The sequence below is a fragment of the Ranitomeya variabilis genome, chromosome 4, assembly GCF_051348905.1.
Source record: "Ranitomeya variabilis isolate aRanVar5 chromosome 4, aRanVar5.hap1, whole genome shotgun sequence".
Classification (NCBI taxonomy): Eukaryota; Metazoa; Chordata; class Amphibia; order Anura; family Dendrobatidae; genus Ranitomeya; species Ranitomeya variabilis.
In genome coordinates this window covers 399275197-399347285 of record NC_135235.1, presented here as the reverse complement: position 1 = coordinate 399347285, position 72089 = coordinate 399275197, and positions in this window count along the sequence as shown.

Below are 72089 nucleotides of genomic sequence, written 5' to 3'. Positions count from 1 at the left end.
GCATTTGCATTGGCACCAGGGGATCCTGCGATGCTCAGTGTGGATGCATTTTTTCTGGCATTGGGATTGCTCTATGAGGAACCTAACCTAGAGATTCAGGCTGAAAAGGCTTTATTAGCCCTCTCTCAGGGGCATGATGAAGCGGAAATATATTGTCAAAAATTTCGGAAATGGTCGGTGCTTACTCAGTGGAATGAGTGCGCCCTGGCAGCAAACTTCAGAAATGGTCTTTCTGAGGCCATTAAGGATATTATGGTGGGGTTCCCTACGCCTACAGGTCTGAATGAGTCTATGGCTATGGCCATTCAGATTGATCGGCGTTTACGGGAGCGCAAACCCGTGCACCAGTTGGCGGTGTCTTCTGAACAGGCACCTGAGACTATGCAATGTGATAGAATTCAGTCCAGAAGTGAACGGCAAAATTATAGGCGGAAAAATGGATTGTGTTTTTATTGTGGTGATTCAGCTCATGTTATATCAGCATGCTCTAAACGCACAAAAAGGGTTGATAAATCTTTTGCCATTGGTACTCTGCAGCCTAAGTTCATTTTGTCTGTGACTCTGATTTTTTCACTGTCTTCCATTTCCGTCGATGCCTATGTGGATTCGGGCGCTGCCCTGAGTCTTATGGATTGGTCATTTGCTAAACGCTGCGGTTTTAGTCTGGAGCCTCTGGAAGTTCCTATTCCTCTGAAGGGAATTGACTCTACACCATTGGCTATGAATAAACCGCAGTATTGGACACAAGTGACCATGCGCATGACTCCCGTTCATCAGGAGGTGATTCGCTTCCTTGTACTGTATAATTTACATGATGTACTAGTGCTTGGTCTACCATGGTTACAAACTCATAATCCTGTCCTGGACTGGAAAACAATGTCTGTGTTAAGCTGGGGATGTCAGGGGGTTCATGATGATGCACCTCCGATTTCAATCGCTTCATCTACTCCTTCTGAGATCCCTGCGTTTTTGTCTGACTATAGGGATGTTTTTGAGGAGCCTAAGCTCAATTCGCTCCCTCCTCATAGAGAGTGTGACTGTGCTATAGAATTGATTCCTGGCAGTAAGTTCCCTAAGGGTCGTTTATTTAACCTGTCACTGCCAGAGCATACTGCTATGCGGAATTATATTAAGGAGTCCTTGGAAAAGGGACATATTCGTCCATCTTCGTCCCCTCTGGGAGCAGGTTTCTTTTTCGTGGCAAAAAAAGATGGTTCCCTGAGGCCTTGTATAGATTATCGCCTTCTGAATAAGATTACAGTCAAATACCAGTATCCATTGCCATTATTAACTGATTTGTTTGCTCGCATTAAGGTGGCTAGGTGGTTCACTAAGATAGATCTTCGCGGTGCGTATAATCTGGTGCGGATAAAACAGGGTGATGAGTGGAAAACCGCATTTAATATGCCTGAGGGCCATTTTGAGTATTTGGTAATGCCTTTTGGACTCTCCAATGCTCCGTCAGTCTTTCAGTCCTTTATGCACAATATTTTCCGTGAATATCTGGATAAGTTTATGATTGTGTATTTGGATGATATTTTGGTGTTTTCTGATGACTGGGAGTCTCATGTTCTACAGGTCAGGAAGGTGTTTCAGGTTCTGCGGGCCAATTCTCTGTTTGTGAAGGGTTCAAAGTGTCTCTTCGGAGTCCAGAAGATTTCTTTTTTGGGGTACATTTTTTCTCCTTCTACTATTGAGATGGATCCCGTCAAGGTTCAGGCTATTTGTGACTGGACACAACCTACATCTGTTAAGAGCCTTCAGAAGTTCTTGGGGTTTGCTAATTTTTATCGTCGGTTCATTGCTAATTTTTCCAGTATTGTCAAACCTTTGACTGATTTGACTAAAAAGGGTGCTGATGTTGCTGATTGGTCTCCTGCGGCCGTGGAGGCCTTTCAGGAACTTAAGCGCCGGTTTTCTTCTGCTCCTGTGTTGTGTCAACCAGATGTTTCACTTCCTTTTCAGGTTGAGGTTGATGCTTCCGAGATTGGAGCGGGGGCGGTTTTGTCACAGAGAAGTTCTAATGGCTCGGTGATGAAGCCATGTGCATTCTTCTCTAGAAAATTCTCGCCCGCCGAGCGCAATTATGATGTGGGTAATCGGGAGCTTTTGGCCATGAAGTGGGCATTTGAGGAGTGGCGTCATTGGCTTGAGGGTGCTAAACATCGTGTGGTGGTCTTGACTGATCACAATAATCTCATTTACCTTGAGTCTGCCAGGCGTTTGAATCCTAGACAGGCTCGTTGGTCGTTGTTTTTTTCTCGTTTCAATTTCGTGGTTTCATACCTGCCAGGTTCAAAGAATGTGAAGGCAGATGCTCTTTCCAGGAGTTTTGTGCCTGACTCTCCTGGAGACTCTGGGCCTACTGGTATCCTTAGGGATGGGGTAATATTGTCCGCCGTATCCCCAGACTTGCGACGTGCATTGCAGGAGTTTCAGGTGGATAAACCGGATCGTTGTCCACCAGAAAGACTGTTTGTTCCAGATGATTGGACCAGTAGAGTCATCTCCGAGGTCCATTCTTCTGTGTTGGCTGGTCATCCTGGAATATTTGGTACTAGAGACTTGGTGGCCAGGTCTTTTTGGTGGCCTTCCTTGTCTAGGGATGTGCGTACCTTTGTGCAGTCTTGTGAAGTGTGTGCTCGAGCTAAGCCTTGCTGTTCTCGGGCTAGTGGGTTGTTGTTATCCGTGCCCATCCCGAAGAGGCCTTGGATGCACATTTCCATGGATTTTATTTCTGATCTTCCGGTTTCACAGAAAATGTCCGTTATCTGGGTTGTGTGTGACCGCTTTTCTAAGATGGTTCATTTGGTGCCCTTGCCTAAGTTGCCCTCCTCCTCTGAGTTGGTCCCTTTATTTTTTCAGAACCTGGTCCGTTTGCATGGGATTCCGGAGAATATCGTTTCTGACAGGGGATCCCAGTTTGTGTCTAGATTTTGGCGGACGTTTTGTGCCAAGATGGACATTGATTTGTCTTTCTCATCTGCATTCCATCCTCAGATGAATGGCCAGACGGAGCGAACTAATCAGACCTTGGAAACTTATTTGAGGTGTTTTGTTTCTGCTGATCAAGATGACTGGGTTGCTTTTTTGCCACTGGCCGAATTTGCTCTTAATAATCGGGCTAGTTCTGCCACGTTGGTCTCTCCTTTTTTTTGTAATTCGGGGTTTCATCCTCGTTTTTCCTCTGGTCAGGTGGAGTCTTCGGATTGTCCTGGAGTGGACGTGGTGGTGGACAGGCTACATCAGATTTGGAATCAGGTGGTGGACAATTTGAAGTTGTCTCAGGAGAAGACTCAGCAGTTTGCTAATCGCCGTCGCCGCGTGGGTCCCCGACTTCTTGTTGGGGATTTGGTGTGGTTGTCTTCTCGTTTTGTCCCTATGAAGGTCTCTTCTCCTAAGTTCAAGCCTCGGTTCATCGGTCCTTATAGGATCTCGGAGATTCTTAACCCTGTATCTTTTCGTTTGGATCTCCCAGCATCGTTTGCTATTCATAATGTGTTCCATCGGTCATTGTTGCGGAGGTATGAGGTGCCCGTTGTTCCTTCGGTTGAGCCTCCTGCTCCGGTGCTGGTGGAGGGAGAATTGGAGTATGTTGTTGAGAAGATCTTGGATTCTCGTGTTTCCAGACGCAAACTCCAGTATTTGGTTAAGTGGAAGGGTTATGGTCAGGAGGATAATTCCTGGGTGGTCGCCTCCAATGTTCATGCGACTGATTTGGTCCGCGCCTTCCATAGAGCTCACCCTGATCGCCCTGGGGGTTCTCGTGAGGGTTCGGTGACCCCTCCTCAAAGGGGGTGTACTGTTGTGGATTCTGTTTGTGGGCTCCCTCTGGTGGTTACTGCTGGTACTGGGTGACTTTGGTGGGTTGCGGCCTTTGGTTTCCACCTGTCCATCAGAGGCTGGGTGTTTCCTATTTTACCTGGCCTTTCTGTCATTCCCTTGCCGGCTATCAATGTATTCAGATGTGCTCTGTTTGGTTCCTGCCTACCTGCTCCCAGATCTTTCAGGATAAGCTAAGTGCTGATTTTCAGTTGTTTGGTTTTTTTGTCCAGCTTGCTTATTATGTCTCTATGCTAGCTGGTAGATCTAGTGGACTGAGGTTCTCCCCATGTGCCATGAGTTGGCACATGGGTTCTTGTAATCTCAGGATGGTTTTTTTGATTAGGGTTTTTTGCTGACCGCTCAGTCCCCTTTTGTATCGTTCTGCTTTCTAGTTTACAGCGGGCCTCAATTTGCTAAAACTATATATATCATCTCTATGTGTGTGCCTTCCTCTCATTTCACCGTCAATACATGTGAGGGGGCAACTATATCTTTTGGGGTTCATTCCTCTGGAGGCAAGTGAGGTCTTTATTTTCTCTGCAGTACTAGTTAGCTCTTAGGCTGGTGCGTGGCGTCTAGAACCAACGTAGGCACGCTCCCTGGCTATCTCTAGTTGCGTTTGTCAGGCGTAGGGCAGCGGTCAGCCCAGGTTCCATCACCCTAGAGCTCGTCCGTTATCTTTTTGTACTTTGCTTGTCCTGTGCTATCCCTAGCCATTGGGGATTCATGACAAACAAGGACCAGTAGAACAACTGAGCTGGCAGCACTGGAATTTTCATTGGGATTTACAAGATAAGTAATCATTTTGAGCATTCCCTTCTCTGTGTCCATTTCTTAAAAATCTTACACAACTTAAATTGTATCTATAATTTCTGCACAGAACATTATTGCTGCAGGCCACTGAACAAAGGCTGATGGTAATACCAGTGTGGCAGCAGTAGAATCACGGGATATTTATAAGATAAGTAATAATTTTTCATTATTCACTAGTCTTTGTACATTTTTATCACAAATCCCGGACAATTACTTAAAAAATATACCTATAACTTATGTACAGAACATTGGTCAGACATATCACATTCAATAACACAATACTATTATAGGAGTAAAAACCATGGTTAACATATCAGCTTTAGATGTTCATGATTAGAACATGTAGACCTACATCGGACTTAAAAGCTTAAAAAAGTTTACTGAATATACCTTTAATATAACATTTCACTACATTTCTTATTTTAATTTCACCCATTACACTGCTTATAAAAAGGCATGTATTAACTTTAGTTCTCAGCTACATTTCCTAAATTGTGAGCAAATAGATTAGGTACACTTAGAAAAAAAATCTAAAAAATAACAGCCTCCTCCATAACCCCTCTAGCTGTCCTTTCCATCACCAAGAGGAATGTGTGTTTTTGCCATCTTAGACAAAAATGGTTAATCCATTTGCTCATAATTTGGGAAAGATCATATTAATGTAAATTTCGCTGAATTGACTCATCCAGCCTTGCACTGAATACTGGTAAGAGTATATATTAAACCTCTTGTTTTTAAAGATGTAGTTAACACTTTTTAAAAACTGAACTTGAAGCAGAGAATTTGTCAAACTCACAAAATATCTAGTATTTACCTGAAAACTCACTGCCGCTAGCATACTGCTGATCTAATATTCCTGCTTATAGTTGGAAACAGTTTTTCAGGACTTTTGAGCTGACCATACACAGGTTACAGCTACCGCCAATCTCTGGCTGCACCGCTGATGATGCTATGGTTACATGACTGCATGGGCCATTGACTATTTATATCTGTCCCGAGGATATTGTTGGGACCTAATATATGCAGGCCACTTTAACAAGGACCAGTAGAACAACTGAGCTGGCAGCACTGGAATTTTCATTGGGATTTACAAGATAAGTAATCACTTTGAGTATTCCCTTCTCTGTGTCCATTTCTTAAAAATCTTAAACAACTTAAAATGTATCTATAAGCAGAGAACATTATTGCTGCAGGCCACAAAACAAAGGCTGATGGTTTTACCGGTGTGGCAGCATTAGAAACATGGGTTATTTATAAGATTAGTGAATAATGAAAAAATTATTACTTGTTTTTGAACATTTTTTAACAAATCCTAGACAATTACTTAAAAAATGTATCTATAACTTATGTACAGAATATTGGTCAGTCATATCACATTCAATAACACAATACTAATATATGAGAAAAAACCATGGTTAACATATCAGCTTTAGCTATTCATGATTAGAACATGTAGACATATATTGGACTTAAAAGCTTAAAAAAGTTTATTAAATATACCTTGAATATTACATTTACTAAGTTTCTTATTTTATTTTCACCCATTACACTGCTTTATAAAAAAGGCATGTATTAACTTTAGTTCTCACCTACATTTCCTAAATTGTGAGCAAATAGATTTAGGTACACTTAGAAAAAAAATCTAAAAAATAACAGCCTCCTCCATAACCCCTCTAGCTGTCCTTTCCATCACCAAGAGAAATGTGTGTTTTTGCCATCTTAGACAAAAATGGTTAATCCATTTGCTCATAATTTGGGAAAGATCATATTAATGTAAATTTCGCTGAATTGACTCATCCAGCCTTGCACTGAATACTGGTAAGAGTATATGTTAAACCTCTTGCTTTTAAAGATGTAGTTAACACTTTTTAAAAACTGAACTTGAAGCAGAGAATTTGTCAAACTCACAAAAAAGCTAGTATTTAACTGAAAACTCACTGCCGCTAGCATACTGCTGATCTAATATTCCTGCTCATAGTTGGAAACAGTTTTGCAGGACTTTTGAGCTGACCATACACAGGTTACAGCTACCGCCAATCTCTGGCTGCACCGCTGATGATACTATCGTTACATGACTGCATTGGCCATTGACAATTTATATCTGTCCCGAGGATATTGTTGGGACCTAACAGAACAACTGAGCTGGCAGCACTGGAATTTTCATTGGGATTTACAAGATAAGTAATCATTTTGAGCATTCCCTTCTCTGTGTCCATTTCTTAAAAATCTTACTCAACTTAAAATGTATCTATAATTTCTGCACAGAACATTATTGCTGCAGGCAACTGAACAAAGGCTGATGGTAATACCGGTGTGGCAGCATTAGAATCACGGGTTATTTATAAGATAAGTAATACTTTTTCATTATTCACTAGTCTTTGTACATTTTTTTCACAAATCCCAGACAATTACTTAAAAAATGTACCTATAACTTATGTACAGAACATTGGTCAGACATATCACATTCAATAACACAATACTATTATAGGAGTAAAAACCATGGTTAACATATCAGCTTTAGATATTCATGATTAGAACATGTAGACCTACATCGGACTTAAAAGCTTAAAAAAGTTTACTGAATATACCTTTAATATTACATTTCACTACATTTCTTATTTTATTTTCACCCATTACACTGCTTATAAAAAGGCATGTATTAACTTTAGTTCTCAGCTACATTTCCTAAATTGTGACCAAATAGATTTAGGTACACTTAGAAAAAAAATCTAAAAAATAACAGCCTCCTCCATAACCCCTCTAGCTGTCCTTTCCATCACCAAGAGAAATGTGTGTTTTTGCCATCTTAGACAAAAATGGTTAATCCATTTGCTCATAATTTGGGAAAGATCATATTAATGTAAATTTCGCTGAATTGACTCATCCAGCCTTGCACTGAATACTGGTAAGAGTATATATTAAACCTCTTGTTTTTAAAGATGTAGTTAACACTTTTTAAAAACTGAACTTGAAGCAGAGAATTTGTCAAACTCACAAAATATCTAGTATTTACCTGAAAACTCACTGCCGCTAGCATACTACTGATCTAATATTCCTGCTTATAGTTGGAAACAGTTTTTCAGGACTTTTGAGCTGACCATACACAGGTTACAGCTACCGCCAATCTCTGGCTGCACCGCTGATGATACTATGGTTACATGACTGCATGGGCCATTGACTATTTATATCTGTCCCGAGGATATTGTTGGGACCTAATATATGCAGGCCACTTTAACAAGGACCAGTAGAACAACTGAGCTGGCAGCACTGGAATTTTCATTGGGATTTACAAGATAAGTAATCATTTTGAGTATTCCCTTCTCTGTGTCCATTTCTTAAAAATCTTAAACAACTTAAAATGTATCTATAAGCAGAGAACATTATTGCTGCAGGCCACAAAACAAAGGCTGATGGTTTTACCGGTGTGGCAGCATTAGAAACATGGGTTATTTATAAGATTAGTGAATAATGAAAAAATTATTACTTGTTTTTGAACATTTTTTAACAAATCCTAGACAATTACTTAAAAAATGTATCTATAACTTATGTACAGAATATTGGTCAGTCATATCACATTCAATAACACAATACTAATATATGAGAAAAAACCATGGTTAACATATCAGCTTTAGCTATTCATGATTAGAACATGTAGACATATATTGGACTTAAAAGCTTAAAAAAGTTTATTAAATATACCTTGAATATTACATTTACTAAGTTTCTTATTTTATTTTCACCCATTACACTGCTTTATAAAAAAGGCATGTATTAACTTTAGTTCTCACCTACATTTCCTAAATTGTGAGCAAATAGATTTAGGTACACTTAGAAAAAAAATCTAAAAAATAACAGCCTCCTCCATAACCCCTCTAGCTGTCCTTTCCATCACCAAGAGAAATGTGTGTTTTTGCCATCTTAGACAAAAATGGTTAATCCATTTGCTCATAATTTGGGAAAGATCATATTAATGTAAATTTCGCTGAATTGACTCATCCAGCCTTGCACTGAATACTGGTAAGAGTATATGTTAAACCTCTTGTTTTTAAAGATGTAGTTAACACTTTTTAAAAACTGAACTTGAAGCAGAGAATTTGTCAAACTCACAAAATAGCTAGTATTTACCTGAAAACTCATTGCCGCTAGCATACTGCTGATCTAATATTCCTGCTCATAGTTGGAAAGTTTTGCAGGACTTTTGAGCTGACCATACACAGGTTACAGCTACCGCCAATCTCTGCCTGCACCGCTGATGATACTACGGTTACATGACTGCATTGGCCATTGACTATTTATATCTGTCCCGAGGATATTGTTGGGACCTAATATCTGCAGGCCACTCTAATAAGGACCAGTAGAACAACTGAGCTGGCAGCACTGGAATTTTCATTGGGATTTACAAGATAAGTAATTACTTTGAGTATTCTCTTCTCTGTGTCCATTTCTTAAAAATCTTAAACAACTTAAAATGTATCTATAAGCACAGAACATTATTGCTGCAGGCCACAAAACAAAGGCTGATGGTATTACCGGTGTGGCAGCATTAGAAACATGGGTTATTTATAAGATTAGTGAATAATGAAAAATTATTACTTGTTTTTGAACATTTTTTAACAAATCCTAGACAATTACTTAAAAAATGTATCTATAACTTATGTACAGAATATTGGTCAGTCATATCACATTCAATAACACAATACTAATATATGAGATAAAACCATGGTTAACATATCAGCTTTAGCTATTCATGATTAGAACATATAGACATATATATTAGACTTAAAAGCTTAAAAAAGTTTATTAAATATACCTTGAATATGACATTTACTACATTTCTTATTTTATTTTCACCCATTACACTGCTTTATAAAAAGGCATGTGTTAACTTTAGTTCTCACCTACATTTCCTAAATTGTGAGCAAATGGATTAGGTACACTTAGAAAAAAAATCTAAAAAATAACAGCCTCCTCCATAACCCCTCTAGCTGTCCTTTCCATCACCAAGAGAAATGTGTGTTTTTGCCATCTTAGACAAAAATGGTTAATCCATTTGCTCATAATTTGGGAAAGATCATATTAAAGTAAATTTCGCTAAATGGACTCCTCCATCCTAGCACTTGATACTGGTAAGAGTATATGTTACACCTCTTGTTTTTAAAGATGTAGTTAACACTTTCTGAAAACTGAACTTGAAGCAGAGAATTTGTTAAACTCACAAAATATCTAGTATTTAACTGAAAACTCCCTGCCGCTAGTATACTGCTGATCTAATATTCCTGCTTATAGTTGGAAACAGTTTTTCAGGACTTTTGAGCTGACCATACACAGGTTACAGCTACCGCCAATCTCTGGCTGCACCGCTGATGATACTATGGTTACATGACTGCATGGGCCATTGACTATTTATATCTGTCCCGAGGATATTGTTGGGACCTAATATCTGCAGGACACTTTAACAAGGACCAGTAGAACAACTGAGCTGGCAGCACTGGAATTTTCATTGGGATTTACAAGATAAGTAATCATTTTGAGCATTCCCTTCTCTGTGTCCATTTCTTAAAAATCTTACACAACTTAAAATGTATCTATAATTTCTGCACAGAACATTATTGCTGCAGGCCACTGAACAAAGGCTGATGGTAATACCGGTGTGGCAGCAGTAGAATCACGGGTTATTTATAAGATAAGTAATAATTTTTCATTATTCACTAGTTTTTGTACATTTTTTTCACAAATCCCGGACAATTACTTTAAAAATGTACCTATACCTTATGTACAGAACATTGGTCAGACATATCACATTCAATAACACAATACTATTATAGGAGTAAAAACCATGGTTAACATATCAGCTTTAGATGTTCATGATTAGAACATGTAGACCTACATCGGACTTAAAAGCTTAAAAAAGTTTACTGAATATACCTTTAATATTACATTTCACTACATTTCTTATTTTATTTTCACCCATTACACTGCTTATAAAAAGGCATGTATTAACTTTAGTTCTCAGCTACATTTCCTAAATTGTGAGCAAATAGATTTAGGTACACTTAGAAAAAAAATCTAAAAAATAACAGCCTCCTCCATAACCCCTCTAGCTGTCCTTTCCATCACCAAGAGAAATGTGTGTTTTTGCCATCTTAGACAAAAATGGTTAATCCATTTGCTCATAATTTGGGAAAGATCATATTAATGTAAATTTCGCTGAATTGACTCATCCAGCCTTGCACTGAATACTGGTAAGAGTATATGTTAAACCTTTTGCTTTTAAAGATGTAGTTAACACTTTTTAAAAACTGAACTTGAAGCAGAGAATTGTCAAACTCACAAAATAGCTAGTATTTACCTGAAAACTCACTGCCGCTAGCATACTGCTGATCTAATATTCCTGCTCATAGTTGGAAAGTTTTGCAGGACTTTTGAGCTGACCATACACAGGTTACAGCTACCGCCAATCTCTGGCTGCACCGCTGATGATACTACGGTTACATGACTGCATTGGCCATTGACTATATCTGTCCCGAGGATATTGTTGGGACCTAATATCTGCAGGCCACTCTAATAAGGACCAGTAGAACAACTGAGCTGGCAGCACTGGAATTTTCATTGGGATTTACAAGATAAGTAATCACTTTGAGTATTCCCTTCTCTGTGTCCATTTCTTAAAAATCTTAAACAACTTAAAATGTATCTATAAGCACAGAACATTATTGCTGCAGGCCACAAAACAAAGGCTGATGGTATTACCGGTGTGGCAGCATTAGAAACATGGGTTATTTATAAGATTAGTGAATAATGAAAAATTATTACTTGTTTTTGAACATTTTTTAACAAATCCTAGACAATTACTTAAAAAATGTATCTATAACTTATGTACAGAATATTGGTCAGTCATATCACATTCAATAACACAATAACAATATATGAGAAAAAACCATGGTTAACATATCAGCTTTAGCTATTCATGATTAGAACATGTAGACATATATATTGGACTTAAAAGCTTAAAAAAGTTTATTATACCTTGAATATGACATTTACTACGTTTCTTATTTTATTTTCACCCATTACACTGCTTTATAAAAAAGGCATGTGTTAACTTTAGTTCTGACCTACATTTCCTAAATTGTGAGCAAATGGATTAGGTGCACTTAGAAAAAAAATCTAAAAAATAACAGCCTCCTCCATAACCCCTCTAGCTGTCCTTTCCATCACCAAGAGAAATGTGTTTTTGCCATCTTAGACAAAATTGGTTAATCCATTTGCTCATAATTTGGGAAAGATCATATTAAAGTAAATTTCGCTAAATGGACTCCTCCATCCTAGCACTTGATACTGGTAAGAGTATATGTTACACCTCTTGTTTTTAAAGATGTAGTTAACACTTTCTGAAAACTGAACTTGAAGCAGAGAATTTGTTAAACTCACAAAATATCTAGTTTTTAACTGAAAACTCCCTGCTGCTAGCATACTGCTGATCTAATATTCCTGCTCATAGTTGGAAACAGTTTTGCAGGACTTTTGAGCTGACCATACACAGATTACAGCTACTGCCAATCTCTGGCTGCACCGCTGATGATACTACGGTTACATGACTGCATTGGCCATTGACAATTTATATCTGTCCCGAGGATATTGTTGGGACCTAACAGAACAACTGAGCTGGCAGCACTGGAATTTTCATTGGGATTTACAAGATAAGTGATCATTTTGAGCATTCCCTTCTCTGTGTCCATTTCTTAAAAATCTTACTCAACTTAAAATGTATCTATAATTTCTGCACAGAACATTATTGCTGCAGGCAACTGAACAAAGGCTGATGGTAATACCGATGTGGCAGCATTAGAATCACGGGTTATTTATAAGATAAGTAATACTTTTTCATTATTCACTAGTCTTTGTACATTTTTTTCACAAATCCCAGACAATTACTTAAAAAATGTACCTATAACTTATGTACAGAACATTGGTCAGACATATCACATTCAATAACACAATACTATTATAGGAGTAAAAACAATGGTTAACATATCAGCTTTAGATATTCATGATTAGAACATGTAGACCTACATCGGACTTAAAAGCTTAAAAAAGTTTACTGAATATACCTTTAATATTACATTTCACTACATTTCTTATTTTATTTTCACCCATTACACTGCTTATAAAAAGGCATGTATTAACTTTAGTTCTCAGCTACATTTCCTAAATTGTGACCAAATAGATTTAGGTACACTTAGAAAAAAAATCTAAAAAATAACAGCCTCCTCCATAACCCCTCTAGCTGTCCTTTCCATCACCAAGAGAAATGTGTGTTTTTGCCATCTTAGACAAAAATGGTTAATCCATTTGCTCATAATTTGGGAAAGATCATATTAATGTAAATTTCGCTGAATTGACTCATCCAGCCTTGCACTGAATACTGGTAAGAGTATATGTTAAACCTCCTGTTTTTAAAGATGTAGTTAACACTTTTTAAAAACTGAACTTGAAGCAGAGAATTTGTCAAACTCACAAAATAGCTAGTATTTACCTGAAAACTCACTGCCGCTAGCATACTGCTGATCTAATATTCCTGCTCATAGTTGGAAAGTTTTGCAGGACTTTTGAGCTGACCATACACAGGTTACAGCTACCGCCAATCTCTGCCTGCACCACTGATGATACTACGGTTACATGACTGCATTGGCCATTGACTATTTATATCTGTCCCGAGGATATTGTTGGGACCTAATATCTGCAGGCCACTCTAATAAGGACCAGTAGAACAACTGAGCTGGCAGCACTGGAATTTTCACTGGGATTTACAAGATAAGTAATCACTTTGAGTATTCCCTTCTCTGTGTCCATTTCTTAAAAATCTTAAACAACTTAAAATGTATCTATAAGCACAGAACATTATTGCTGCAGGCCACAAAACAAAGGCTGATGGTATTACCGGTGTGGCAGCATTAGAAACATGGGTTATTTATAAGATTAGTGAATAATGAAAAATTATTACTTGTTTTTGAACATTTTTTAACAAATCCTAGACAATTACTTAAAAAATGTATCTATAACTTATGTACAGAATATTGGTCAGTCATATCACATTCAATAACACAATACTAATATATGAGAAAAAACCATGGTTAACATATCAGCTTTAGCTATTCATGATTAGAACATGTAGACATATATATTGGACTTAAAAGCTTAAAAAAGTTTATTATACCTTGAATATGACATTTACTACGTTTCTTATTTTATTTTCACCCATTACACTGCTTTATAAAAAAGGCATGTATTAACTTTAGTTCTCACCTACATTTCCTAAATTGTGAGCAAATGGATTAGGTGCACTTAGAAAAAAAATCTAAAAAATAACAGCCTCCTCCATAACCCCTCTAGCTGTCCTTTCCATCACCAAGAGAAATGTGTTTTTGCCATCTTAGACAAAATTGGTTAATCCATTTGCTCATAATTTGGGAAAGATCATATTAAAGTAAATTTCGCTAAATGGACTCCTCCATCCTAGCACTTGATACTGGTAAGAGTATATGTTACACCTCTTGTTTTTAAAGATGTAGTTAACACTTTCTGAAAACTGAACTTGAAGCAGAGAATTTGTTAAACTCACAAAATATCTAGTTTTTAACTGAAAACTCCCTGCCGCTAGCATACTGCTGATCTAATATTCCTGCTCATAGTTGGAAACAGTTTTGCAGGACTTTTGAGCTGACCATACACAGGTTACAGCTACCGCCAATCTCTGGCTGCACCGCTGATGATACTACGGTTACATGACTGCATTGGCCATTGACAATTTATATCTGTCCCGAGGATATTGTTGGGACCTAACAGAACAACTGAGCTGGCAGCACTGGAATTTTCATTGGGATTTACAAGATAAGTAATCATTTTGAGCATTCCCTTCTCTGTGTCCATTTCTTAAAAATCTTACTCAACTTAAAATGTATCTATAATTTCTGCACAGAACATTATTGCTGCAGGCAACTGAACAAAGGCTGATGGTAATACCGGTGTGGCAGCATTAGAATCACGGGTTATTTATAAGATAAGTAATAATTTTTCATTATTCACTAGTCCTTTTACAGTTTTTTTCACAAATCCCGGACAATTACTTAAAAAATGTACCTATAACTTATGTACAGAACATTGGTCAGACATATCACATTCAATAACACAATACTATTATAGGAATAAAAACCATGGTTAACATATCAGCTTTAGATGTTCATGATTAGAATATGTAGACCTACATCGGACTTAAAAGCTTAAAAAAGTTTACTGAATATACCTTTAATATTACATTTCACTACATTTCTTATTTTATTTTCACCCATTACACTGCTTATAAAAAGGCATGTATTAACTTTAGTTCTCAGCTACATTTCCTAAATTGTGAGCAAATAGATTTAGGTACACTTAGAAAAAAAATCTAAAAAATAACAGCCTCCTCCATAACCCCTTTAGCTGTCCTTTCCATCACCAAGAGAAATGTGTGTTTTTGCCATCTTAGACAAAAATGGTTAATCCATTTGCTCATAATTTGGGAAAGATCATATTAATGTAAATTTCGCTGAATTGACTCATCCAGCCTTGCACTGAATACTGGTAAGAGTATATGTTAAACCTCCTGTTTTTAAAGATGTAGTTAACACTTTTTAAAAACTGAACTTGAAGCAGAGAATTTGTCAAACTCACAAAATAGCTAGTATTTACCTGAAAACTCACTGCCGCTAGCATACTGCTGATCTAATATTCCTGCTCATAGTTGGAAAGTTTTGCAGGACTTTTGAGCTGACCATACACAGGTTACAGCTACCGCCAATCTCTGCCTGCACCGCTGATGATACTACGGTTACATGACTGCATTGGCCATTTACTATTTATATCTGTCCCGAGGATATTGTGGGGACCTAATATCTGCAGGCCACTCTAATAAGGACCAGTAGAACAACTGAGCTGGCAGCACTGGAATTTTCACTGGGATTTACAAGATAAGTAATCACTTTGAGTATTCCCTTCTCTGTGTCCATTTCTTAAAAATCTTAAACAACTTAAAATGTATCTATAAGCACAGAACATTATTGCTGCAGGCCACAAAACAAAGGCTGATGGTATTACCGGTGTGGCAGCATTAGAAACATGGGTTATTTATAAGATTAGTGAATAATGAAAAATTATTACTTGTTTTTGAACATTTTTTAACAAATCCTAGACAATTACTTAAAAAATGTATCTATAACTTATGTACAGAATATTGGTCAGTCATATCACATTCAATAACACAATACTAATATATGAGAAAAAAACCATGGTTAACATATCAGCTTTAGCTATTCATGATTAGAACATGTAGACATATATATTGGACTTAAAAGCTTAAAAAAGTTTATTATACCTTGAATATGACATTTACTACGTTTCTTATTTTATTTTCACCCATTACACTGCTTTATAAAAAAGGCATGTATTAACTTTAGTTCTCACCTACATTTCCTAAATTGTGAGCAAATGGATTAGGTGCACTTAGAAAAAAAATCTAAAAAATAACAGCCTCCTCCATAACCCCTCTAGATGTCCTTTCCATCACCAAGAGAAATGTGTTTTTGCTATCTTAGACAAAATTGGTTAATCCATTTGCTCATAATTTGGGAAAGATCATATTAAAGTAAATTTCGCTAAATGGACTCCTCCATCCTAGCACTTGATACTGGTAAGAGTATATGTTACACCTCTTGTTTTTAAAGATGTAGTTAACACTTTCTGAAAACTGAACTTGAAGCAGAGAATTTGTTAAACTCACAAAATATCTAGTTTTTAACTGAAAACTCCCTGCCGCTAGCATACTGCTGATCTAATATTCCTGCTCATAGTTGGAAACAGTTTTGCAGGACTTTTGAGCTGACCATACACAGGTTACAGCTACCGCCAATCTCTGGCTGCACCGCTGATGATACTACGGTTACATGACTGCATTGGCCATTGACAATTTATATCTGTCCCGAGGATATTGTTGGGACCTAACATCTGCAGGCCACTTTAACAAGGACCAGTAGAACAACTGAGCTGGCAGCACTGGAATTTTCATTGGGATTTACAAGATAAGTAATCATTTTGAGAATTCCCTTCTCTGTCCATTTCTTAAAAATCTTACTCAACATAAAATGTATCTATAATTTCTGCACAGAACATTATTGCTGCAAGCAACTGAACAAAGGCTGATGGTAATACCGGTGTGGCAGCATTAGAATCACGGGTTATTTATAAGATAAGTAATAATTTTTCATTATTCACTAGTCTTTGTACATTTTTTTCACAAATCCCAGACAATTACTTAAAAAATGTACCTATAACTTATGTACAGAACATTGGTCAGACATATCACATTCAATAACACAATACTATTATAGGAGTAAAAACCATGGTTAACATATCAGCTTTAGATATTCATGATTAGAACATGTAGACCTACATCGAACTTAAAAGCTTAAAAAAGTTTACTGAATATACCTTTAATATTACATTTCACTACATTTCTTATTTTATTTTCACCCATTACACTGCTTATAAAAAGGCATGTATTAACTTTAGTTCTCAGCTACATTTCCTAAATTGTGACCAAATAGATTTAGGTACACTTAGAAAAAAAATCTAAAAAATAACAGCCTCCTCCATAACCCCTCTAGCTGTCCTTTCCATCACCAAGAGAAATGTGTGTTTTTGCCATCTTAGACAAAAATGGTTAATCCATTTGCTCATAATTTGGGAAAGATCATATTAATGTAAATTTCGCTGAATTGACTCATCCAGCCTTGCACTGAATACTGGTAAGAGTATATGTTAAACCTCTTGTTTTTAAAGATGTAGTTAACACTTTTTAAAAACTGAACTTGAAGCAGAGAATTTGTCAAACTCACAAAATAGCTAGTATTTACCTGAAAACTCACTGCCGCTAGCATACTGCTGATCTAATATTCCTGCTCATAGTTGGGAAGTTTTGCAGGACTTTTGAGCTGACCATACACAGGTTACAGCTACCGCCAATCTCTGCCTGCACCGCTGATGATACTACGGTTACATGACTGCATTGGCCATTGACTATTTATATCTGTCCCGAGGATATTGTTGGGACCTAATATCTGCAGGCCACTTTAACAAGGACCAGTAGAACAACTGAGCTGGCAGCACTGGAATTTTCATTGGGATTTACAAGATAAGTAATCACTTTGAGTATTCCCTTCTCTGTGTCCATTTCTTCAAAATCTTAAACAACTTAAAATGTATCTATAAGCACAGAACATTATTGCTGCAGGCCACAAAACAAAGGCTGATGGTAATACCGGTGTGGCAGCAGTAGAATCACGGGTTATTTATAAGATAAGTAATAATTTTTCATTATTCACTAGTCTTTGTACATTTTTTTCACAAATCCCGGACAATTACTTAACCCCTTCCCGACATCGGACGTACTATACTGTCCGATGTCGGGTCCCCTGCTTTGATGTGCGCTCCGGCGGTGAGCGCAAATCAAAGTCGCGACATGTCAGCTGTTTTTTACAGCTGACATGTGCGCACAATAGCGGCGGGTGAAATCGCGATCACCCGCTGCTATTAACTAGTTAAATGCCGCTGTGAAACGCAGACAGCTGCATTTAACTACCGCATCCGGCCGGGCGGCCGGAAATGAGCGCATCGCCGACCCCCGTCACATGATCGGGGGTCGGCGATGCTTGTATATTGTAGCCATAGAGGTCCTTGAGACCTCTATGGTTACTGATCGCCGGTGGCTGTGAGCGGCGCTCACAGCACACCTGCAATTCTGCTATATAGCAGCGATCTGATGATCGCTGTTATGTAGCAGAGCCGATCGGGCTGTGCCTGCTTCTAGCCTCCCATGGAGGCTATAGAAGTATGGCAAAAGTTAAAAAAAAAAGTAAAAAAAATGTGAAAAAAATAAAAAATATATAAAAGTTTAAATCACCCCCCTTTCGCCCCAATCAAAATAAATCAATAAAAAAATATTAAATCTACACATATTTGGTATCGCTGCATTCAGAATTGCCCGATCTATCAATAAAAAAAAGCATTAACCTGATCGCAAAACGGCGTAACGAGAAAAAAAATCAAAACGCCAGAATTACATTTTTTTTTGGTCGCCGCGACATTGCATTAAAATGCAATAACGGGCGATCAAAAGAACGTATCTGCACCGAAATGCTATTATTAAAAACGCCAGCTCGGCACGCAAAAAATAAGCCCTCACCCGACCCCAGATCACGAAAAATGGAGACGCTACGGGTATCGGAAAATGGCGCAATTTTATTTATTTATTTTTTAGCAAAGTTTGGAATTTTTTTTCACCACTTAGGTGAAAAATAACCTAGACATGTTTGGTGTCTATGAACTTGTACTGACCTGGAGAATCATAATGGCAGGTCAGTTTTATCATTTAGTGAACCTAGCAAAAAAAACAAACAAAAAACAAGTGTGGGATTGCACTTTTTTTGCAATTTCACCGCACTTGGAATTTTTTTCCCGTTTTCTAGTACATGCCATGGTAAAACCAATGGTGTCATTCAAAAGTACAACTCGTCCCGCAAAAAATAAGCCCTCACATGGCCATATTGACGGAAAAATAAAAAAGTTATGGCTCTGGGAAGGAGGGGAGTGAAAAACGAAAACGGAAAAACGAAAAATCCCACGGTCATGAAGGGGTAAAAAATTTACCTATAACTTATGTACAGAACATTGGTCAGACATATCACATTCAGTAACACAATACTATTATAGGAGTAAAAACCATGGTTAACATATCAGCTTTAGATGTTCATGATTAGAACATGTAGACCTACATCGGACTTAAAAGCTTAAAAAAGTTTACTGAATATACCTTTAATATAACAATTCACTACATTTCTTATTTTATTTTCACCCATTACACTGCTTATAAAAAGGCATGTATTAACTTTAGTTCTCAGCTACATTTCCTAAATTGTGAGCAAATAGATTAGGTACACTTAGAAAAAAAATCTAAAAAATAACAGCCTCCTCCATAACCCCTCTAGCTGTCCTTTCCATCACCAAGAGGAATGTGTGTTTTTGCCATCTTAGACAAAAATGGTTAATCCATTTGCTCATAATTTGGGAAAGATCATATTAAAGTAAATTTCGCTAAATGGACTCCTCCATCCTAGCACTTGATACTGGTAAGAGTATATGTTACACCTCTTGTTTTTAAAGATGTAGTTAACACTTTCTGAAAACTGAACTTGAAGCAGAGAATTTGTTAAACTCACAAAATATCTAGTATTTAACTGAAAACTCCCTGCCGCTAGCATACTGCTGATCTAATATTCCTGCTCATAGTTGGAAACAGTTTTGCAGGACTTTTGAGCTGACCATACACAGGTTACAGCTACCGCCAATCTCTGGCTGCACCGCTGATGATACTATGGTTACATGACTGCATTGGCCATTGACAATTTATATCTGTCCCGAGGATATTGTTGGGACCTAACATCTGCAGGCCACTTTAACAAGGACCAGTAGAACAACTGAGCTGGCAGCACTGGAATTTTCATTGGGATTTACAAGATAAGTAATCACTTTGAGTATTCCCTTCTCTGTGTCCATTTCTTAAAAATCTTAAACAACTTAAAATGTATCTATAAGCACAGAACATTATTGCTGCAGGCCACAAAACAAAGGCTGATGGTATTACCGGTGTGGCAGCATTAGAAACATGGGTTATTTATAAGATTAGTGAATAATGAAAAATTATTACTTGTTTTTGAACATTTTTTAACAAATCCTAGACAATTACTTAAAAAATGTATCTATAACTTATGTACAGAATATTGGTCAGTCATATCACATTCAATAACACAATACTAATATATGAGAAAAAACCATGGTTAACATATCAGCTTTAGCTATTCATGATTAGAACATGTAGACATATATATTGGACTTAAAAGCTTAAAAAAGCTTATTAAATATACCTTGAATATGACATTTACTACATTTATTTTATTTTCACCCATTACACTGCTTTATAAAAAAGGCATGTGTTAACTTTAGTTCTCACCTACATTTCCTAAATTGTGAGCAAATGGATTAGGTACACTTAGAAAAAAATCTAAAAAATAACAGCCTCCTCCATAACCCCTCTAGCTGTCCTTTCCATCACCAAGAGAAATGTGTGTTTTTGCCATCTTAGACAAAAAATGGTTAATCCATTTGCTCATAATTTGGGAAAGATCATATTAAAGTAAATTTCGCTAAATGGACTCCTCCATCCTAGCACTTGATACTGGTAAGAGTATATGTTACACCTCTTGTTTTTAAAGATGTAGTTAACACTTTCTGAAAACTGAACTTGAAGCAGAGAATTTGTTAAACTCACAAAATATCTAGTATTTAACTGAAAACTCCCTGCCGCTAGTATACTGCTGATCTAATATTCCTGCTTATAGTTGGAAACAGTTTTTCAGGACTTTTGAGCTGACCATACACAGGTTACAGCTACCGCCAATCTCTGGCTGCACCGCTGATGATACTATGGTTACATGACTGCATGGGCCATTGACTATTTATATCTGTCCCAAGGATATTGTTGGGACCTAATATCTGCAGGCCACTTTAACAAGGACCAGTAGAACAACTGAGCTGGCAGCACTGGAATTTTCATTGGGATTTACAAGATAAGTAATCATTTTGAGAATTCCCTTCTCTGTCCATTTCTTAAAAATCTTACTCAACTTAAAATGTATCTATAATTTCTGCACAGAACATTATTGCTGCAAGCAACTGAACAAAGGCTGATGGTAATACCGGTGTGGCAGCATTAGAATCACGGGTTATTTATAAGATAAGTAATAATTTTTCATTATTCACTAGTCTTTGTACATTTTTTTCACAAATCCCAGACAATTACTTAAAAAATGTACCTATAACTTATGTACAGAACATTGGTCAGACATATCACATTCAATAACACAATACTATTATAGGAGTAAAAACCATGGTTAACATATCAGCTTTAGATATTCATGATTAGAACATGTAGACCTACATCGAACTTAAAAGCTTAAAAAAGTTTACTGAATATACCTTTAATATTACATTTCACTACATTTCTTATTTTATTTTCACCCATTACACTGCTTATAAAAAGGCATGTATTAACTTTAGTTCTCAGCTACATTTCCTAAATTGTGACCAAATAGATTTAGGTACACTTAGAAAAAAAATCTAAAAAATAACAGCCTCCTCCATAACCCCTCTAGCTGTCCTTTCCATCACCAAGAGAAATGTGTGTTTTTGCCATCTTAGACAAAAATGGTTAATCCATTTGCTCATAATTTGGGAAAGATCATATTAATGTAAATTTCGCTGAATTGACTCATCCAGCCTTGCACTGAATACTGGTAAGAGTATATGTTAAACCTCTTGTTTTTAAAGATGTAGTTAACACTTTTTAAAAACTGAACTTGAAGCAGAGAATTTGTCAAACTCACAAAATAGCTAGTATTTACCTGAAAACTCACTGCCGCTAGCATACTGCTGATCTAATATTCCTGCTCATAGTTGGGAAGTTTTGCAGGACTTTTGAGCTGACCATACACAGGTTACAGCTACCGCCAATCTCTGCCTGCACCGCTGATGATACTACGGTTACATGACTGCATTGGCCATTGACTATTTATATCTGTCCCGAGGATATTGTTGGGACCTAATATCTGCAGGCCACTCTAATAAGGACCAGTAGAACAACTGAGCTGGCAGCACTGGAATTTTCATTGGGATTTACAAGATAAGTAATCACTTTGAGTATTCCCTTCTCTGTGTCCATTTCTTAAAAATCTTAAACAACTTAAAGTGTATCTATAAGCACAGAACATTATTGCTGCAGGCCACAAAACAAAGGCTGATGGTATTACCGGTGTGGCAGCATTAGAAACATGGGTTATTTATAAGATTAGTGAATAATGAAAAATTATTACTTGTTTTTGAACATTTTTTAACAAATCCTAGACAATTACTTAAAAAATGTATCTATAACTTATGTACAGAATATTGGTCAGTCATATCACATTCAATAACACAATACTAAGATATGAGAAAAAACCATGGTTAACATATCAGCTTTAGCTATTCATGATTAGAACATGTAGACATATATATTGGACTTAAAAGCTTAAAAAGTTTATTAAATATACCTTGAATATGACATTTACTACATTTCTTATTTTATTTTCACCCATTACACTGCTTTATAAAAAAGGCATGTGTTAACTTTAGTTCTCACCTACATTTCCTAAATTGTGAGCAAATGGATTAGGTACACTTAGAAAAAAAATCTAAAAAATAACAGCCTCCTCCATAACCCCTTTAGCTGTCCTTTCCATCACCAAGAGAAATGTGTGTTTTTGCCATCTTAGACAAAAATGGTTAATCCATTTGCTCATAATTTGGGAAAGATCATATTAAAGTAAATTTCGCTAAATGGACTCCTCCATCCTAGCACTTGATACTGGTAAGAGTATATGTTACACCTCTTGTTTTTAAAGATGTAGTTAACACTTTCTGAAAACTGAACTTGAAGCAGAGAATTTGTTAAACTCACAAAATATCTAGTATTTAACTGAAAACTCCCTGCCGCTAGCATACTGCTGATCTAATATTCCTGCTTATAGTTGGAAACAGTTTTTCAGGACTTTTGAGCTGACCATACACAGGTTACAGCTACCGCCAATCTCTGGCTGCACCGCTGATGATACTATGGTTACATGACTGCATGGGCCATTGACTATTTATATCTGTCCCGAGGATATTGTTGGGACCTAATATCTGCAGGCCACTTTAACAAGGACCAGTAGAACAACTGAGCTGGCAGCACTGGAATTTTCATTGGGATTTACAAGATAAGTAATCACTTTGAGTATTCCCTTCTCTGTGTCCATTTCTTAAAAATCTTAAACAACTTAAAATGTATCTATAAGCACAGAACATTATTGCTGCAGGCCACAAAACAAAGGCTGATGGTAATACCGGTGTGGCAGCAGTAGAATCACGGGTTATTTATAAGATAAGTAATAATTTTTCATTATTCACTAGTCTTTGTACATTTTTTTCACAAATCCCGGACAATTACTTAACCCCTTCCCGACATCGGACGTACTATACTGTCCGATGTCGGGTCCCCTGCTTTGATGTGCGCTCCGGCGGTGAGCGCAAATCAAAGTCGCGACATGTCAGCTGTTTTTTACAGCTGACATGTGCGCACAATAGCGGCGGGTGAAATCGCGATCACCCGCTGCTATTAACTAGTTAAATGCCGCTGTCAAACGCAGACAGCTGCATTTAACTATCGCATCCGGCCGGGCGGCCGGAAATGAGCGCATCGCCGACCCCCGTCACATGATCGGGGGTCGGCGATGCTTGTATATTGTAGCCATAGAGGTCCTTGAGACCTCTATGGTTACTGATCGCCGGTGGCTGTGAGCAGCGCTCACAGCACACCTGCAATTCTGCTATATAGCAGCGATCTGATGATCGCTGTTATGTAGCAGAGCCGATCGGGCTGTGCCTGCTTCTAGCCTCCCATGGAGGCTATAGAAGTATGGCAAAAGTTAAAAAAAAAAGTAAAAAAAAATGTGAAAAAAATAAAAAATATATAAAAGTTTAAATCACCCCCCTTTCGCCCCAATCAAAATAAATCAATAAAAAAATATTAAATCTACACATATTTGGTATCGCTGCATTCAGAATTGCCCGATCTATCAATAAAAAAAAGCATTAACCTGATCGCAAAACGGCGTAACGAGAAAAAAAATCAAAACGCCAGAATTACATTTTTTTTTGGTCGCCGCGACATTGCATTAAAATGCAATAACGGGCGATCAAAAGAACGTATCTGCACCGAAATGCTATTATTAAAAACGCCAGCTCGGCACGCAAAAAATAAGCCCTCACCCGACCCCAGATCACGAAAAATGGAGACGCTACGGGTATCGGAAAATGGCGCAATTTTATTTATTTATTTTTTAGCAAAGTTTGGAATTTTTTTTCACCACTTAGGTGAAAAATAACCTAGACATGTTTGGTGTCTATGAACTTGTACTGACCTGGAGAATCATAATGGCAGGTCAGTTTTATCATTTAGTGAACCTAGCAAAAAAAACAAACAAAAAACAAGTGTGGGATTGCACTTTTTTTGCAATTTCACCGCACTTGGAATTTTTTTCCCGTTTTCTAGTACATGCCATGGTAAAACCAATGGTGTCATTCAAAAGTACAACTCGTCCCGCAAAAAATAAGCCCTCACATGGCCATATTGACGGAAAAATAAAAAAGTTATGGCTCTGGGAAGGAGGGGAGTGAAAAACGAAAACGGAAAAACGAAAAATCCCACGGTCATGAAGGGGTAAAAAATGTACCTATAACTTATGTACAGAACATTGGTCAGACATATCACATTCAGTAACACAATACTATTATAGGAGTAAAAACCATGGTTAACATATCAGCTTTAGATGTTCATGATTAGAACATGTAGACCTACATCGGACTTAAAAGCTTAAAAAAGTTTACTGAATATACCTTTAATATAACAATTCACTACATTTCTTATTTTATTTTCACCCATTACACTGCTTATAAAAAGGCATGTATTAACTTTAGTTCTCAGCTACATTTCCTAAATTGTGAGCAAATAGATTAGGTACACTTAGAAAAAAAATCTAAAAAATAACAGCCTCCTCCATAACCCCTCTAGCTGTCCTTTCCATCACCAAGAGGAATGTGTGTTTTTGCCATCTTAGACAAAAATGGTTAATCCATTTGCTCATAATTTGGGAAAGATCATATTAAAGTAAATTTCGCTAAATGGACTCCTCCATCCTAGCACTTGATACTGGTAAGAGTATATGTTACACCTCTTGTTTTTAAAGATGTAGTTAACACTTTCTGAAAACTGAACTTGAAGCAGAGAATTTGTTAAACTCACAAAATATCTAGTATTTAACTGAAAACTCCCTGCCGCTAGCATACTGCTGATCTAATATTCCTGCTCATAGTTGGAAACAGTTTTGCAGGACTTTTGAGCTGACCATACACAGGTTACAGCTACCGCCAATCTCTGGCTGCACCGCTGATGATACTATGGTTACATGACTGCATTGGCCATTGACAATTTATATCTGTCCCGAGGATATTGTTGGGACCTAACATCTGCAGGCCACTTTAACAAGGACCAGTAGAACAACTGAGCTGGCAGCACTGGAATTTTCATTGGGATTTACAAGATAAGTAATCACTTTGAGTATTCCCTTCTCTGTGTCCATTTCTTAAAAATCTTAAACAACTTAAAATGTATCTATAAGCACAGAACATTATTGCTGCAGGCCACAAAACAAAGGCTGATGGTATTACCGGTGTGGCAGCATTAGAAACATGGGTTATTTATAAGATTAGTGAATAATGAAAAATTATTACTTGTTTTTGAACATTTTTTAACAAATCCTAGACAATTACTTAAAAAATGTATCTATAACTTATGTACAGAATATTGGTCAGTCATATCACATTCAATAACACAATACTAATATATGAGAAAAAACCATGGTTAACATATCAGCTTTAGCTATTCATGATTAGAACATGTAGACATATATATTGGACTTAAAAGCTTAAAAAAGTTTATTAAATATACTTGAATATGACATTTACTACATTTCTTATTTTATTTTCACCCATTACACTGCTTTATAAAAAAGGCATGTGTTAACTTTAGTTCTCACCTACATTTCCTAAATTGTGAGCAAATGGATTAGGTACACTTAGAAAAAAATCTAAAAAATAACAGCCTCCTCCATAACCCCTCTAGCTGTCCTTTCCATCACCAAGAGGAATGTGTGTTTTTGCCATCTTAGACAAAAATGGTTAATCCATTTGCTCATAATTTGGGAAAGATCATATTAAAGTAAATTTCGCTAAATGGACTCCTCCATCCTAGCACTTGATACTGGTAAGAGTATATGTTACACCTCTTGTTTTTAAAGATGTAGTTAACACTTTCTGAAAACTGAACTTGAAGCAGAGAATTTGTTAAACTCACAAAATATCTAGTATTTAACTGAAAACTCCCTGCCGCTAGCATACTGCTGATCTAATATTCCTGCTCATAGTTGGAAACTGTTTTGCAGGACTTTTGAGCTGACCATACACAGGTTACAGCTACCGCCAATCTCTGGCTGCACCGCTGATGATACTACGGTTACATGACTGCATTGGCCATTGACAATTTATATCTTTCCCGAGGATATTGTTGGGACCTAACATCTGCAGGCCACTTTAAAAAGGACCAGTAGAACTGAGCTGGCAGCACTGGAATTTTCATTGGGATTTACAAGATAAGTAATCATTTTGAGCATTCCCTTCTCTGTGTCCATTTCTTAAAAATCTTACTCAACTTAAAATGTATCTATAATTTCTGCACAGAACATTATTGCTGCAGGCAACTGAACAAAGGCTGATGGTAATACCGGTGTGGCAGCATTAGAATCACGGGTTATTTATAAGATAAGTAATAATTTTTCATTATTCACTAGTCTTTGTACATTTTTTTCACAAATCCCAGACAATTACTTAAAAAATGTACCTATAACTTATGTACAGAACATTGGTCAGACATATCACATTCAATAACACAATACTATTATAGGAGTAAAAACCATGGTTAACATATCAGCTTTAGATATTCATGATTAGAACATGTAGACCTACATCGGACTTAAAAGCTTAAAAAAGTTTACTGAATATACCTTTAATATTACATTTCACTACATTTCTTATTTTATTTTCACCCATTACACTGCTTATAAAAAGGCATGTATTAACTTTAGTTCTCGGCTACATTTCCTAAATTGTGACCAAATAGATTTAGGTACACTTAGAAAAAAAATCTAAAAAATAACAGCCTCCTCCATAACCCCTCTAGCTGTCCTTTCCATCACCGAGAAATGTGTGTTTTTGCCATCTTAGACAAAAATGGTTAATCCATTTGCTCATAATTTGGGAAAGATCATATTAATGTAAATTTCGCTGAATTGACTCATCCAGCCTTGCACTGAATACTGGTAAGAGTATATGTTAAACCTCTTGTTTTTAAAGATGTAGTTAACACTTTTTAAAAACTGAACTTGAAGCAGAGAATTTGTCAAACTCACAAAATATCTAGTATTTACCTGAAAACTCACTGCCGCTAGCATACTGCTGATTTAATATTCCTGCTCATAGTTGGAAAGTTTTGCAGGACTTTTGAGCTGACCATACACAAGTTACAGCTACCGCCAATCTCTGCCTGCACCGCTGATGATACTACGGTTACATGACTGCATTGGCCATTGACTATTTATATCTGTCCCGAGGATATTGTTGGGAACTAATATCTGCAGGCCACTCTAATAAGGACAAGTAGAACAACTGAGCTGGCAGCACTGGAATTTTCATTGGGATTTACAAGATAAGTAATCACTTTGAGTATTCCCTTCTCTGTGTCCATTTCTTCAAAATCTTAAACAACTTAAAATGTATCTATAAGCACAGAACATTATTGCTGCAGGCCACAAAACAAAGGCTGATGGTATTACCGGTGTGGCAGCATTAGAAACATGGGTTATTTATAAGATTAGTGAATAATGAAAAATTATTACTTGTTTTTGAACATTTTTTAACAAATCCTAGACAATTACTTAAAAAATGTATCTATAACTTATGTACAGAATATTGGTCAGTCATATCACATTCAATAACACAATACTAATATATGAGAAAAAACCATGGTTAACATATCAGCTTTAGCTATTCATGATTAGAACATGTAGACATATATATTAACCTTAAAAGCTTAAAAAAGTTTATTATACCTTGAATATGACATTTACTATGTTTCTTATTTTATTTTCACCCATTACACTGCTTTATAAAAAAGGCATGTATTGACTTTAGTTCTCACCTACATTTCCTAAATTGTGAGCAAAGGGATTAGGTACACTTAGAAAAAAAATCTAAAAAATAACAGCCTCCTCCATAACCCCTCTAGTTGTCCTTTCCATCACCAAGAGAAATGTGTGTTTTTGCCATCTTAGACAAAAATGGTTAATCCATTTGCTCATAATTTGGGAAAGATCATATTAAAGTAAATTTCGCTAAATGGACTCCTCCATCCTAGCACTTGATACTGGTAAGAGTATATGTTACACATCTTGTTTTTAAAGATGTAGTTAACACTTTCTGAAAACTGAACTTGAAGCAGAGAATTTGTTAAACTCACAAAATATCTAGTATTTAACTGAAAACTCCCTGCCGCTAGCATACTGCTGATCTAATATTCCTGCTCATAGTTGGAAACAGTTTTGCAGGACTTTTGAGCTGACCATACACAGGTTACAGCTACCGCCAATCTCTGGCTGCACCGCTGATGATACTACGGTTACATGACTGCATTGGCCATTGATTATTTATATCTGTCCCGAGGATATTGTTGGGACCTATTATCTGCAGGCCACTCTAACAAGGACCAGTAGAACAACTGAGCTGGCAGCACTGGAATTTTCATTGGGATTTACAAGATAAGTAATCATTTTGAGCATTCCCTTCTCTGTGTCCATTTCTTAAAAATCTTACACAACTTAAAATGTATCTATAATTTCTGCACAGAACATTATTGCTGCAGGCCACTGAACAAAGGCTGATGGTAATACCGGTGTGGCAGCATTAGAATCACAGGTTATTTATAAGATAAGTAATAATTTTTCATTATTCACTAGTCTTTGTACATTTTTTTCACAAATCCTGGCCAGTTACTTAAAAAATGTACCTATAACTTATGTACAGAACATTGGTCAGACATATCACATTCAATAACACAATACTATTATAGGAGTAAAAACCATGGTTAACATATCAGCTTTAGATGTTCATGATTAGAACATGTAGACCTACATCGGACTTAAAAGCTTAAAAAAGTTTACTGAATATACCTTTAATATTACATTTCACTACATTTCTTATTTTATTTTCACCCATTACACTGCTTTATAAAAAAGGCATGTGTTAACTTTAGTTCTCACCTACATTTCCTAAATTGTGAGCAAATGGATTAGGTACACTTAGAAAAAAATCTAAAAAATAACAGCCTCCTCCATAATGCCTTTAACTGTCCTTTCCATCACCAAGAGAAATGTGTGTTTTTGCCATCTTAGACAAAAATGGTTAATCCATTTGCTCATAATTTGGGAAAGATCATATTAAAGTAAATTTCGCTAAATGGACTCCTCCATCCTAGCACTTGATACTGGTAAGAGTATATGTTACACCTCTTGTTTTTAAAGATGTAGTTAACACTTTCTGAAAATTGAACTTGAAGCAGAGAATTTGTTAAACTCACAAAATATCTAGTATTTAACTGAAAACTCCCTGCCGCTAGCATACTGCTGATCTAATATTCCTGCTTATAGTTGGAAACAGTTTTTCAGGACTTTTGAGCTGACCATACACAGGTTACAGCTACCGCCAATCTCTGGCTGCACCGCTGATGATACTATGGTTACATGACTGCATGGGCCATTGACTATTTATATCTGTCCCGAGGATATTGTTGGGACCTAATATCTGCAGGACACTTTAACAAGGACCAGTAGAACAACTGAGCTGGCAGCACTGGAATTTTCATTGGGATTTACAAGATAAGTAATCATTTTGAGCATTCCCTTCTCTGTGTCCATTTCTTAAAAATCTTACACAACTTAAATTGTATCTATAATTTCTGCACAGAACATTATTGCTGCAGGCCACTGAACAAAGGCTGATGGTAATACCGGTGTGGCAGCAGTAGAATCACGGGTTATTTATAAGATAAGTAATAATTTTTCATTATTCACTAGTCTTTGTACATTTTTTTCACAAATCCCGGACAATTGCTTAAAAAATATACCTATAACTTATGTACAGAACATTGGTCAGACATATCACATTCAATAACACAATACTATTATAGGAGTAAAAACCATGGTTAACATATCAGCTTTAGATGTTCATGATTAGAACATGTAGACCTACATCGGACTTAAAAGCTTAAAAAAGTTTACTGAATATACCTTTAATATAACATTTCACTACATTTCTTATTTTATTTTCACCCATTACACTGCTTATAAAAAGGCATGTATTAACTTTAGTTCTCAGCTACATTTCCTAAATTGTGAGCAAATAGATTAGGTACACTTAGAAAAAAAATCTAAAAAATAACAGCCTCCTCCATAAACCCTCTAGATGTCCATTCCATCACCAAGAGGAATGTGTGTTTTTGCCATCTTAGACAAAAATGGTTAATCCATTTGCTCATAATTTAGGAAAGATCATATTAATGTAAATTTCGCTGAATTGACTTATCCAGCCTTGCACTGAATACTGGTAAGAGTATATATTAAACCTCTTGTTTTTAAAGATGTAGTTAACACTTTTTAAAAACTGAACTTGAAGCAGAGAATTTGTCAAACTCACAAAATAGCTAGTATTTACCTGAAAACTCACTGCCGCTAGCATACTGCTGATCTAATATTCCTGCTTATAGTTGGAAACAGTTTTTCAGGACTTTTGAGCTGACCATACACAGGTTACAGCTACCGCCAATCTCTGCCTGCACCGCTGATGATACTACGGTTACATGACTGCATTGGCCATTGACTATTTATATCTGTCCCGAGGATATTGTTGGGACCAAATACCTGCAGGCCACTCTAATAAGGACCAGTAGAACAACTGAGCTGGCAGCACTGGAATTTTCATTGGGATTTACAAGATAAGTAATCACTTTGAGTATTCCCTTCTCTGTGTCCATTTCTTAAAAATCTTAAACAACTTAAAATGTATCTATAAGCACAGAACATTATTGCTGCAGGCCACAAAACAAAGGCTGATGGTATTACCGGTGTGGCAGCATTAGAAACATGGGTTATTTATATGATTAGTGAATAATGAAAAATTATTACTTGTTTTTGAACATTTTTTAACAAATCCTAGACAATTACTTAAAAAATGTATCTATAACTTATGTACAGAATATTGGTCAGTCATATCACATTCAATAACACAATACTAATATATGAGAAAAAAACATGGTTAACATATCAGCTTTAGCTATTCATGATTAGAACATGTAGACATATATATTGGACTTAAAAGCTTAAAAAAGTTTATTATACGTTGAATATGACATTTACTACGTTTCTTATTTTATTTTCACCCATTACACTGCTTTATAAAAAAGGCATGTATTAACTTTAGTTCTCACCTACATTTCCTAAATTGTGAGCAAATGGATTAGGTGCACTTAGAAAAAAAATCTAAAAAATAACAGCCTCCTCCATAACCCCTCTAGCTGTCCTTTCCATCACCAAGAGAAATGTGTGTTTTTGCCATCTTAGACAAAAATGGTTAATCCATTTGCTCATAATTTGGGAAAGATCATATTAAAGTAAATTTCGCTAAATGGACTCCTCCATCCTAGCACTTGATACTGGTAAGAGTATATGTTACACCTCTTGTTTTTAAAGATGTAGTTAACACTTTCTGAAAACTGAACTTGAAGCAGAGAATTTGTTAAACTCACAAAATATCTAGTATTTAACTGAAAACTCCCTGCCGCTAGCATACTGCTGATCTAATATTCCTGCTCATAGTTGGAAACAGTTTTGCAGGACTTTTGAGCTGACCATACACAGGTTACAGCTACCGCCAATCTCTGGCTGCACCGCTGATGATACTACGGTTACATGACTGCATTGGCCATTGACAATTTATATCTGTCCCGAGGATATTGTTGGGACCTAACATCTGCAGGCCACTTTAACAAGGACCAGTAGAACAACTGAGCTGGCAGCACTGGAATTTTCATTGGGATTTACAACATAAGTAATCATTTTGAGCATTCCCTTCTCTGTGTCCATTTCTTAAAAATCTTACACAACTTAAAATGTATCTATAATTTCTGCACAGAACATTATTGCTGCAGGCCACTGAACAAAGGCTGATGGTAATACCGGTGTGGCAGCATTAGAATCACAGGTTATTTATAAGATAAGTAATAATTTTTCATTATTCACTAGTCTTTGTACATTTTTTTCACAAATCCTGGCCAATTACTTAAAAAATGTACCTATAACTTATGTACAGAACATTGGTCAGACATATCACATTCAATAACACAATACTATAATAGGCGTAAAAACCATGGTTAACATATCAGCTTTAGATGTTCATGATTAGAACATGTAGACCTACATCGGACTTAAAAGCTTAAAAAAGTTTACTGAATATACCTTTAATATTACATTTCACTACATTTCTTATTTTATTTTCACCCATTACACTGCTTTATAAAAAAGGCATGTGTTAACTTTAGTTCTCACCTACATTTCCTAAATTGTGAGCAAATGGATTAGGTACACTTAGAAAAAAATCTAAAAAATAACAGCCTCCTCCACAACGCCTTTAACTGTCCTTTCCATCACCAAGAGAAATGTGTGTTTTTGCCATCTTAGACAAAAATGGTTAATCCATTTGCTCATAATTTGGGAAAGATCATATTAAAGTAAATTTCGCTAAATGGACTCCTCCATCCTAGCACTTGATACTGGTAAGAGTATATGTTACACCTCTTGTTTTTAAAGATGTAGTTAACACTTTCTGAAAACTGAACTTGAAGCAGAGAATTTGTTAAACTCACAAAATATCTAGTATTTAACTGAAAACTCCCTGCCGCTAGCATACTGCTGATCTAATATTCCTGCTTATAGTTGGAAACAGTTTTTCAGGACTTTTGAGCTGACCATACACAGGTTACAGCTACCGCCAATCTTTGCCTGCACCGCTGATGATACTACGGTTACATGACTGCATTGGCCATTGACTATTTATATCTGTCCCGAGGATATTGTTGGGACCTAATACCTGCAGGCCACTCTAATAAGGACCAGTAGAACAACTGAGCTGGCAGCACTGGAATTTTCATTGGGATTTACAAGATAAGTAATCACTTTGAGTATTCCCTTCTCTGTGTCCATTTCTTCAAAATCTTAAACAACTTAAAATGTATCTATAAGCACAGAACATTATTGCTGCAGGCCACAAAACAAAGGCTGATGGTATTACCGGTGTGGCAGCATTAGAAACATGGGTTATTTATAAGATTAGTGAATAATGAAAAATTATTACTTGTTTTTGAACATTTTTTAACAAATCCTAGACAATTACTTAAAAAATGTATCTATAACTTATGTACAGAATATTGGTCAGTCATATCACATTCAATAACACAATACTAATATATGAGAAAAAACCATGGTTAACATATCAGCTTTAGCTATTCATGATTAGAACATGTAGACATATATTGGACTTAAAAGCTTAAAAAAGTTTATTATACCTTGAATATGACATTTACTACGTTTCTTATTTTATTTTCACCCATTAAACTGCTTTATAAAAAAGGCATGTATTAACTTTAGTTCTCACCTACATTTCCTAAATTGTGAGCAAATGGATTAGGTGCACTTAGAAAAAAAAATCTAAAAAATAACAGCCTCCTCCATAACCCCTCTAGCTGTCCTTTCCATCACCAAGAGAAATGTGTGTATTTGCCATCTTAGACAAAAATGGTTAATCCATTTGCTCATAATTTGGGAAAGATCATATTAAAATAAATTTCGCTAAATGGACTCCTCCATCCTAGCACTTGATACTGGTAAGAGTATATGTTACACCTCTTGTTTTTAAAGATGTAGTTAACACTTTCTGAAAACTGAACTTGAAGCAGAGAATTTGTTAAACTCACAAAATATCTAGTATTTTACTGAAAACTCCCTGCCGCTAGCATACTGCTGATCTAATATTCCTGCTCATAGTTGGAAACAGTTTTGCAGGACTTTTGAGCTGACCATACACAGGTTACAGCTACCGCCAATCTCTGGCTGCACCGCTGATGATACTACGGTTACATGACTGCATTGGCCATTGACAATTTATATCTGTCCCGAGGATATTGTTGGGACCTAACATCTGCAGGCCACTTTAACAAGGACCAGTAGAACAACTGAGCTGGCAGCACTGGAATTTTCATTGGGATTTACAAGATAAGTAATCATTTTGAGCATTCCCTTCTCTGTGTCCATTTCTTAAAAATCTTACTCAACTTAAAATGTATCTATAATTTCTGCACAGAACATTATTGCTGCAGGCAACTGAAAAAAGGCTGATGGTAATACCGGTGTGGCAGCATGAGAATCACGGGTTATTTATAAGATAAGTAATAATTTTTCATTATTCACTAGTCTTTGTACATTTTTTTCACAAATCCCAGACAATTACTTAAAAAATGTACCTATAACTTATGTACAGAACATTGGTCAGACATATCACATTCAATAACACAATACTATTATAGGAGTAAAAACCATGGTTAACATATCAGCTTTAGATATTCATGATTAGAACATGTAGACCTACATCGAACTTAAAAGCTTAAAAAAGTTTACTGAATATACCTTTAATATTACATTTCACTACATTTCTTATTTTATTTTCACCCATTACACTGCTTATAAAAAGGCATGTATTAACTTTAGTTCTCGGCTACATTTCCTAAATTGTGACCAAATAGATTTAGGTACACTTAGAAAAAAAATCTAAAAAATAACAGCCTCCTCCATAACCCCTCTAGCTGTCCTTTCCATCACCAAGAGAAATGTGTGTTTTTGCCATCTTAGACAAAAATGGTTAATCCATTTGCTCATAATTTGGGAAAGATCATATTAATGTAAATTTCGCTGAATTGACTCATCCAGCCTTGCACTGAATACTGGTAAGAGTATATGTTAAACCTCTTGTTTTTAAAGATGTAGTTAACACTTTTTAAAAACTGAACTTGAAGCAGAGAATTTGTCAAACTCACAAAATATCTAGTATTTACCTGAAAACTCACTGCCGCTAGCATACTGCTGATTTAATATTCCTGCTCATAGTTGGAAAGTTTTGCAGGACTTTTGAGCTGACCATACACAAGTTACAGCTACCGCCAATCTCTGCCTGCACCGCTGATGATACTACGGTTACATGACTACATTGGCCATTGACTATTTATATCTGTCCCGAGGATATTGTTGGGAACTAATATCTGCAGGCCACTCTAATAAGGACAAGTAGAACAACTGAGCTGGCAGCACTGGAATTTTCATTGGGATTTACAAGATAAGTAATCACTTTGAGTATTCCCTTCTCTGTGTCCATTTCTTCAAAATCTTAAACAACTTAAAATGTATCTATAAGCACAGAACATTATTGCTGCAGGCCACAAAACAAAGGCTGATGGTATTACCGGTGTGGCAGCATTAGAAACATGGGTTATTTATAAGATTAGTGAATAATGAAAAATTATTACTTGTTTTTGAACATTTTTTAACAAATCCTAGACAATTACTTAAAAAATGTATCTATAACTTATGTACAGAATATTGGTCAGTCATATCACATTCAATAACACAATACTAATATATGAGAAAAAACCATGGTTAACATATCAGCTTTAGCTATTCATGATTAGAACATGTAGACATATATATTGGACTTAAAAGCTTAAAAAAGTTTATTAAATATACTTGAATATGACATTTACTACATTTCTTATTTTATTTTCACCCATTACACTGCTTTATAAAAAAGGCATGTGTTAACTTTAGTTCTCACCTACATTTCCTAAATTGTGAGCAAATGGATTAGGTACACTTAGAAAAAAATCTAAAAAATAACAGCCTCCTCCATAACCCCTCTAGCTGTCCTTTCCATCACCAAGAGGAATGTGTGTTTTTGCCATCTTAGACAAAAATGGTTAATCCATTTGCTCATAATTTGGGAAAGATCATATTAAAGTAAATTTCGCTAAATGGACTCCTCCATCCTAGCACTTGATACTGGTAAGAGTATATGTTACACCTCTTGTTTTTAAAGATGTAGTTAACACTTTCTGAAAACTGAACTTGAAGCAGAGAATTTGTTAAACTCACAAAATATCTAGTATTTAACTGAAAACTCCCTGCCGCTAGCATACTGCTGATCTAATATTCCTGCTTATAGTTGGAAACAGTTTTTCAGGACTTTTGAGCTGACCATACACAGGTTACAGCTACCGCCAATCTCTGGCTGCACCGCTGATGATACTATGGTTACATGACTGCATGGGCCATTGACTATTTATATCTGTCCCGAGGATATTGTTGGGACCTAATATCTGCAGGACACTTTAACAAGGACCAGTAGAACAACTGAGCTGGCAGCACTGGAATTTTCATTGGGATTTACAAGATAAGTAATCATTTTGAGCATTCCCTTCTCTGTGTCCATTTCTTAAAAATCTTACACAACTTAAATTGTATCTATAATTTCTGCACAGAACATTATTGCTGCAGGCCACTGAACAATGGCTGATGGTAATACCGGTGTGGCAGCAGTAGAATCACGGGTTATTTATAAGATAAGTAATAATTTTTCATTATTCACTAGTCTTTGTACATTTTTTTCACAAATCCCGGACAATTGCTTAAAAAATATACCTATAACTTATGTACAGAACATTGGTCAGACATATCACATTCAATAACACAATACTATTATAGGAGTAAAAACCATGGTTAACATATCAGCTTTAGATGTTCATGATTAGAACATGTAGACCTACATCGGACTTAAAAGCTTAAAAAAGTTTACTGAATATACCTTTAATATAACATTTCACTACATTTCTTATTTTATTTTCACCCATTACACTGCTTATAAAAAGGCATGTATTAACTTTAGTTCTCAGCTACATTTCCTAAATTGTGAGCAAATAGATTAGGTACACTTAGAAAAAAAATCTAAAAAATAACAGCCTCCTCCATAAACCCTCTAGATGTCCATTCCATCACCAAGAGGAATGTGTGTTTTTGCCATCTTAGACAAAAATGGTTAATCCATTTGCTCATAATTTAGGAAAGATCATATTAATGTAAATTTCGCTGAATTGACTTATCCAGCCTTGCACTGAATACTGGTAAGAGTATATATTAAACCTCTTGTTTTTAAAGATGTAGTTAACACTTTTTAAAAACTGAACTTGAAGCAGAGAATTTGTCAAACTCACAAAATAGCTAGTATTTACCTGAAAACTCACTGCCGCTAGCATACTGCTGATCTAATATTCCTGCTTATAGTTGGAAACAGTTTTTCAGGACTTTTGAGCTGACCATACACAGGTTACAGCTACCGCCAATCTCTGCCTGCACCGCTGATGATACTACGGTTACATGACTGCATTGGCCATTGACTATTTATATCTGTCCCGAGGATATTGTTGGGACCTAATACCTGCAGGCCACTCTAATAAGGACCAGTAGAACAACTGAGCTGGCAGCACTGGAATTTTCATTGGGATTTACAAGATAAGTAATCACTTTGAGTATTCCCTTCTCTGTGTCCATTTCTTAAAAATCTTAAACAACTTAAAATGTATCTATAAGCACAGGACATTATTGCTGCAGGCCACAAAACAAAGGCTGATGGTATTACCGGTGTGGCAGCATTAGAAACATGGGTTATTTATATGATTAGTGAATAATGAAAAATTATTACTTGTTTTTGAACATTTTTTAACAAATCCTAGACAATTACTTAAAAAATGTATCTATAACTTATGTACAGAATATTGGTCAGTCATATCACATTCAATAACACAATACTAATATATGAGAAAAAAACATGGTTAACATATCAGCTTTAGCTATTCATGATTAGAACATGTAGACATATATATTGGACTGAAAAGCTTAAAAAAGTTTATTATACGTTGAATATGACATTTACTACGTTTCTTATTTTATTTTCACCCATTACACTGCTTTATAAAAAAGGCATGTATTAACTTTAGTTCTCACCTACATTTCCTAAATTGTGAGCAAATGGATTAGGTGCACTTAGAAAAAAAATCTAAAAAATAACAGCCTCCTCCATAACCCCTCTAGCTGTCCTTTCCATCACCAAGAGAAATGTGTGTTTTTGCCATCTTAGACAAAAATGGTTAATCCATTTGCTCATAATTTGGGAAAGATCATATTAAAGTAAATTTCGCTAAATGGACTCCTCCATCCTAGCACTTGATACTGGTAAGAGTATATGTTACACCTCTTGTTTTTAAAGATGTAGTTAACACTTTCTGAAAACTGAACTTGAAGCAGAGAATTTGTTAAACTCACAAAATATCTAGTATTTAACTGAAAACTCCCTGCCGCTAGCATACTGCTGATCTAATATTCCTGCTCATAGTTGGAAACAGTTTTGCAGGACTTTTGAGCTGACCATACACAGGTTACAGCTACCGCCAATCTCTGGCTGCACCGCTGATGATACTACGGTTACATGACTGCATTGGCCATTGACAATTTATATCTGTCCCGAGGATATTGTTGGGACCTAACATCTGCAGGCCACTTTAACAAGGACCAGTAGAACAACTGAGCTGGCAGCACTGGAATTTTCATTGGGATTTACAACATAAGTAATCATTTTGAGCATTCCCTTCTCTGTGTCCATTTCTTAAAAATCTTACACAACTTAAAATGTATCTATAATTTCTGCACAGAACATTATTGCTGCAGGCCACTGAACAAAGGCTGATGGTAATACCGGTGTGGCAGCATTAGAATCACAGGTTATTTATAAGATAAGTAATAATTTTTCATTATTCACTAGTCTTTGTACATTTTTTTCACAAATCCTGGCCAATTACTTAAAAAATGTACCTATAACTTATGTACAGAACATTGGTCAGACATATCACATTCAATAACACAATACTATAATAGGCGTAAAAACCATGGTTAACATATCAGCTTTAGATGTTCATGATTAGAACATGTAGACCTACATCGGACTTAAAAGCTTAAAAAAGTTTACTGAATATACCTTTAATATTACATTTCACTACATTTCTTATTTTATTTTCACCCATTACACTGCTTTATAAAAAAGGCATGTGTTAACTTTAGTTCTCACCTACATTTCCTAAATTGTGAGCAAATGGATTAGGTACACTTAGAAAAAAATCTAAAAAATAACAGCCTCCTCCACAACGCCTTTAACTGTCCTTTCCATCACCAAGAGAAATGTGTGTTTTTGCCATCTTAGACAAAAATGGTTAATCCATTTGCTCATAATTTGGGAAAGATCATATTAAAGTAAATTTCGCTAAATGGACTCCTCCATCCTAGCACTTGATACTGGTAAGAGTATATGTTACACCTCTTGTTTTTAAAGATGTAGTTAACACTTTCTGAAAACTGAACTTGAAGCAGAGAATTTGTTAAACTCACAAAATATCTAGTATTTAACTGAAAACTCCCTGCCGCTAGCATACTGCTGATCTAATATTCCTGCTTATAGTTGGAAACAGTTTTTCAGGACTTTTGAGCTGACCATACACAGGTTACAGCTACCGCCAATCTTTGCCTGCACCGCTGATGATACTACGGTTACATGACTGCATTGGCCATTGACTATTTATATCTGTCCCGAGGATATTGTTGGGACCTAATACCTGCAGGCCACTCTAATAAGGACCAGTAGAACAACTGAGCTGGCAGCACTGGAATTTTCATTGGGATTTACAAGATAAGTAATCACTTTGAGTATTCCCTTCTCTGTGTCCATTTCTTCAAAATCTTAAACAACTTAAAATGTATCTATAAGCACAGAACATTATTGCTGCAGGCCACAAAACAAAGGCTGATGGTATTACCGGTGTGGCAGCATTAGAAACATGGGTTATTTATAAGATTAGTGAATAATGAAAAATTATTACTTGTTTTTGAACATTTTTTAACAAATCCTAGACAATTACTTAAAAAATGTATCTATAACTTATGTACAGAATATTGGTCAGTCATATCACATTCAATAACACAATACTAATATATGAGAAAAAACCATGGTTAACATATCAGCTTTAGCTATTCATGATTAGAACATGTAGACATATATTGGACTTAAAAGCTTTAAAAAGTTTATTATACCTTGAATATGACATTTACTACGTTTCTTATTTTATTTTCACCCATTAAACTGCTTTATAAAAAAGGCATGTATTAACTTTAGTTCTCACCTACATTTCCTAAATTGTGAGCAAATGGATTAGGTGCACTTAGAAAAAAAAATCTAAAAAATAACAGCCTCCTCCATAACCCCTCTAGCTGTCCTTTCCATCACCAAGAGAAATGTGTGTATTTGCCATCTTAGACAAAAATGGTTAATCCATTTGCTCATAATTTGGGAAAGATCATATTAAAATAAATTTCGCTAAATGGACTCCTCCATCCTAGCACTTGATACTGGTAAGAGTATATGTTACACCTCTTGTTTTTAAAGATGTAGTTAACACTTTCTGAAAACTGAACTTGAAGCAGAGAATTTGTTAAACTCACAAAATATCTAGTATTTAACTGAAAACTCCCTGCCGCTAGCATACTGCTGATCTAATATTCCTGCTCATAGTTGGAAACAGTTTTGCAGGACTTTTGAGCTGACCATACACAGGTTACAGCTACCGCCAATCTCTGGCTGCACCGCTGATGATACTACGGTTACATGACTGCATTGGCCATTGACAATTTATATCTGTCCCGAGGATATTGTTGGGACCTAACATCTGCAGGCCACTTTAACAAGGACCAGTAGAACAACTGAGCTGGCAGCAGTGGAATTTTCATTGGGATTTACAAGATAAGTAATCATTTTGAGCATTCCCTTCTCTGTGTCCATTTCTTAAAAATCTTACTCAACTTAAAATGTATCTATAATTTCTGCACAGAACATTATTGCTGCAGGCAACTGAACAAAGGCTGATGGTAATACCGGTGTGGCAGCATTAGAATCACGGGTTATTTATAAGATAAGTAATAATTTTTCATTATTCACTAGTCTTTGTACATTTTTTTCACAAATCCCAGACAATTACTTAAAAAATGTACCTATAACTTATGTACAGAACATTGGTCAGACATATCACATTCAATAACACAATACTATTATAGGAGTAAAAACCATGGTTAACATATCAGCTTTAGATATTCATGATTAGAACATGTAGACCTACATCGAACTTAAAAGCTTAAAAAAGTTTACTGAATATACCTTTAATATTACATTTCACTACATTTCTTATTTTATTTTCACCCATTACACTGCTTATAAAAAGGCATGTATTAACTTTAGTTCTCGGCTACATTTCCTAAATTGTGACCAAATAGATTTAGGTACACTTAGAAAAAAAATCTAAAAAATAACAGCCTCCTCCATAACCCCTCTAGCTGTCCTTTCCATCACCAAGAGAAATGTGTGTTTTTGCCATCTTAGACAAAAATGGTTAATCCATTTGCTCATAATTTGGGAAAGATCATATTAATGTAAATTTCGCTGAATTGACTCATCCAGCCTTGCACTGAATACTGGTAAGAGTATATGTTAAACCTCTTGTTTTTAAAGATGTAGTTAACACTTTTTAAAAACTGAACTTGAAGCAGAGAATTTGTCAAACTCACAAAATATCTAGTATTTACCTGAAAACTCACTGCCGCTAGCATACTGCTGATTTAATATTCCTGCTCATAGTTGGAAAGTTTTGCAGGACTTTTGAGCTGACCATACACAAGTTACAGCTACCGCCAATCTCTGCCTGCACCGCTGATGATACTACGGTTACATGACTACATTGGCCATTGACTATTTATATCTGTCCCGAGGATATTGTTGGGAACTAATATCTGCAGGCCACTCTAATAAGGACAAGTAGAACAACTGAGCTGGCAGCACTGGAATTTTCATTGGGATTTACAAGATAAGTAATCACTTTGAGTATTCCCTTCTCTGTGTCCATTTCTTCAAAATCTTAAACAACTTAAAATGTATCTATAAGCACAGAACATTATTGCTGCAGGCCACAAAACAAAGGCTGATGGTATTACCGGTGTGGCAGCATTAGAAACATGGGTTATTTATAAGATTAGTGAATAATGAAAAATTATTACTTGTTTTTGAACATTTTTTAACAAATCCTAGACAATTACTTAAAAAATGTATCTATAACTTATGTACAGAATATTGGTCAGTCATATCACATTCAATAACACAATACTAATATATGAGAAAAAACCATGGTTAACATATCAGCTTTAGCTATTCATGATTAGAACATGTAGACATATATATTGGACTTAAAAGCTTAAAAAAGTTTATTAAATATACTTGAATATGACATTTACTACATTTCTTATTTTATTTTCACCCATTACACTGCTTTATAAAAAAGGCATGTGTTAACTTTAGTTCTCACCTACATTTCCTAAATTGTGAGCAAATGGATTAGGTACACTTAGAAAAAAATCTAAAAAATAACAGCCTCCTCCATAACCCCTCTAGCTGTCCTTTCCATCACCAAGAGGAATGTGTGTTTTTGCCATCTTAGACAAAAATGGTTAATCCATTTGCTCATAATTTGGGAAAGATCATATTAAAGTAAATTTCGCTAAATGGACTCCTCCATCCTAGCACTTGATACTGGTAAGAGTATATGTTACACCTCTTGTTTTTAAAGATGTAGTTAACACTTTCTGAAAACTGAACTTGAAGCAGAGAATTTGTTAAACTCACAAAATATCTAGTATTTAACTGAAAACTCCCTGCCGCTAGCATACTGCTGATCTAATATTCCTGCTCATAGTTGGAAACAGTTTTGCAGGACTTTTGAGCTGACCATACACAGGTTACAGCTACCGCCAATCTCTGGCTGCACCGCTGATGATACTACGGTTACATGACTGCATTGGCCATTGACAATTTATATCTGTCCCGAGGATATTGTTGGGACCTAACATCTGCAGGCCACTTTAACAAGGACCAGTAGAACAACTGAGCTGGCAGCACTGGTATTTTCATTGGGATTTACAAGATAAGTAATCATTTTGAGCATTCCCTTCTCTGTGTCCATTTCCTAAAAATCTTACTCAACTTAAAATGTATCTATAATTTCTGCACAGAACATTATTGCTGCAGGCAACTGAACAAAGGCTGATGGTAATACCGGTGTGGCAGCATTAGAATCACGGGTTATTTATAAGATAAGTAATAATTTTTCATTATTCACTAGTCTTTGTACATTTTTTTCACAAATCCCAGACAATTACTTAAAAAATGTACCTATAACTTATGTACAGAACATTGGTCAGACATATCACATTCAATAACACAATACTATTATAGGAGTAAAAACAATGGTTAACATATCAGCTTTAGATATTCATGATTAGAACATGTAGACCTACATCAGACTTAAAAGCTTAAAAAAGTTTACTGAATATACCTTTAATATTACATTTCACTACATTTCTTATTTTATTTTCACCCATTACACTGCTTATAAAAAGGCATGTATTAACTTTAGTTCTCAGCTACATTTCCTAAATTGTGACCAAATAGATTTAGGTACACTTAGAAAAAAAATCTAAAAAATAACAGCCTCCTCCATAACCCCTCTAGCTGTCCTTTCCATCACCAAGAGAAATGTGTGTTTTTGCCATCTTAGACAAAAATGGTTAATCCATTTGCTCATAATTTGGGAAAGATCATATTAATGTAAATTTCGCTGAATTGACTCATCCAGCCTTGCACTGAATACTGGTAAGAGTATATGTTAAACCTCTTGTTTTTAAAGATGTAGTTAACACTTTTTAAAAACTGAACTTGAAGCAGAGAATTTGTCAAACTCACAAAATAGCTAGTATTTACCTGAAAACTCACTGCCGCTAGCATACTGCTGATCTAATATTCCTGCTCATAGTTGGAAAGTTTTGCAGGACTTTTGAGCTGACCATACACAGGTTACAGCTACCGCCAATCTCTGCCTGCACCGCTGATGATACTACGGTTACATGACTGCATTGGCCATTGACTATTTATATCTGTCCCGAGGATATTGTTGGGACCTAATATCTGCAGGCCACTCTAATAAGGACCAGTAGAACAACTGAGCTGGCAGCACTGGAATTTTCATTGGGATTTACAAGATAAGTAATCACTTTGAGTATTCCCTTCTCTGTGTCAATTTCTTAAAAATCTTAAACAACTTAAAGTGTATCTATAAGCACAGAACATTATTGCTGCAGGCCACAAAACAAAGGCTGATGGTATTACCGGTGTGGCAGCATTAGAAACATGGGTTATTTATATGATTAGTGAATAATGAAAAATTATTACTTGTTTTTGAACATTTTTTAACAAATCCTAGACAATTACTTAAAAAATGTATCTATAACTTATGTACAGAATATTGGTCAGTCATATCACATTCAATAACACAATACTAATATATGAGAAAAAAACATGGTTAACATATCAGCTTTAGCTATTCATGATTAGAACATGTAGACATATATATTGGACTGAAAAGCTTAAAAAAGTTTATTATACGTTGAATATGACATTTACTACGTTTCTTATTTTATTTTCACCCATTACACTGCTTTATAAAAAAGGCATGTATTAACTTTAGTTCTCACCTACATTTCCTAAATTGTGAGCAAATGGATTAGGTGCACTTAGAAAAAAAATCTAAAAAATAACAGCCTCCTCCATAACCCCTCTAGCTGTCCTTTCCATCACCAAGAGAAATGTGTGTTTTTGCCATCTTAGACAAAAATGGTTAATCCATTTGCTCATAATTTGGGAAAGATCATATTAAAGTAAATTTCGCTAAATGGACTCCTCCATCCTAGCACTTGATACTGGTAAGAGTATATGTTACACCTCTTGTTTTTAAAGATGTAGTTAACACTTTCTGAAAACTGAACTTGAAGCAGAGAATTTGTTAAACTCACAAAATATCTAGTATTTAACTGAAAACTCCCTGCCGCTAGCATACTGCTGATCTAATATTCCTGCTCATAGTTGGAAACAGTTTTGAGGGACTTTTGAGCTGACCATACACAGGTTACAGCTACCGCCAATCTCTGGCTGCACCGCTGATGATACTACGGTTACATGACTGCATTGGCCATTGACAATTTATATCTGTCCCGAGGATATTGTTGGGACCTAACATCTGCAGGCCACTTTAACAAGGACCAGTAGAACAACTGAGCTGGCAGCACTGGAATTTTCATTGGGATTTACAACATAAGTAATCATTTTGAGCATTCCCTTCTCTGTGTCCATTTCTTAAAAATCTTACACAACTTAAAATGTATCTATAATTTCTGCACAGAACATTATTGCTGCAGGCCACTGAACAAAGGCTGATGGTAATACCGGTGTGGCAGCATTAGAATCACAGGTTATTTATAAGATAAGTAATAATTTTTCATTATTCACTAGTCTTTGTACATTTTTTTCACAAATCCTGGCCAATTACTTAAAAAATGTACCTATAACTTATGTACAGAACATTGGTTAGACATATCACATTCAATAACACAATACTATAATAGGCGTAAAAACCATGGTTAACATATCAGCTTTAGATGTTCATGATTAGAACATGTAGACCTACATCGGACTTAAAAGCTTAAAAAAGTTTACTGAATATACCTTTAATATTACATTTCACTACATTTCTTATTTTATTTTCACCCATTACACTGCTTTATAAAAAAGGCATGTGTTAACTTTAGTTCTCACCTACATTTCCTAAATTGTGAGCAAATGGATTAGGTACACTTAGAAAAAAATCTAAAAAATAACAGCCTCCTCCACAACGCCTTTAACTGTCCTTTCCATCACCAAGAGAAATGTGTGTTTTTGCCATCTTAGACAAAAATGGTTAATCCATTTGCTCATAATTTGGGAAAGATCATATTAAAGTAAATTTCGCTAAATGGACTCCTCCATCCTAGCACTTGATACTGGTAAGAGTATATGTTACACCTCTTGTTTTTAAAGATGTAGTTAACACTTTCTGAAAACTGAACTTGAAGCAGAGAATTTGTTAAACTCACAAAATATCTAGTATTTAACTGAAAACTCCCTGCCGCTAGCATACTGCTGATCTAATATTCCTGCTTATAGTTGGAAACAGTTTTTCAGGACTTTTGAGCTGACCATACACAGGTTACAGCTACCGCCAATCTTTGCCTGCACCGCTGATGATACTACGGTTACATGACTGCATTGGCCATTGACTATTTATATCTGTCCCGAGGATATTGTTGGGACCTAATACCTGCAGGCCACTCTAATAAGGACCAGTAGAACAACTGAGCTGGCAGCACTGGAATTTTCATTGGGATTTACAAGATAAGTAATCACTTTGAGTATTCCCTTCTCTGTGTCCATTTCTTCAAAATCTTAAACAACTTAAAATGTATCTATAAGCACAGAACATTATTGCTGCAGGCCACAAAACAAAGGCTGATGGTATTACCGGTGTGGCAGCATTAGAAACATGGGTTATTTATAAGATTAGTGAATAATGAAAAATTATTACTTGTTTTTGAACATTTTTTAACAAATCCTAGACAATTACTTAAAAAATGTATCTATAACTTATGTACAGAATATTGGTCAGTCATATCACATTCAATAACACAATACTAATATATGAGAAAAAACCATGGTTAACATATCAGCTTTAGCTATTCATGATTAGAACATGTAGACATATATTGGACTTAAAAGCTTTAAAAAGTTTATTATACCTTGAATATGACATTTACTACGTTTCTTATTTTATTTTCACCCATTAAACTGCTTTATAAAAAAGGCATGTATTAACTTTAGTTCTCACCTACATTTCCTAAATTGTGAGCAAATGGATTAGGTGCACTTAGAAAAAAAAATCTAAAAAATAACAGCCTCCTCCATAACCCCTCTAGCTGTCCTTTCCATCACCAAGAGAAATGTGTGTATTTGCCATCTTAGACAAAAATGGTTAATCCATTTGCTCATAATTTGGGAAAGATCATATTAAAATAAATTTCGCTAAATGGACTCCTCCATCCTAGCACTTGATACTGGTAAGAGTATATGTTACACCTCTTGTTTTTAAAGATGTAGTTAACACTTTCTGAAAACTGAACTTGAAGCAGAGAATTTGTTAAACTCACAAAATATCTAGTATTTAACTGAAAACTCCCTGCCGCTAGCATACTGCTGATCTAATATTCCTGCTCATAGTTGGAAACAGTTTTGCAGGACTTTTGAGCTGACCATACACAGGTTACAGCTACCGCCAATCTCTGGCTGCACCGCTGATGATACTACGGTTACATGACTGCATTGGCCATTGACAATTTATATCTGTCCCGAGGATATTGTTGGGACCTAACATCTGCAGGCCACTTTAACAAGGACCAGTAGAACAACTGAGCTGGCAGCACTGGAATTTTCATTGGGATTTACAAGATAAGTAATCATTTTGAGCATTCCCTTCTCTGTGTCCATTTCTTAAAAATCTTACTCAACTTAAAATGTATCTATAATTTCTGCACAGAACATTATTGCTGCAGGCAACTGAACAAAGGCTGATGGTAATACCGGTGTGGCAGCATTAGAATCACGGGTTATTTATAAGATAAGTAATAATTTTTCATTATTCACTAGTCTTTGTACATTTTTTTCACAAATCCCAGACAATTACTTAAAAAATGTACCTATAACTTATGTACAGAACATTGGTCAGACATATCACATTCAATAACACAATACTATTATAGGAGTAAAAACCATGGTTAACATATCAGCTTTAGATATTCATGATTAGAACATGTAGACCTACATCGAACTTAAAAGCTTAAAAAAGTTTACTGAATATACCTTTAATATTACATTTCACTACATTTCTTATTTTATTTTCACCCATTACACTGCTTATAAAAAGGCATGTATTAACTTTAGTTCTCGGTTACATTTCCTAAATTGTGACCAAATAGATTTAGGTACACTTAGAAAAAAAATCTAAAAAATAACAGCCTCCTCCATAACCCCTCTAGCTGTCCTTTCCATCACCAAGAGAAATGTGTGTTTTTGCCATCTTAGACAAAAATGGTTAATCCATTTGCTCATAATTTGGGAAAGATCATATTAATGTAAATTTCGCTGAATTGACTCATCCAGCCTTGCACTGAATACTGGTAAGAGTATATGTTAAACCTCTTGTTTTTAAAGATGTAGTTAACACTTTTTAAAAACTGAACTTGAAGCAGAGAATTTGTCAAACTCACAAAATATCTAGTATTTACCTGAAAACTCACTGCCGCTAGCATACTGCTGATTTAATATTCCTGCTCATAGTTGGAAAGTTTTGCAGGACTTTTGAGCTGACCATACACAAGTTACAGCTACCGCCAATCTCTGCCTGCACCGCTGATGATACTACGGTTACATGACTACATTGGCCATTGACTATTTATATCTGTCCCGAGGATATTGTTGGGAACTAATATCTGCAGGCCACTCTAATAAGGACAAGTAGAACAACTGAGCTGGCAGCACTGGAATTTTCATTGGGATTTACAAGATAAGTAATCACTTTGAGTATTCCCTTCTCTGTGTCCATTTCTTCAAAATCTTAAACAACTTAAAATGTATCTATAAGCACAGAACATTATTGCTGCAGGCCACAAAACAAAGGCTGATGGTATTACCGGTGTGGCAGCATTAGAAACATGGGTTATTTATAAGATTAGTGAATAATGAAAAATTATTACTTGTTTTTGAACATTTTTTAACAAATCCTAGACAATTACTTAAAAAATGTATCTATAACTTATGTACAGAATATTGGTCAGTCATATCACATTCAATAACACAATACTAATATATGAGAAAAAACCATGGTTAACATATCAGCTTTAGCTATTCATGATTAGAACATGTAGACATATATATTGGACTTAAAAGCTTAAAAAAGTTTATTAAATATACTTGAATATGACATTTACTACATTTCTTATTTTATTTTCACCCATTACACTGCTTTATAAAAAAGGCATGTGTTAACTTTAGTTCTCACCTACATTTCCTAAATTGTGAGCAAATGGATTAGGTACACTTAGAAAAAAATCTAAAAAATAACAGCCTCCTCCATAACCCCTCTAGCTGTCCTTTCCATCACCAAGAGAAATGTGTGTATTTGCCATCTTAGACAAAAATGGTTAATCCATTTGCTCATAATTTGGGAAAGATCATATTAAAATAAATTTCGCTAAATGGACTCCTCCATCCTAGCACTTGATACTGGTAAGAGTATATGTTACACCTCTTGTTTTTAAAGATGTAGTTAACACTTTCTGAAAACTGAACTTGAAGCAGAGAATTTGTTAAACTCACAAAATATCTAGTATTTAACTGAAAACTCCCTGCCGCTAGCATACTGCTGATCTAATATTCCTGCTCATAGTTGGAAACAGTTTTGCAGGACTTTTGAGCTGACCATACACAGGTTACAGCTACCGCCAATCTCTGGCTGCACCGCTGATGATACTACGGTTACATGACTGCATTGGCCATTGACAATTTATATCTGTCCCGAGGATATTGTTGGGACCTAACATCTGCAGGCCACTTTAACAAGGACCAGTAGAACAACTGAGCTGGCAGCACTGGAATTTTCATTGGGATTTACAAGATAAGTAATCATTTTGAGCATTCCCTTCTCTGTGTCCATTTCTTAAAAATCTTACTCAACTTAAAATGTATCTATAATTTCTGCACAGAACATTATTGCTGCAGGCAACTGAACAAAGGCTGATGGTAATACCGGTGTGGCAGCATTAGAATCACGGGTTATTTATAAGATAAGTAATAATTTTTCATTATTCACTAGTCTTTGTACATTTTTTTCACAAATCCCAGACAATTACTTAAAAAATGTACCTATAACTTATGTACAGAACATTGGTCAGACATATCACATTCAATAACACAATACTATTATAGGAGTAAAAACCATGGTTAACATATCAGCTTTAGATATTCATGATTAGAACATGTAGACCTACATCGAACTTAAAAGCTTAAAAAAGTTTACTGAATATACCTTTAATATTACATTTCACTACATTTCTTATTTTATTTTCACCCATTACACTGCTTATAAAAAGGCATGTATTAACTTTAGTTCTCGGCTACATTTCCTAAATTGTGACCAAATAGATTTAGGTACACTTAGAAAAAAAATCTAAAAAATAACAGCCTCCTCCATAACCCCTCTAGCTGTCCTTTCCATCACCAAGAGAAATGTGTGTTTTTGCCATCTTAGACAAAAATGGTTAATCCATTTGCTCATAATTTGGGAAAGATCATATTAATGTAAATTTCGCTGAATTGACTCATCCAGCCTTGCACTGAATACTGGTAAGAGTATATGTTAAACCTCTTGTTTTTAAAGATGTAGTTAACACTTTTTAAAAACTGAACTTGAAGCAGAGAATTTGTCAAACTCACAAAATATCTAGTATTTACCTGAAAACTCACTGCCGCTAGCATACTGCTGATTTAATATTCCTGCTCATAGTTGGAAAGTTTTGCAGGACTTTTGAGCTGACCATACACAAGTTACAGCTACCGCCAATCTCTGCCTGCACCGCTGATGATACTACGGTTACATGACTACATTGGCCATTGACTATTTATATCTGTCCCGAGGATATTGTTGGGAACTAATATCTGCAGGCCACTCTAATAAGGACAAGTAGAACAACTGAGCTGGCAGCACTGGAATTTTCATTGGGATTTACAAGATAAGTAATCACTTTGAGTATTCCCTTCTCTGTGTCCATTTCTTCAAAATCTTAAACAACTTAAAATGTATCTATAAGCACAGAACATTATTGCTGCAGGCCACAAAACAAAGGCTGATGGTATTACCGGTGTGGCAGCATTAGAAACATGGGTTATTTATAAGATTAGTGAATAATGAAAAATTATTACTTGTTTTTGAACATTTTTTAACAAATCCTAGACAATTACTTAAAAAATGTATCTATAACTTATGTACAGAATATTGGTCAGTCATATCACATTCAATAACACAATACTAATATATGAGAAAAAACCATGGTTAACATATCAGCTTTAGCTATTCATGATTAGAACATGTAGACATATATATTGGACTTAAAAGCTTAAAAAAGTTTATTAAATATACTTGAATATGACATTTACTACATTTCTTATTTTATTTTCACCCATTACACTGCTTTATAAAAAAGGCATGTGTTAACTTTAGTTCTCACCTACATTTCCTAAATTGTGAGCAAATGGATTAGGTACACTTAGAAAAAAATCTAAAAAATAACAGCCTCCTCCATAACCCCTCTAGCTGTCCTTTCCATCACCAAGAGGAATGTGTGTTTTTGCCATCTTAGACAAAAATGGTTAATCCATTTGCTCATAATTTGGGAAAGATCATATTAAAGTAAATTTCGCTAAATGGACTCCTCCATCCTAGCACTTGATACTGGTAAGAGTATATGTTACACCTCTTGTTTTTAAAGATGTAGTTAACACTTTCTGAAAACTGAACTTGAAGCAGAGAATTTGTTAAACTCACAAAATATCTAGTATTTAACTGAAAACTCCCTGCCGCTAGCATACTGCTGATCTAATATTCCTGCTCATAGTTGGAAACAGTTTTGCAGGACTTTTGAGCTGACCATACACAGGTTACAGCTACCGCCAATCTCTGGCTGCACCGCTGATGATACTACGGTTACATGACTGCATTGGCCATTGACAATTTATATCTGTCCCGAGGATATTGTTGGGACCTAACATCTGCAGGCCACTTTAACAAGGACCAGTAGAACAACTGAGCTGGCAGCACTGGTATTTTCATTGGGATTTACAAGATAAGTAATCATTTTGAGCATTCCCTTCTCTGTGTCCATTTCCTAAAAATCTTACTCAACTTAAAATGTATCTATAATTTCTGCACAGAACATTATTGCTGCAGGCAACTGAACAAAGGCTGATGGTAATACCGGTGTGGCAGCATTAGAATCACGGGTTATTTATAAGATAAGTAATAATTTTTCATTATTCACTAGTCTTTGTACATTTTTTTCACAAATCCCAGACAATTACTTAAAAAATGTACCTATAACTTATGTACAGAACATTGGTCAGACATATCACATTCAATAACACAATACTATTATAGGAGTAAAAACAATGGTTAACATATCAGCTTTAGATATTCATGATTAGAACATGTAGACCTACATCAGACTTAAAAGCTTAAAAAAGTTTACTGAATATACCTTTAATATTACATTTCACTACATTTCTTATTTTATTTTCACCCATTACACTGCTTATAAAAAGGCATGTATTAACTTTAGTTCTCAGCTACATTTCCTAAATTGTGACCAAATAGATTTAGGTACACTTAGAAAAAAAATCTAAAAAATAACAGCCTCCTCCATAACCCCTCTAGCTGTCCTTTCCATCACCAAGAGAAATGTGTGTTTTTGCCATCTTAGACAAAAATGGTTAATCCATTTGCTCATAATTTGGGAAAGATCATATTAATGTAAATTTCGCTGAATTGACTCATCCAGCCTTGCACTGAATACTGGTAAGAGTATATGTTAAACCTCTTGTTTTTAAAGATGTAGTTAACACTTTTTAAAAACTGAACTTGAAGCAGAGAATTTGTCAAACTCACAAAATAGCTAGTATTTACCTGAAAACTCACTGCCGCTAGCATACTGCTGATCTAATATTCCTGCTCATAGTTGGAAAGTTTTGCAGGACTTTTGAGCTGACCATACACAGGTTACAGCTACCGCCAATCTCTGCCTGCACCGCTGATGATACTACGGTTACATGACTGCATTGGCCATTGACTATTTATATCTGTCCCGAGGATATTGTTGGGACCTAATATCTGCAGGCCACTCTAATAAGGACCAGTAGAACAACTGAGCTGGCAGCACTGGAATTTTCATTGGGATTTACAAGATAAGTAATCACTTTGAGTATTCCCTTCTCTGTGTCAATTTCTTAAAAATCTTAAACAACTTAAAGTGTATCTATAAGCACAGAACATTATTGCTGCAGGCCACAAAACAAAGGCTGATGGTATTACCGGTGTGGCAGCATTAGAAACATGGGTTATTTATATGATTAGTGAATAATGAAAAATTATTACTTGTTTTTGAACATTTTTTAACAAATCCTAGACAATTACTTAAAAAATGTATCTATAACTTATGTACAGAATATTGGTCAGTCATATCACATTCAATAACACAATACTAATATATGAGAAAAAAACATGGTTAACATATCAGCTTTAGCTATTCATGATTAGAACATGTAGACATATATATTGGACTGAAAAGCTTAAAAAAGTTTATTATACGTTGAATATGACATTTACTACGTTTCTTATTTTATTTTCACCCATTACACTGCTTTATAAAAAAGGCATGTATTAACTTTAGTTCTCACCTACATTTCCTAAATTGTGAGCAAATGGATTAGGTGCACTTAGAAAAAAAATCTAAAAAATAACAGCCTCCTCCATAACCCCTCTAGCTGTCCTTTCCATCACCAAGAGAAATGTGTGTTTTTGCCATCTTAGACAAAAATGGTTAATCCATTTGCTCATAATTTGGGAAAGATCATATTAAAGTAAATTTCGCTAAATGGACTCCTCCATCCTAGCACTTGATACTGGTAAGAGTATACGTTACACCTCTTGTTTTTAAAGATGTAGTTAACACTTTCTGAAAACTGAACTTGAAGCAGAGAATTTGTTAAACTCACAAAATATCTAGTATTTAACTGAAAACTCCCTGCCGCTAGCATACTGCTGATCTAATATTCCTGCTCATAGTTGGAAACAGTTTTGCAGGACTTTTGAGCTGACCATACACAGGTTACAGCTACCGCCAATCTCTGGCTGCACCGCTGATGATACTACGGTTACATGACTGCATTGGCCATTGACAATTTATATCTGTCCCGAGGATATTGTTGGGACCTAACATCTGCAGGCCACTTTAACAAGGACCAGTAGAACAACTGAGCTGGCAGCACTGGAATTTTCATTGGGATTTACAACATAAGTAATCATTTTGAGCATTCCCTTCTCTGTGTCCATTTCTTAAAAATCTTACACAACTTAAAATGTATCTATAATTTCTGCACAGAACATTATTGCTGCAGGCCACTGAACAAAGGCTGATGGTAATACCGGTGTGGCAGCATTAGAATCACAGGTTATTTATAAGATAAGTAATAATTTTTCATTATTCACTAGTCTTTGTACATTTTTTTCACAAATCCTGGCCAATTACTTAAAAAATGTACCTATAACTTATGTACAGAACATTGGTCAGACATATCACATTCAATAACACAATACTATAATAGGCGTAAAAACCATGGTTAACATATCAGCTTTAGATGTTCATGATTAGAACATGTAGACCTACATCGGACTTAAAAGCTTAAAAAAGTTTACTGAATATACCTTTAATATTACATTTCACTACATTTCTTATTTTATTTTCACCCATTACACTGCTTTATAAAAAAGGCATGTGTTAACTTTAGTTCTCACCTACATTTCCTAAATTGTGAGCAAATGGATTAGGTACACTTAGAAAAAAATCTAAAAAATAACAGCCTCCTCCACAACACCTTTAACTGTCCTTTCCATCACCAAGAGAAATGTGTGTTTTTGCCATCTTAGACAAAAATGGTTAATCCATTTGCTCATAATTTGGGAAAGATCATATTAAAGTAAATTTCGCTAAATGGACTCCTCCATCCTAGCACTTGATACTGGTAAGAGTATATGTTACACCTCTTGTTTTTAAAGATGTAGTTAACACTTTCTGAAAACTGAACTTGAAGCAGAGAATTTGTTAAACTCACAAAATATCTAGTATTTAACTGAAAACTCCCTGCCGCTAGCATACTGCTGATCTAATATTCCTGCTTATAGTTGGAAACAGTTTTTCAGGACTTTTGAGCTGACCATACACAGGTTACAGCTACCGCCAATCTTTGCCTGCACCGCTGATGATACTACGGTTACATGACTGCATTGGCCATTGACTATTTATATCTGTCCCGAGGATATTGTTGGGACCTAATACCTGCAGGCCACTCTAATAAGGACCAGTAGAACAACTGAGCTGGCAGCACTGGAATTTTCATTGGGATTTACAAGATAAGTAATCACTTTGAGTATTCCCTTCTCTGTGTCCATTTCTTCAAAATCTTAAACAACTTAAAATGTATCTATAAGCACAGAACATTATTGCTGCAGGCCACAAAACAAAGGCTGATGGTATTACCGGTGTGGCAGCATTAGAAACATGGGTTATTTATAAGATTAGTGAATAATGAAAAATTATTACTTGTTTTTGAACATTTTTTAACAAATCCTAGACAATTACTTAAAAAATGTATCTATAACTTATGTACAGAATATTGGTCAGTCATATCACATTCAATAACACAATACTAATATATGAGAAAAAACCATGGTTAACATATCAGCTTTAGCTATTCATGATTAGAACATGTAGACATATATTGGACTTAAAAGCTTTAAAAAGTTTATTATACCTTGAATATGACATTTACTACGTTTCTTATTTTATTTTCACCCATTAAACTGCTTTATAAAAAAGGCATGTATTAACTTTAGTTCTCACCTACATTTCCTAAATTGTGAGCAAATGGATTAGGTGCACTTAGAAAAAAAAAATCTAAAAAATAACAGCCTCCTCCATAACCCCTCTAGCTGTCCTTTCCATCACCAAGAGAAATGTGTGTATTTGCCATCTTAGACAAAAATGGTTAATCCATTTGCTCATAATTTGGGAAAGATCATATTAAAATAAATTTCGCTAAATGGACTCCTCCATCCTAGCACTTGATACTGGTAAGAGTATATGTTACACCTCTTGTTTTTAAAGATGTAGTTAACACTTTCTGAAAACTGAACTTGAAGCAGAGAATTTGTTAAACTCACAAAATATCTAGTATTTAACTGAAAACTCCCTGCCGCTAGCATACTGCTGATCTAATATTCCTGCTCATAGTTGGAAACAGTTTTGCAGGACTTTTGAGCTGACCATACACAGGTTACAGCTACCGCCAATCTCTGGCTGCACCGCTGATGATACTACGGTTACATGACTGCATTGGCCATTGACAATTTATATCTGTCCCGAGGATATTGTTGGGACCTAACATCTGCAGGCCACTTTAACAAGGACCAGTAGAACAACTGAGCTGGCAGCACTGGAATTTTCATTGGGATTTACAAGATAAGTAATCATTTTGAGCATTCCCTTCTCTGTGTCCATTTCTTAAAAATCTTACTCAACTTAAAATGTATCTATAATTTCTGCACAGAACATTATTGCTGCAGGCAACTGAACAAAGGCTGATGGTAATACCGGTGTGGCAGCATTAGAATCACGGGTTATTTATAAGATAAGTAATAATTTTTCATTATTCACTAGTCTTTGTACATTTTTTTCACAAATCCCAGACAATTACTTAAAAAATGTACCTATAACTTATGTACAGAACATTGGTCAGACATATCACATTCAATAACACAATACTATTATAGGAGTAAAAACCATGGTTAACATATCAGCTTTAGATATTCATGATTAGAACATGTAGACCTACATCGAACTTAAAAGCTTAAAAAAGTTTACTGAATATACCTTTAATATTACATTTCACTACATTTCTTATTTTATTTTCACCCATTACACTGCTTATAAAAAGGCATGTATTAACTTTAGTTCTCGGCTACATTTCCTAAATTGTGACCAAATAGATTTAGGTACACTTAGAAAAAAAATCTAAAAAATAACAGCCTCCTCCATAACCCCTCTAGCTGTCCTTTCCATCACCAAGAGAAATGTGTGTTTTTGCCATCTTAGACAAAAATGGTTAATCCATTTGCTCATAATTTGGGAAAGATCATATTAATGTAAATTTCGCTGAATTGACTCATCCAGCCTTGCACTGAATACTGGTAAGAGTATATGTTAAACCTCTTGTTTTTAAAGATGTAGTTAACACTTTTTAAAAACTGAACTTGAAGCAGAGAATTTGTCAAACTCACAAAATATCTAGTATTTACCTGAAAACTCACTGCCGCTAGCATACTGCTGATTTAATATTCCTGCTCATAGTTGGAAAGTTTTGCAGGACTTTTGAGCTGACCATACACAAGTTACAGCTACCGCCAATCTCTGCCTGCACCGCTGATGATACTACGGTTACATGACTACATTGGCCATTGACTATTTATATCTGTCCCGAGGATATTGTTGGGAACTAATATCTGCAGGCCACTCTAATAAGGACAAGTAGAACAACTGAGCTGGCAGCACTGGAATTTTCATTGGGATTTACAAGATAAGTAATCACTTTGAGTATTCCCTTCTCTGTGTCCATTTCTTCAAAATCTTAAACAACTTAAAATGTATCTATAAGCACAGAACATTATTGCTGCAGGCCACAAAACAAAGGCTGATGGTATTACCGGTGTGGCAGCATTAGAAACATGGGTTATTTATAAGATTAGTGAATAATGAAAAATTATTACTTGTTTTTGAACATTTTTTAACAAATCCTAGACAATTACTTAAAAAATGTATCTATAACTTATGTACAGAATATTGGTCAGTCATATCACATTCAATAACACAATACTAATATATGAGAAAAAACCATGGTTAACATATCAGCTTTAGCTATTCATGATTAGAACATGTAGACATATATATTGGACTTAAAAGCTTAAAAAAGTTTATTAAATATACTTGAATATGACATTTACTACATTTCTTATTTTATTTTCACCCATTACACTGCTTTATAAAAAAGGCATGTGTTAACTTTAGTTCTCACCTACATTTCCTAAATTGTGAGCAAATGGATTAGGTACACTTAGAAAAAAATCTAAAAAATAACAGCCTCCTCCATAACCCCTCTAGCTGTCCTTTCCATCACCAAGAGAAATGTGTGTATTTGCCATCTTAGACAAAAATGGTTAATCCATTTGCTCATAATTTGGGAAAGATCATATTAAAATAAATTTCGCTAAATGGACTCCTCCATCCTAGCACTTGATACTGGTAAGAGTATATGTTACACCTCTTGTTTTTAAAGATGTAGTTAACACTTTCTGAAAACTGAACTTGAAGCAGAGAATTTGTTAAACTCACAAAATATCTAGTATTTAACTGAAAACTCCCTGCCGCTAGCATACTGCTGATCTAATATTCCTGCTCATAGTTGGAAACAGTTTTGCAGGACTTTTGAGCTGACCATACACAGGTTACAGCTACCGCCAATCTCTGGCTGCACCGCTGATGATACTACGGTTACATGACTGCATTGGCCATTGACAATTTATATCTGTCCCGAGGATATTGTTGGGACCTAACATCTGCAGGCCACTTTAACAAGGACCAGTAGAACAACTGAGCTGGCAGCACTGGAATTTTCATTGGGATTTACAAGATAAGTAATCATTTTGAGCATTCCCTTCTCTGTGTCCATTTCTTAAAAATCTTACTCAACTTAAAATGTATCTATAATTTCTGCACAGAACATTATTGCTGCAGGCAACTGAACAAAGGCTGATGGTAATACCGGTGTGGCAGCATTAGAATCACGGGTTATTTATAAGATAAGTAATAATTTTTCATTATTCACTAGTCTTTGTACATTTTTTTCACAAATCCCAGACAATTACTTAAAAAATGTACCTATAACTTATGTACAGAACATTGGTCAGACATATCACATTCAATAACACAATACTATTATAGGAGTAAAAACCATGGTTAACATATCAGCTTTAGATATTCATGATTAGAACATGTAGACCTACATCGAACTTAAAAGCTTAAAAAAGTTTACTGAATATACCTTTAATATTACATTTCACTACATTTCTTATTTTATTTTCACCCATTACACTGCTTATAAAAAGGCATGTATTAACTTTAGTTCTCGGCTACATTTCCTAAATTGTGACCAAATAGATTTAGGTACACTTAGAAAAAAAATCTAAAAAATAACAGCCTCCTCCATAACCCCTCTAGCTGTCCTTTCCATCACCAAGAGAAATGTGTGTTTTTGCCATCTTAGACAAAAATGGTTAATCCATTTGCTCATAATTTGGGAAAGATCATATTAATGTAAATTTCGCTGAATTGACTCATCCAGCCTTGCACTGAATACTGGTAAGAGTATATGTAAAACCTCTTGTTTTTAAAGATGTAGTTAACACTTTTTAAAAACTGAACTTGAAGCAGAGAATTTGTCAAACTCACAAAATATCTAGTATTTACCTGAAAACTCACTGCCGCTAGCATACTGCTGATTTAATATTCCTGCTCATAGTTGGAAAGTTTTGCAGGACTTTTGAGCTGACCATACACAAGTTACAGCTACCGCCAATCTCTGCCTGCACCGCTGATGATACTACGGTTACATGACTACATTGGCCATTGACTATTTATATCTGTCCCGAGGATATTGTTGGGAACTAATATCTGCAGGCCACTCTAATAAGGACAAGTAGAACAACTGAGCTGGCAGCACTGGAATTTTCATTGGGATTTACAAGATAAGTAATCACTTTGAGTATTCCCTTCTCTGTGTCCATTTCTTCAAAATCTTAAACAACTTAAAATGTATCTATAAGCACAGAACATTATTGCTGCAGGCCACAAAACAAAGGCTGATGGTATTACCGGTGTGGCAGCATTAGAAACATGGGTTATTTATAAGATTAGTGAATAATGAAAAATTATTACTTGTTTTTGAACATTTTTTAACAAATCCTAGACAATTACTTAAAAAATGTATCTATAACTTATGTACAGAATATTGGTCAGTCATATCACATTCAATAACACAATACTAATATATGAGAAAAAACCATGGTTAACATATCAGCTTTAGCTATTCATGATTAGAACATGTAGACATATATATTGGACTTAAAAGCTTAAAAAAGTTTATTAAATATACTTGAATATGACATTTACTACATTTCTTATTTTATTTTCACCCATTACACTGCTTTATAAAAAAGGCATGTGTTAACTTTAGTTCTCACCTACATTTCCTAAATTGTGAGCAAATGGATTAGGTACACTTAGAAAAAAATCTAAAAAATAACAGCCTCCTCCATAACCCCTCTAGCTGTCCTTTCCATCACCAAGAGGAATGTGTGTTTTTGCCATCTTAGACAAAAATGGTTAATCCATTTGCTCATAATTTGGGAAAGATCATATTAAAGTAAATTTCGCTAAATGGACTCCTCCATCCTAGCACTTGATACTGGTAAGAGTATATGTTACACCTCTTGTTTTTAAAGATGTAGTTAACACTTTCTGAAAACTGAACTTGAAGCAGAGAATTTGTTAAACTCACAAAATATCTAGTATTTAACTGAAAACTCCCTGCCGCTAGCATACTGCTGATCTAATATTCCTGCTCATAGTTGGAAACAGTTTTGCAGGACTTTTGAGCTGACCATACACAGGTTACAGCTACCGCCAATCTCTGGCTGCACCGCTGATGATACTACGGTTACATGACTGCATTGGCCATTGACAATTTATATCTGTCCCGAGGATATTGTTGGGACCTAACATCTGCAGGCCACTTTAACAAGGACCAGTAGAACAACTGAGCTGGCAGCACTGGTATTTTCATTGGGATTTACAAGATAAGTAATCATTTTGAGCATTCCCTTCTCTGTGTCCATTTCCTAAAAATCTTACTCAACTTAAAATGTATCTATAATTTCTGCACAGAACATTATTGCTGCAGGCAACTGAACAAAGGCTGATGGTAATACCGGTGTGGCAGCATTAGAATCACGGGTTATTTATAAGATAAGTAATAATTTTTCATTATTCACTAGTCTTTGTACATTTTTTTCACAAATCCCAGACAATTACTTAAAAAATGTACCTATAACTTATGTACAGAACATTGGTCAGACATATCACATTCAATAACACAATACTATTATAGGAGTAAAAACAATGGTTAACATATCAGCTTTAGATATTCATGATTAGAACATGTAGACCTACATCGGACTTAAAAGCTTAAAAAAGTTTACTGAATATACCTTTAATATTACATTTCACTACATTTCTTATTTTATTTTCACCCATTACACTGCTTATAAAAAGGCATGTATTAACTTTAGTTCTCAGCTACATTTCCTAAATTGTGACCAAATAGATTTAGGTACAGTTAGAAAAAAAATCTAAAAAATAACAGCCTCCTCCATAACCCCTCTAGCTGTCCTTTCCATCACCGAGAAATGTGTGTTTTTGCCATCTTAGACAAAAATGGTTAATCCATTTGCTCATAATTTGGGAAAGATCATATTAATGTAAATTTCGCTGAATTGACTCATCCAGCCTTGCACTGAATACTGGTAAGAGTATATGTTAAACCTCTTGTTTTTAAAGATGTAGTTAACACTTTTTAAAAACTGAACTTGAAGCAGAGAATTTGTCAAACTCACAAAATATCTAGTATTTACCTGAAAACTCACTGCCGCTAGCATACTGCTAATTTAATATTCCTGCTCATAGTTGGAAAGTTTTGCAGGACTTTTGAGCTGACCATACACAGGTTACAGCTACCGCCAATCTCTGCCTGCACCGCTGATGATACTACGGTTACATGACTGCATTGGCCATTGACTATTTATATCTGTCCCGAGGATATTGTTGGGAACTAATATCTGCAGGCCACTCTAATAAGGACAAGTAGAACTGAGCTGCCAGCACTGGAATCTTCATTGGGATTTACAAGATAAGTAATCACTTTGAGTATTCCCTTCTCTGTGTCCATTTCTTCAAAATCTTAAACAACTTAAAATGTATCTATAAGCACAGAACATTATTGCTGCAGGCCACAAAACAAAGGCTGATGGTATTACCGGTTTGGCAGCATTAGAAACATGGGTTATTTATAAGATTAGTGAATAATGAAAAATTATTACTTGTTTTTGAACATTTTTTAACAAATCCTAGACAATTACTTAAAAAATGTATCTATAACTTATGTACAGAATATTGGTCAGTCATATCACATTCAATAACACAATACTAATATATGAGAAAAAACCATGGTTAACATATCAGCTTTAGCTATTCATGATTAGAACATGTAGACATATATATTGGACTTAAAAGCTTAAAAAAGTTTATTAAATATACCTTGAATAAGACATTTACTATGTTTCTTATTTTATTTTCACCCATTACACTGCTTTATAAAAAAGGCATGTATTAACTTTAGTTCTCACCTACATTTCCTAAATTGTGAGCAAATAGATTTAGGTACACTTAGAAAAAAAATCTAAAAAATAACAGCCTCCTCCATAACCCCTCTAGCTGTCCTTTCCATCACCAAGAGAAATGTGTGTTTTTGCCATCTTAGACAAAAATGGTTAATCCATTTGCTCATAATTTGGGAAAGATCATATTAAAGTAAATTTCGCTGGATTGACTCATCCAGCCTTGCACTGAATACTGGTAAGAGTATATGTTACACCTCTTGTTTTTAAAGATGTAGTTAACACTTTCTGAAAACTGAACTTGAAGCAGAGAATTTGTTAAACTCACAAAATATCTAGTATTTAACTGAAAACTCCCTGCCGCTAGCATACTGCTGATCTAATATTCCTGCTCATAGTTGGAAACTGTTTTGCAGGACTTTTGAGCTGACCATACACAGGTTACAGCTACCGCCAATCTCTGGCTGCACCGCTGATGATACTACGGTTACATGACTGCATTGGCCATTGACAATTTATATCTGTCCCGAGGATATTGTTGGGACCTAACATCTGCAGGCCACTTTAACAAGGACCAGTAGAACAACTGAGCTGGCAGCACTGGAATTTTCATTGGGATTTACAAGATAAGTAATCATTTTGAGCATTCCCTTCTCTGTGTCCATTTCTTAAAAATCTTACTCAACTTAAAATGTATCTATAATTTCTGCACAGAACATTATTGCTGCAGGCAACTGAACAAAGGCTGATGGTAATACCGGTGTGGCAGCATTAGAATCACGGGTTATTTATAAGATAAGTAATAATTTTTCATTATTCACTAGTCTTTGTACATTTTTTTCACAAATCCCAGACAATTACTTAAAAAATGTACCTATAACTTATGTACAGAACATTGGTCAGACATATCACATTCAATAACACAATACTATTATAGGAGTAAAAACCATGGTTAACATATCAGCTTTAGATATTCATGATTAGAACATGTAGACCTACATCGAACTTAAAAGCTTAAAAAAGTTTACTGAATATACCTTTAATATTACATTTCACTACATTTCTTATTTTATTTTCACCCATTACACTGCTTATAAAAAGGCATGTATTAACTTTAGTTCTCGGCTACATTTCCTAAATTGTGACCAAATAGATTTAGGTACACTTAGAAAAAAAATCTAAAAAATAACAGCCTCCTCCATAACCCCTCTAGCTGTCCTTTCCATCACCAAGAGAAATGTGTGTTTTTGCCATCTTAGACAAAAATGGTTAATCCATTTGCTCATAATTTGGGAAAGATCATATTAATGTAAATTTCGCTGAATTGACTCATCCAGCCTTGCACTGAATACTGGTAAGAGTATATGTTAAACCTCTTGTTTTTAAAGATGTAGTTAACACTTTTTAAAAACTGAACTTGAAGCAGAGAATTTGTCAAACTCACAAAATATCTAGTATTTACCTGAAAACTCACTGCCGCTAGCATACTGCTGATTTAATATTCCTGCTCATAGTTGGAAAGTTTTGCAGGACTTTTGAGCTGACCATACACAAGTTACAGCTACCGCCAATCTCTGCCTGCACCGCTGATGATACTACGGTTACATGACTACATTGGCCATTGACTATTTATATCTGTCCCGAGGATATTGTTGGGAACTAATATCTGCAGGCCACTCTAATAAGGACAAGTAGAACAACTGAGCTGGCAGCACTGGAATTTTCATTGGGATTTACAAGATAAGTAATCACTTTGAGTATTCCCTTCTCTGTGTCCATTTCTTCAAAATCTTAAACAACTTAAAATGTATCTATAAGCACAGAACATTATTGCTGCAGGCCACAAAACAAAGGCTGATGGTATTACCGGTGTGGCAGCATTAGAAACATGGGTTATTTATAAGATTAGTGAATAATGAAAAATTATTACTTGTTTTTGAACATTTTTTAACAAATCCTAGACAATTACTTAAAAAATATCTATAACTTATGTACAGAATATTGGTCAGTCATATCACATTCAATAACACAATACTAATATATGAGAAAAAACCATGGTTAACATATCAGCTTTAGCTATTCATGATTAGAACATGTAGACATATATATTGGACTTAAAAGCTTAAAAAAGTTTATTAAATATACTTGAATATGACATTTACTACATTTCTTATTTTATTTTCACCCATTACACTGCTTTATAAAAAAGGCATGTGTTAACTTTAGTTCTCACCTACATTTCCTAAATTGTGAGCAAATGGATTAGGTACACTTAGAAAAAAATCTAAAAAATAACAGCCTCCTCCATAACCCCTCTAGCTGTCCTTTCCATCACCAAGAGGAATGTGTGTTTTTGCCATCTTAGACAAAAATGGTTAATCCATTTGCTCATAATTTGGGAAAGATCATATTAAAGTAAATTTCGCTAAATGGACTCCTCCATCCTAGCACTTGATACTGGTAAGAGTATATGTTACACCTCTTGTTTTTAAAGATGTAGTTAACACTTTCTGAAAACTGAACTTGAAGCAGAGAATTTGTTAAACTCACAAAATATCTAGTATTTAACTGAAAACTCCCTGCCGCTAGCATACTGCTGATCTAATATTCCTGCTCATAGTTGGAAACAGTTTTGCAGGACTTTTGAGCTGACCATACACAGGTTACAGCTACCGCCAATCTCTGGCTGCACCGCTGATGATACTACGGTTACATGACTGCATTGGCCATTAACAATTTATATCTGTCCCGAGGATATTGTTGGGACCTAACATCTGCAGGCCACTTTAACAAGGACCAGTAGAACAACTGAGCTGGCAGCACTGGTATTTTCATTGGGATTTACAAGATAAGTAATCATTTTGAGCATTCCCTTCTCTGTGTCCATTTCCTAAAAATCTTACTCAACTTAAAATGTATCTATAATTTCTGCACAGAACATTATTGCTGCAGGCAACTGAACAAAGGCTGATGGTAATACCGGTGTGGCAGCATTAGAATCACGGGTTATTTATAAGATAAGTAATAATTTTTCATTATTCACTAGTCTTTGTACATTTTTTTCACAAATCCCAGACAATTACTTAAAAAATGTACCTATAACTTATGTACAGAACATTGGTCAGACATATCACATTCAATAACACAATACTATTATAGGAGTAAAAACAATGGTTAACATATCAGCTTTAGATATTCATGATTAGAACATGTAGACCTACATCGGACTTAAAAGCTTAAAAAAGTTTACTGAATATACCTTTAATATTACATTTCACTACATTTCTTATTTTATTTTCACCCATTACACTGCTTATAAAAAGGCATGTATTAACTTTAGTTCTCAGCTACATTTCCTAAATTGTGACCAAATAGATTTAGGTACAGTTAGAAAAAAAATCTAAAAAATAACAGCCTCCTCCATAACCCCTCTAGCTGTCCTTTCCATCACCGAGAAATGTGTGTTTTTGCCATCTTAGACAAAAATGGTTAATCCATTTGCTCATAATTTGGGAAAGATCATATTAATGTAAATTTCGCTGAATTGACTCATCCAGCCTTGCACTGAATACTGGTAAGAGTATATGTTAAACCTCTTGTTTTTAAAGATGTAGTTAACACTTTTTAAAAACTGAACTTGAAGCAGAGAATTTGTCAAACTCACAAAATATCTAGTATTTACCTGAAAACTCACTGCCGCTAGCATACTGCTAATTTAATATTCCTGCTCATAGTTGGAAAGTTTTGCAGGACTTTTGAGCTGACCATACACAGGTTACAGCTACCGCCAATCTCTGCCTGCACCGCTGATGATACTACGGTTACATGACTGCATTGGCCATTGACTATTTATATTTGTCCCGAGGATATTGTTGGGAACTAATATCTGCAGGCCACTCTAATAAGGACAAGTAGAACTGAGCTGCCAGCACTGGAATCTTCATTGGGATTTACAAGATAAGTAATCACTTTGAGTATTCCCTTCTCTGTGTCCATTTCTTAAAAATCTTAAACAACTTAAAATGTATCTATAAGCACAGAACATTATTGCTGCAGGCCACAAAACAAAGGCTGATGGTATTACCGGTTTGGCAGCATTAGAAACATGGGTTATTTATAAGATTAGTGAATAATGAAAAATTATTACTTGTTTTTGAACATTTTTTAACAAATCCTAGACAATTACTTAAAAAATGTATCTATAACTTATGTACAGAATATTGGTCAGTCATATCACATTCAATAACACAATACTAATATATGAGAAAAAACCATGGTTAACATATCAGCTTTAGCTATTCATGATTAGAACATGTAGACATATATATTGGACTTAAAAGCTTAAAAAAGTTTATTAAATATACCTTGAATAAGACATTTACTATGTTTCTTATTTTATTTTCACCCATTACACTGCTTTATAAAAAAGGCATGTATTAACTTTAGTTCTCACCTACATTTCCTAAATTGTGAGCAAATAGATTTAGGTACACTTAGAAAAAAAATCTAAAAAATAACAGCCTCCTCCATAACCCCTCTAGCTGTCCTTTCCATCACCAAGAGAAATGTGTGTTTTTGCCATCTTAGACAAAAATGGTTAATCCATTTGCTCATAATTTGGGAAAGATCATATTAAAGTAAATTTCGCTGGATTGACTCATCCAGCCTTGCACTGAATACTGGTAAGAGTATATGTTACACCTCTTGTTTTTAAAGATGTAGTTAACACTTTCTGAAAACTGAACTTGAAGCAGAGAATTTGTTAAACTCACAAAATATCTAGTATTTAACTGAAAACTCCCTGCCGCTAGCATACTGCTGATCTAATATTCCTGCTCATAGTTGGAAACTGTTTTGCAGGACTTTTGAGCTGACCATACACAGGTTACAGCTACCGCCAATCTCTGGCTGCACCGCTGATGATACTACGGTTACATGACTGCATTGGCCATTGACAATTTATATCTGTCCCGAGGATATTGTTGGGACCTAACATCTGCAGGCCACTTTAACAAGGACCAGTAGAACAACTGAGCTGGCAGCACTGGAATTTTCATTGGGATTTACAAGATAAGTAATCATTTTGAGCATTCCCTTCTCTGTGTCCATTTCTTAAAAATCTTACTCAACTTAAAATGTATCTATAATTTCTGCACAGAACATTATTGCTGCAGGCAACTGAACAAAGGCTGATGGTAATACCGGTGTGGCAGCATTAGAATCACGGGTTATTTATAAGATAAGTAATAATTTTTCATTATTCACTAGTCTTTGTACATTTTTTTCACAAATCCCAGACAATTACTTAAAAAATGTACCTATAACTTATGTACAGAACATTGGTCAGACATATCACATTCAATAACACAATACTATTATAGGAGTAAAAACCATGGTTAAAATATCAGCTTTAGATATTCATGATTAGAACATGTAGACCTACATCGAACTTAAAAGCTTAAAAAAGTTTACTGAATATACCTTTAATATTACATTTCACTACATTTCTTATTTTATTTTCACCCATTACACTGCTTATAAAAAGGCATGTATTAACTTTAGTTCTCGGCTACATTTCCTAAATTGTGACCAAATAGATTTAGGTACACTTAGAAAAAAAATCTAAAAAATAACAGCCTCCTCCATAACCCCTCTAGCTGTCCTTTCCATCACCAAGAGAAATGTGTGTTTTTGCCATCTTAGACAAAAATGGTTAATCCATTTGCTCATAATTTGGGAAAGATCATATTAATGTAAATTTCGCTGAATTGACTCATCCAGCCTTGCACTGAATACTGGTAAGAGTATATGTAAAACCTCTTGTTTTTAAAGATGTAGTTAACACTTTTTAAAAACTGAACTTGAAGCAGAGAATTTGTCAAACTCACAAAATATCTAGTATTTACCTGAAAACTCACTGCCGCTAGCATACTGCTGATTTAATATTCCTGCTCATAGTTGGAAAGTTTTGCAGGACTTTTGAGCTGACCATACACAAGTTACAGCTACCGCCAATCTCTGCCTGCACCGCTGATGATACTACGGTTACATGACTACATTGGCCATTGACTATTTATATCTGTCCCGAGGATATTGTTGGGAACTAATATCTGCAGGCCACTCTAATAAGGACAAGTAGAACAACTGAGCTGGCAGCACTGGAATTTTCATTGGGATTTACAAGATAAGTAATCACTTTGAGTATTCCCTTCTCTGTGTCCATTTCTTCAAAATCTTAAACAACTTAAAATGTATCTATAAGCACAGAACATTATTGCTGCAGGCCACAAAACAAAGGCTGATGGTATTACCGGTGTGGCAGCATTAGAAACATGGGTTATTTATAAGATTAGTGAATAATGAAAAATTATTACTTGTTTTTGAACATTTTTTAACAAATCCTAGACAATTACTTAAAAAATGTATCTATAACTTATGTACAGAATATTGGTCAGTCATATCACATTCAATAACACAATACTAATATATGAGAAAAAACCATGGTTAACATATCAGCTTTAGCTATTCATGATTAGAACATGTAGACATATATATTGGACTTAAAAGCTTAAAAAAGTTTATTAAATATACTTGAATATGACATTTACTACATTTCTTATTTTATTTTCACCCATTACACTGCTTTATAAAAAAGGCATGTGTTAACTTTAGTTCTCACCTACATTTCCTAAATTGTGAGCAAATGGATTAGGTACACTTAGAAAAAAATCTAAAAAATAACAGCCTCCTCCATAACCCCTCTAGCTGTCCTTTCCATCACCAAGAGGAATGTGTGTTTTTGCCATCTTAGACAAAAATGGTTAATCCATTTGCTCATAATTTGGGAAAGATCATATTAAAGTAAATTTCGCTAAATGGACTCCTCCATCCTAGCACTTGATACTGGTAAGAGTATATGTTACACCTCTTGTTTTTAAAGATGTAGTTAACACTTTCTGAAAACTGAACTTGAAGCAGAGAATTTGTTAAACTCACAAAATATCTAGTATTTAACTGAAAACTCCCTGCCGCTAGCATACTGCTGATCTAATATTCCTGCTCATAGTTGGAAACAGTTTTGCAGGACTTTTGAGCTGACCATACACAGGTTACAGCTACCGCCAATCTCTGGCTGCACCGCTGATGATACTACGGTTACATGACTGCATTGGCCATTGACAATTTATATCTGTCCCGAGGATATTGTTGGGACCTAACATCTGCAGGCCACTTTAACAAGGACCAGTAGAACAACTGAGCTGGCAGCACTGGTATTTTCATTGGGATTTACAAGATAAGTAATCATTTTGAGCATTCCCTTCTCTGTGTCCATTTCCTAAAAATCTTACTCAACTTAAAATGTATCTATAATTTCTGCACAGAACATTATTGCTGCAGGCAACTGAACAAAGGCTGATGGTAATACCGGTGTGGCAGCATTAGAATCACGGGTTATTTATAAGATAAGTAATAATTTTTCATTATTCACTAGTCTTTGTACATTTTTTTCACAAATCCCAGACAATTACTTAAAAAATGTACCTATAACTTATGTACAGAACATTGGTCAGACATATCACATTCAATAACACAATACTATTATAGGAGTAAAAACAATGGTTAACATATCAGCTTTAGATATTCATGATTAGAACATGTAGACCTACATCGGACTTAAAAGCTTAAAAAAGTTTACTGAATATACCTTTAATATTACATTTCACTACATTTCTTATTTTATTTTCACCCATTACACTGCTTATAAAAAGGCATGTATTAACTTTAGTTCTCAGCTACATTTCCTAAATTGTGACCAAATAGATTTAGGTACAGTTAGAAAAAAAATCTAAAAAATAACAGCCTCCTCCATAACCCCTCTAGCTGTCCTTTCCATCACCGAGAAATGTGTGTTTTTGCCATCTTAGACAAAAATGGTTAATCCATTTGCTCATAATTTGGGAAAGATCATATTAATGTAAATTTCGCTGAATTGACTCATCCAGCCTTGCACTGAATACTGGTAAGAGTATATGTTAAACCTCTTGTTTTTAAAGATGTAGTTAACACTTTTTAAAAACTGAACTTGAAGCAGAGAATTTGTCAAACTCACAAAATATCTAGTATTTACCTGAAAACTCACTGCCGCTAGCATACTGCTAATTTAATATTCCTGCTCATAGTTGGAAAGTTTTGCAGGACTTTTGAGCTGACCATACACAGGTTACAGCTACCGCCAATCTCTGCCTGCACCGCTGATGATACTACGGTTACATGACTGCATTGGCCATTGACTATTTATATCTGTCCCGAGGATATTGTTGGGAACTAATATCTGCAGGCCACTCTAATAAGGACAAGTAGAACTGAGCTGCCAGCACTGGAATCTTCATTGGGATTTACAAGATAAGTAATCACTTTGAGTATTCCCTTCTCTGTGTCCATTTCTTCAAAATCTTAAACAACTTAAAATGTATCTATAAGCACAGAACATTATTGCTGCAGGCCACAAAACAAAGGCTGATGGTATTACCGGTTTGGCAGCATTAGAAACATGGGTTATTTATAAGATTAGTGAATAATGAAAAATTATTACTTGTTTTTGAACATTTTTTAACAAATCCTAGACAATTACTTAAAAAATGTATCTATAACTTATGTACAGAATATTGGTCAGTCATATCACATTCAATAACACAATACTAATATATGAGAAAAAACCATGGTTAACATATCAGCTTTAGCTATTCATGATTAGAACATGTAGACATATATATTGGACTTAAAAGCTTAAAAAAGTTTATTAAATATACCTTGAATAAGACATTTACTATGTTTCTTATTTTATTTTCACCCATTACACTGCTTTATAAAAAAGGCATGTATTAACTTTAGTTCTCACCTACATTTCCTAAATTGTGAGCAAATAGATTTAGGTACACTTAGAAAAAAAATCTAAAAAATAACA